At 51.9% G+C, this 70,310-nt stretch overlaps 2 protein-coding genes across 2 annotated transcripts; both read right to left on the reverse strand.

Moving 5' to 3' along the window:
• Positions 1-4,892: 4,892 nt before the first annotated feature.
• On the reverse strand, positions 4,893-23,460 carry LEMD2 (LEM domain nuclear envelope protein 2). Its single transcript, XM_037519536.2, is given in 10 exon segments — positions 4,893-7,032; positions 10,023-10,125; positions 10,202-10,303; positions 11,342-11,487; positions 13,100-13,176; positions 14,057-14,133; positions 17,145-17,220; positions 21,004-21,044; positions 22,729-23,139; positions 23,142-23,460. Coding segments are annotated over 10 exon segments (1,500 nt in total). The 5' UTR covers positions 23,458-23,460; the 3' UTR covers positions 4,893-6,881.
• Positions 23,461-30,102: 6,642 nt separating this feature from the next.
• Positions 30,103-35,792, reverse strand: MLN (motilin). Its single transcript, XM_037518701.1, has 4 exons — positions 35,676-35,792; positions 33,692-33,808; positions 30,890-30,998; positions 30,103-30,110 (listed from the first exon to the last, which is right to left on the reverse strand). Exons 1-4 carry the CDS (start codon positions 35,790-35,792, stop codon positions 30,103-30,105), a joined length of 351 nt encoding a protein of 116 aa, XP_037374598.1.
• Positions 35,793-70,310: the final 34,518 nt, after the last annotated feature.

Below are 70,310 nucleotides of genomic sequence, written 5' to 3' on the forward strand. Positions count from 1 at the left end.
CAGAGGCCTGAGGCATGTTCCCCCTCACCTCCCCTACTACAGTGCAAGCAGTTACTTCTTCACTAAGGGGAGGAAGCAAAAGCTAGCTACCTGTATCAGTCAGCTGAGGCTAGTAACCTACAACCCCAGATTCTTGGTGGTTCATTTCAACCTACCTTGATTTTCTGCTCACGCAGTTGCATTGTGGGTCCACTGGGAATTCTGGTCCAAGACACAGTTGCTCTCGGAGCTAGGCTATTGCCTAGTAGCACTTAACATATCTGCCCCAGTGCTGTTTGTCACTTCCGTTTACGTTGGCTAAGGCAAGTCACCTGGCTGTGCCTATCCCCAGAGGGAGTGGGGGAGCCTACGAATTTTGGCAGATGGCCTCGGTGCCTACTCTGCACACTAGCCTTCCCTGTCCCTCAGAGTCAGTTGGTGTCCCCATCATAACACTTGGATATTCCATCTCGTTGAGTCCATAGATGGAATGTTCTTCCTTTTCTCACCCTAGGGGCCGCATGCCCAGGGTTTTGCCCTGGGCTGTCACTGGATTTTGCTCAACAATGTATGTCTTTCCTTTCTTCTTCCTGTCCTAGTGCTCCAGCTCTATCTTTGAAGGGTGCTCCTGCCACCCCCACCTTGCGCATTGCCCCAGTGTCAACACAGTACAGTTTGAGAGGTGCCTGGAGCCAGGGAGGCCGGGGCTCCCTCTGACCAGACGTAGTGCTCCCTGATCCTCAGTGAGCAGCCTGCAGGTGGTCGACTCAGGAGGGCCAGCTGAGGGCTCCCCTTCTTCCTTCCACATCCTCAGAATGGTGGAGGAGCCCTCTGGGAACAGGTGGCCCTGCACAGGCCCTGGTTCCATCCCCTGGCCTAGATGGAGCTGCCTGGGCCGTCCCTCCCCGCCGTGGCTTAGATTATGGGAGCCCATGCATTCACCTTGTGCTGGTTTGTCTGAACCGTGTTTCTAACACTTCTGACTGAAGAATGCTGAGTAAGACACATCCTTACCAATAGCACCCCCAAACACAGTGCTTTATGTGATACAATTTCGTGGAACTACACACATGTGCATGTGCACACACAGAGTATATGTAAAACTGGAAAAGCCTAAATAAGGTCTGTGCCTGAGTTAACAATATTATATCAAATATTGTATCAATAGTATTAATTTCCTGGCTTTAACAAAACACCACAGCCATGGAAGACACGGTCACTGAGGGGAGCTAGGTGAAGGGTACATGGAAAATCTCTATACTATTTTGCATCTTCTTGTGAGTTTTTAACTATTTCAAATTTAAAGTTTGTAGTAATAATGCAGACCTAGGGCGTTAAGACAAAAGTCATGTATTGACTCATGACTGCCATTTGGGCAGGGCTGGGTGGGGACAGCCTAAATCTGTCTACAAGTGGCCTCTGTCACATCTGATGTGCCAGCTGGGATGCTGAACAGCTGGGGGCTGGTGACAGCTGTTTCCACACAAGGTCTCTGCAGCAGGGCAGCTGGGCCTCTTTATTAGGTGGCTCCGACCCAAGAGGGAGAAAGCAGAAGTGACAAGGCCTCCGAGACCTAGAGGTGGCACTGGCCATTGTCGCTCATCGGTCAGAGCAGTCATGGGGCCAGTCCACATTCAAGGGAGAGAGAGGAGTGGCAGAGAATGTGTGGCATCTGAAGCTCACCACCATCACCACATACGTCCCAGGCTTCCCAGGGGTCTAGTCTGACCTGCTCATGTGGGCTGAGGGGATGGAGGCTGGACAGGGGCAGCGGGTCCGCCACCTGAGAGGCCCATGGAACTCAGGGGCAGAGCTGGCCTCTGCCCAGCGCTCAGCCACCTCACCCCGTGGCAGTCCTGCGCCATGGAAGGGCCTGCCTCAGCAGCCTGGCGCCACCGCTCGGGATTCTGTTTTGCACATGCTGGTGTTTGCAATCAAAAAGTTCAGCGGCCCTTCCAGCGTGCTTAAATTAGTCCCCATGAAAACCAAATCATTTCATTTGCAGAGAAGGACTTAATTGCAAGGGGAACGAGGCAAAGGGAACTCTGTCGCCTGTTTTCATTGAAGAAAATTACTGTACTTTCTGCTGTCTCCTCACTAAACAGAAGCAGCTTAGAAATTGGGCTGTAATCCCCAGTAATACCTCAGCTACCTTCTCTTCTCAGAGCTTGTTCAGCAACAACCTGTCCCGAGACTCTACTCTGGACTTGACTGGTTCCTCTGCCAGACCGGGGGAGCCCTGCCTGTCCTGGCCCTCAGGTGGGCAGCGCTTCTGTGAATTGCCCTGAATCTCCCCATGGCCCTGTGAGAAAGGATCGCCCTCGACTTTGTGGGTCTCGGGCATGAACTGGCCCACCCTCTTGGCAGGAGGGAATCTCCTGTCACTGCTTTTGACGTCTGCGCCAAACCCCCTCTCACCAGGAGGACAGAAAAGCCCCATTTCAGAGGCTTCCTGTCTCTTATGTCTCCCGGCAGCTCACGCAAACCCTGGGCTGTGTGCCTGGCGGGGGCAGGGTCGGGGACTGGCCCGAGGCTGCTTCACCTCGGCTCCTTCTGTATGAGCTCGCTGGGAGCGGGGCAGGCCCTGTGGGAGCTGTTGTGCCCTGGGCTGGTGGGGAAACTGGCTTTCTCTCTGCTTCTCTGCCCAGCCTGAGAGCTGCAGTCCTTCAGTCCAGCTTGATTTCTTCTGTGACCGCTGTTCCCCTGGGGAGTCTCCTCCAGGGAGACAGGTCACAGCTGGAAACCTGAGGTGCACACAGCAGGGCAGGAGTAGGTGCTGCGGCCCATGTTGCCCAGAGAGGGCTGCTTTAATCAAAGCACCCAGGTTAAAAGACAAATGAAGTCAGTCAACAAAAGCTGGAGGAAATCAGACCTTAGAAACCCAAATGCTGAGCTTTCCTCTTTCTGTGACAGAGGTTTCCATTCAACTGTTTATCACACATTTATTGAGTACCTGGCAGCTCCAGGATAAGTTGAGATTGCCTGAGTGCTGGGGACACAGCGGTGAACGAGACCGACAGAGATGTGTGCCCTCAAGGGGCTGAGGCTTGAGCGGTGGCGGTGAGACAAGCTAAGTAAAATCTATAGCCCATCTGGTGTTAGGAGAGAAATAAAGGAGGGCTGGGTCCCGGAGTGGGGCTGCATGGTGGGTGGGTGCAGCTATACAGCCAAACGGACAGTGGCCTGAAGGAGAGGAGGGGTGGGCTATGTGGAGGTCTGGGGGGCAGCAGAGTTGGGGAAAGAGCAAGTGTAGAGGCTCAGAGGCAGGAGCGGCCTGGTGAGGGCCAGGGCACAAGGCTTGAGGCCCAACAGAGTGGGGACAGAGCAGGAGGCCAGGGCAGAGGTGCCTCCCAGGGCCTCTGGCTCTTCCCCTGGGTGAAGTGGTTTTATTCTGTCCTGTCAAGTCCACAGCAGCACAACAAATCTGTGTGGCTCCTCCTTCATTGAAGGGAAGAGAGCTAGCCTGGGAACACACTCCAGAGCTAGCTTTCTGGGTTCAGACCCTGGCTCTACTACTTACCAGACCGCCCTGTGCCTCAGTTTCCCCTCTATTTAAAGGCATGACAACAACCTAGCTACAGCTCACCTTGAGCACGTGCTGGCTCATGTCATCAGTTCTTTCTTAATAAGCCCCCCTTCCACAGGGAGAAATCTGCTAGCCCAGGGTTCCAGCCAGTAAAGGGCAGAGCCAGTCCTGGGATGCTGGACCCCACTGGTCCCCATGTCCACTCCACAGCCTCAGGCAGCCTGGCAGCACCAGGGGGCATGTTGCCTCCACTGTTCCCTCACCTCTCACCTCTCTTTACCTCTGGCATATCAGGGGGCCTCCTGTCTCGATCCCCTCCTTGTCTCTAGCGCTTTCCCTGGCGCAGGGGTGGAGAGGCTGGCCTGGTCACCCAGGGAGGGCAGACTTACTGTGTAACCGCCACCCTGCCCCTTCTCTTTGGGGGGGGGGCGCGGGTCAGACAGGATAATGGAGTTGAGTCCACACACCTGCATCTCTGATGGGATTTTTTTTTTTTGAGACTCAAAGTCAATGGTGTATTAATTAAGGGGGAACAGCTGCTACCACAGCGCGTATGATAAGTCAGTGACAAATGGCCGTGTTTACCTTTTTCCTGAGCAGAGACTCTGGAAGGTGGCTAGAGCTCCTGGGTGGACGTCTACGGCTGAGATTTGTGGGGTACAGCCTCTCCCTCCTGTTCCCCCCAAGCTACTTTATTGGTGGCTACTGAGCCCAAGAGAGCTGTTTGTCACTGAGGTAACTCAAGTCTGTGGCCAGGGAACACTTGGAAGGGATTAGGTGGAGCAATGGAAACTTCTCAACGATGGCTCCCACCCAGGGACACCCTCAGACCTGCCTCCAGCAAATCCCCCACCTGTGCTGTCCCTGTTCCTCCTGAAATAAGAGCTGCTTGAAAGTGAGCTGTGGCCCTTCAAAGCCGGGAGAGGCTGCAGAGCCCACGAGCTGTCTGCTGTGCTGAGGACGCACCTCGAGCCTTTGTGTCCAGCGCTCTGTGTACCACAAAGGAAGGGGCCGGCCGGCAGGGGCCTTTCGTTATTTCATTTATTTTGATCTTGCTCCTGCTCTCCAAACAGCTTCACAGAAATAGAGCCCCACATTAGCTCTCTTCTCAACTTAAGACAAAACACCGAAGAAAAGAGGGAAAAAAGGGCTTATTTTTTTTTTCTGGGTCCTTTGTATCAATTTGTCCACAAAGTTTCCAGCTGGGGGAGGATAGCGGGATGGTGCTCATGTAGCAGTCAGCACCAGCCATGTGGATGGAGACAGCAGGGCTGTGTCCTTCCTGGGTGACTGAGACCCCGGGGCCCCTGCAAAAGGAAGACCTGACTGAATCTTGGTACTAGCCCCAAATGCCTGCAACTTTCCCCATGCCCCTCACCCTCACAATCTTCTGCTCTACAAAGACTACCTGCCCCCGGCTTGTGGGTCCCCCAGTTACTCCCTGGGCTGCACTGTTGCTCTCCCCAGCGGTGGGGGCTCAGAAGGGACGTCTGCCACCAGTATCTACCTTCTCCCTCATCAGCTGCTGAGGAGTCCCCCACTATCCACCCTCACTCTGCTCTTCCAACCTCCCAGGGGCTTACTGAGCACTGGGGAGCCTTGGGCTTTGATGGGAGACAGAAATGGGGCCAAAGCGGTCCTGTCAGCTCACACTCCTTGCCACCCAAAGGGACCAGGTGGCCGTCTTACAAGTCATGGTGTTACATGTGTCAACCAAGACTCTGCAGGTCATGTAGCTTGCTGGAGGGCTCCATAGGTAAGAGGGTGAGGCTGAGAAGCAGAAAGGCCAGACCCAGTTCAGCCTGCTCTGCTGCTCTTCAGCTGGCCTTTCCTGTAGCCAGACTCCACACAATGCCATTTCATCTGCATTGCTTTGGGGGGAAGTGGGAAAGAAACACAGACAAGAAACATCCATTTTTAATAAATAATTTATTCAAGCTTCAGCCCTGATACTGAAGCCTGTTGCGGTATTTCTTCTTCTGGCCGGAGCCTGATTATGAGAGTTTCTTTGCCACAGGGCCAGTGCTCGGATTCCAGCCTCGCCGATTATCCAGACATCAGAGGAAATGAGAGTATTGCTCAAATGAGGGAGACTGGAGCTTTATTAAGGAAACAAAAAATACCAATAGACCAGAAAGGGATGCTTAATGCCTTTTGGAGGCAGCTGTTTTGTCTCCCCTGGCCCTCTCCTGCCTGCCACAGATGAGAACATATGGGATGAGACTCTGTTGGAGAGGCTCCTCACACTTAATAAGGCTCCCTGCCAGGCTGTTTCTGGACTCGCCACCCGCCCAGCGGGCAGAGTAGCCGGCGCATTGGTCTGGGGTAGCAGCGCTGGCATGCGCTGGGTGACCAGCAGGGGGCGGTGGTGTGGCCACCTTGCCTCACCCACACACAGAAACAAAGGCTGTGCTGGAAGTTCTGGTTCATCAGCCCCATCAGGGAGGCTGTGGTCGCTGTAAACAAAGTGAAATTCATGGAAAACAAGGTTATCTTCGCACACAAGAGCAAGATACCCAAGGTCCTGGAATCGGCATTCTCGGCCTGTTGTGATGCCACGGCTGCAGGTCTGGTCTGAGACTGTGACTTCTGAGAGAAGTGCCACTCGAGGCCCAACCCCTGGAGGTCACCTCAGAGGGGCCGTGGTGATGGTGATTGATGAAGGCCTTAATTCTCCTCCCTGCTCTCAGGCCTGTGCCCTGCCCTGGGTTCTTCCCGGAGGCCACACCAGCAGCTCATTCCTCCTGACCTGAAGGCCCCTCATGCCAAGGTTTGGCATTTCTAGACAATTCTAAAGTACTTTTTTTCTAATTTCTAGCATCTTCTCCCTTCAGGATAAAAGCAGCCCAATCCAGCCAGAGGATAGGCTTTCTCCTCTTACCCTTGAGCTCCCAGGTAATACCCTCTGAAGGCACATGGACAAGCTGCTCCCCTACCCCTCCGCCCCACCCACCATCCCCAGACTTGCCTCCCACAGGCGCTTCACCACCTCACTGCCTGGCACTCACTGCGGGGGACTAGCTCCAGCCCACCCAACCTCACACTTCTCTGCGGGGTCTCAAAGCCACTGCTCTTTTACCTTTTTTATTCATGAAAACCAACCCTTTTTTTTTTTTTTTTTGCCAGCAAAATGGGGCAAAGAGAATGAGACCAATGCAGAGGACAAGTTACCCACCTGACCTCTGGTTTCTCCCCTTCCCCCTTCAGGAAAGCCTGCATTTCCCTACTGAGCTAACTCTGAAGGGTCTTTTAGTGAGACTTTGGAGCCAGGGTTGGAAGGAGGGTAAAAGTCAAGGCAAGTGTGAATTCAGCACCAGTATGTTTGGTGGCCGTCGTGTCTTGGGGCAGACTGATGGTAACTGGCCCCCACCCGGGTTTATCGCTCTGAGTCGGAGAAGGAAGAGGGCTTAGTCCATCTCCACACCAGCATGTCTTCACCAGCCACGCGGTGCGACTCTGTCTGGATCCGGGATTCATTGGAGGCCAGGAACTCCACAGCCCGGTCCCAGACCCGCTTCATGCGCCTCCTGTAACAAGAGGGGCCAGGTTCAGTGGAGCAGCTGCTGTGGAGAGAGGAGAGCTGGTGTGTGGACACCCTCTGTACAAGTAGGCATGGGGGTGGGAGATCCAGCACAGAATTTGTCTGCAGGAGGAAAAGCCATCATATACTAACAGGAATCCTGCAGAGGAGAGAAACTTTAGGCCAGGAAGAAAGGATTTCTCAACCTTCCTTGCATCAAAAGCTTTCAACTACGGACTGAACCTGGCTGGAGGTGTCCGGAGCAGTCCAGGTGACAGGACTAGGCCGTGCTTGGCCAGCTCTTGCAGGGGCCAGGCTGGTCCCACCACCAGTGCTAGCTGCATTTGAATGCTCTGTGTGGGCTAATGAAAGAGTGGCCACTCAACAGTGGCCGTTGAGTCCACACTCCACGGCATGTCAGGGATGGGGAGGAGTTAAGCACCCAACCAGGGCTGTCAAGGGACTAGAGCTGTTTTCTGAATGACAGCCATGCTAGGTGAGGCCCCTTCCTGGCTGACTGGTCTTGGGTCTCAGGCCAGGGGCCAGAGTCCCTGCTTGCTGGGTCCCTAGACAGCTTCCTTTCCACTCCCCTTCCAGACTTGACAGGAAGATGCCAAGGTCATCAGGAAGGGCTGCATTGACGTCTGCCCTTTGATGAGCCCCTGCCTCTTGTTAGCACTGCAGATCACCTCCCTGTGACAGGACAAAGAAAGGAAGTTCTTGAGGTGGTCTGTAAGCAAGACACAGAGTGGGGTGTTTCTTCTGGAGGGCAGAGTGGGAGTCAGGACCTGTTACCCACCTACAGCTGTTTAGCAACCCCATTTGGCTGGTTGGGCCAAGGCCACATACACTGTGGAGAGAGTCCCTTATGCTAGGTTCCAGAAGGGGCACAGCCAGGGATGTGTGGGGACCGGTGCCTCAGCCCAGCCCCTCCTTCCCAGTTGCCGATTAACAAGCAAAAGAAGAAGCTGTTCTCATCAACTCCCCTGCTTTCCTCAATAACCACCTCTTCAGCTCTCCCTCACTCTCACAAGCAGGCCCTCAAACACAGGGCAGAACCGAGCGTGCCCACGCAGGGTTAATAAGAGCTAATGCATCCTATGACTTGAGAGCTCGGCGGGCCCCACCACATCACTTGGGAGATGAGTCCAGCTCAGAGCCAACAGGACACTGACCCCCCAGGGTTCACTGACAGGGGCTCAGGCCCCTGTTGTTTCTACTGATGCACAAGAGTTGAGGTGTGGTGGCTACAGTGCAACTTCCTACTCTTAAAGGAGTTTGCGTGCTGTATATAATTTAGGCACAAGCAGTAATGCTGCCGCTTGATGATGCTCAAGTGCTAGGCGCCGACTCAGTGAGCTGTGAGGTCACCTCCCCAACTCCCCTTCCCCAACCGTTGGGCCTTGTCACATTTTCCTTATGCATCTTGCCATCTGTCTTCCTCCCTAGAATCAGGGCTCCAGCAAGTAGTTTTGCTTCTTGCTCGCCCCACGACCCGTACTGTGTGGCACGCGGTAGGTGTTCATAAACATTTGTTGACTTATTGAACAATGGCCTCTTCACTGCGCCCACGGAGGGCAGTGGTCGTATCTCTGTCTCCGGGATAAGGACACTGACTCAGGAGGCTGAGTTACCCATGGTCACACGACAACTCTGAGCAGGCCAGGAATTAGGTGGGAGTTTACATTCAAGTGGCTGCCCCCATGTTCTGGGGACCAAGGACAACCCCACCTGCGGTCAGTCTGCTCTAAGCTTCCTGCCCACCACCTTCCCAGGGGTGGGATGGGGGAGGGCATCATAGTTATGAAGTATCTTCACATTTAAATGTCCTCCTTAAACATTCTGCTCTTCACGTTCCTCTTAGGTTGCATGTAAAGGAGTGACCCCACTGGAGAGCCTGGCAGTGGCAGCACAGAAATGCCACCAGCCGTGGGGCTGAGCACGTCCCCCTGTGCTGCACTTTCCTTATCTGTAAAATCAGTGCCACTGTTCTCACACCAGGGCCATGGTGAGGATCACATTGCTTTGTACCTGTGGAGAGCTGACTGGAGTGCAGGCTCACTCAGCAAGGTGAGCACTGGGTGTCATCCAGCGGGTAACAGCATCTGGCCCAAGACTGCAGTGGGGCTCACAACCTGAGCCAACACCCGGTGGGCCTGGCTGGCGGCCTCCAGGGACTCTGTCCCCCAACTCCACCTTACCCCTAGTTAGGTCATGGGTCCATTCAGCATCCCCAGGCCATGTGGAAGCTGTGGCCTGCCACTCCTCCCCACCAGCCCTGTGCCCTGGAAGCGGCAAAGCTTTGCTTTCAACTACACGTATTGCATGGGTGCATATGTGCACGAACTGGGCCTCATTTTAGGTAATGTGTGTTTTGATGCTGGGTCAATGGTTAAAATCCTCCTCCTGGCTAGCGACTGATTCGAGAATAGACAAGTAACCAATTCTGGCCAGTGGAGTCTTAAGTTGTACATCACTGGTGGCTTCTGGGAATTGTTTCCCCTTGCTCATGACAGCAACAGGAAGCCCACCTCTTTCTTGCTGGTGTGACCAGGCAGACGCTGCTCCAGCTGCCACTAGCCCCATCTTGTAATCACAAGGAACTCCACCTCCAACAACACCCGCAAAGGGCAGGACCATGAGAATCAAAGCAAGAGAACGAAAGTCGTGGCTGTCCCGTGCCGGAGCTCACCTCTCTCTGAGCTTCCACTCATGGACACCCATCAGGTCGTTCCCTGCTTGAGCCATGGGGCAAAGGAGAGGGGTTCTAGGACTTGCTGGCCAGGGCACCCCAATCAGAATCAACACTGAGGGTGCCGCCACCTCTGTGTAGGAGTGGGCTACCCTTCTACACCTCTTGCCTGCCTGTTCTGCCGTAAAGATTCGAGCTAGAGGAGTAGCAGGTGTGGCCAGTATCCACAGTTGTGGCCCTGGGGCTGAACTGCCCCCAAGATGAGTGATGTGAGGTCTCCTTCCCAGGATCCGACCAGGACTCACCGACTCTGTGGGGGGATCAGGGTGTCACGCACGTGCAGGATGCCCACGTAGGGGTAGCGCTCCATGTCCTGCTCCCAGTCTACGTAATGGTCCTGCACCACGTCTGCAGGACAGAGGGCACCGTTAGGGCGAGGGCCTTCGGGTGGGCGACAGCAGCCCTTTCACCAGGGACCACGCACCTATAATCTTTTTCACCATCTCATACATGGCCTGTTCCTCTTCTTCCAACTTCCGCCACCGATATTTCAGGAGGATCAGTAACCCCCATAAGAAAGCCAAGCCTGTGAGGGAACAAAGCGCTGTTAATCCCTCCATCGCCTTCATCTATGCAGCTGCTCAGTGGGACTCACTAGTGGCAAGTCACTGTGCTGGAGCCATGGGTGAGCTGCTCAGTGTGTTCTGGGAACCAGGGCGCCAGGCCCAAGGCCAGCCGGCAGGGAAACAAAGGACTCAAAAATGCAAAAGGAGGACCTGCTATTAAGCGATCCTCTCTCCCAGCCGGCTGTCACCACAGAGGTGCCCCAGCTGTCCAGATCTCAGCTCCTCCCCACCTCATTCCAGGGCTTTCATCTCCTCCCTCGTGAACCAGAACACCGCGTTTCATACATATATACATGCTGGGGCCTTTGTGTTCGAGATGCTGCTGCCGATAATGATGACTGTGCCTGATGGTGTGGGTGAGAGAGCCGCGGGCACGCCCAGGCGGCCTATGATTTGAGACTCCGCTATCTCTGCAGAACCAACCACGATTTCTGTGACTGGCCTTTTCACCTTCAGAGACACCCCTGGTCACTGCTCAAAGGCAGCTCCTGATGCTGGGAGACAAGGGCCGCGGTCTCCTTTTCAGCTCAGCACCCAGTTTTTTTCCTGCTTTTATCAGGTATCTGTAGCTCCGCAGGAGATGTTTACATTGTTCAGGGAACAAAATTAGGTTGAGTTCCTGCTGCTGCTGCTCGTCCTCAGTGTAGCCTGCTCTCTGGGGTCCAGGGAGGGAAGAAGTCAGCCTCTGGCCCACCCAGCCTCCCAGGCTCCCCTTCAGAGACAGTGAGTCCCCTGCCCTCAGTAGAGGACATTTCTAGTGATCCTCATGCTCCTACTGCCAATCTCCAAAAGGATGGCGGCCCCAGCAGAAGCCGGCCTGTCATCACCCTGGCTTTAGCAGACAGGCTTCAGGCTCAATGGACAAAAATGAACCCTCTGGGCCTGGATTCTAGAACTCATCATTCATGCCTAAGAGTTTCCCTGGGCTGGGCTCTAGGAGGCACTGAGACTGAGTAGTCTCAAGGCAGGGAAAGGGCTGAGGGGAGGAAAAGACTTACACCAGAAGAAGATAAGCAAGTGGGTGACAGCAGTGAGCAGGGCGCGGCTCAGGCGGCAGCCAACGCCCATGCGAGGGCGGGCAGATTCCAGGCACACCACCTTGTCCACGGTTGTCACCAATTCCGAAGGGTCTTCCCCTTTCAACCTGAAACAGGACACAGGCTGTAAACGTGTTCAAAAGTTCTGGTGTGGCATAAGCCCCATGTTCAGCAAGAGGAAGAGAAGCAAGGAGGGGCCTTGAGGCTTCTCCTTGCTTATAACAGACTTGGTATTATGGTTGCACTCTTTCCAGAAATTTCCCATGTTGGCTACTTAGAAAGACTGAAGTCTTAAAGATGGCAGCAGGCTTGAACCCCTACTGCTAAAGTGACGTCCTCTTCTGTCGGGTCTTCTGCCAGCCCCTCTCAGTGTGTAGAAGATTAAACTGTAGATTGGATTCCCACCTCTCAGCATAGAGAAATGGAAATGTTTATCGAGTTGCTGGCTTTGCACTGCATGGCAAGAACTGAAGACAGAGCTGGAGAGGGTATGCTTTCCCTCCGTGGCAAGGAGCTGTGTAAGTGCAAAGATCAGGGGCCCTTTGAGGTGCAGGGAATAAGAACCACCAGGCCCCCCATGGCCAGACCCCAGCCATACTGCCTCCGCCCCAGTGAGGAGGTGCCAGGACACGCGGGGACGCTGATAGCACCCTGTCGTCCAGCTAGGTGACAAGCTCATGTTTTGGACTGCACACTGAAAGGCTGGTACCCGAAGTGTCCTGATTTCTACAACCCACTTTGGACACTGCTCATCTGAGCTGGGCTAAGTCCCCCTCCAGGCTGCCTTCCCCGATAGACTCCACCGTGTTAGCAGCTTCAGTGAGGCGGCTGAGGATAAAATCCACATTCTCCTCCGCCTTTTCTAACACAGGAAAATCAGTCAGCCACTCAGGGAAGCTTTACTTTTTTTTTTTTAAGCCAGCGAATTTTAATCATGCCATGCATCCGGTTATCAAGCTTTAGGATGCGCTGCCCAAGGGGCTCCTGTTGGATGCACTACTGATGGAATTAGTAATTTGGGTGGATTAGAGAGCAGGAGAACAAAAGCCCAGAGCGTGTTTTAATACCAGGAGCTGTAACCTGAACAGAGACCCTGACAAGCCCTAAGAAGTGGGAGGGGTGACGACGTAGTACTTTTCCAGCAGGGGGACCCCCCGCCACCCAGCAGTGGTGTGTCCCTCCCCCAGCTGAGCAGCCAGATGGGGCCTTTCAGGAGGGTGAAAGGGCCGCTATCTCTGCTAACAGTGCTCACCAGAGATAGAAATGAGGCGGAACTGCACGGTCAGAATAAAATCCGGTATTTCCTTTTGCAATTTCCATACTGAGCGAAACCAACATACAGAATCATTTCATCTACAAATGAAAACTAGCACCCAAGGAAAGGAAGTAAGAAAAGTGCCTTCTCCAGCAAACCATGCAGGGCCAGCAAATTACAAAGGCGCAGACTGAGTGACTTGAAACAGGTTTAGCTGAAACATCAGGCTAATATCCTGACACCTGGATTTTGTGTCTCATTTTGACAGCAGTCCTTATGTAGCATTCCTGATACTTTTTCCTTCCTTTGCCTGGGCTTGATGTCTAGGCCAGAACAACTCAGCCGGGAGGCCGGCCCTCTAACTTCAGACCTGAAACTCCCCTGTTGAGCACAGGAGTCAGCTGATAGATGAGGACAGGGGTGCAGGTGCCCTCCCCACTGTGTGCTGCCCCGCCCACACTCACCAGATGCCCACGTCCTTGTTACTGCTCAGTATCCAGGTCAGTGCAGATTCAAACTTGGCAGAGCTGCCAGTCACATTCTGTGGGAGGGGACAGAGAAGATTAGTTCTGGGTATGGGCGGAGCAGCTGGAACATTATTTTGTTCCTGGATTAAGAAAGCCCTTTCTGGAGCCCTCTGCATGCCCCAAAGCCCTGTTCCGCTAAAATGCACAGCAAACTGGCAGGCAGGAAATGTGGGGCTGATGAGAGGCAAAGAAGAGGCCATAACCAGAGGAGGTGATGCGGAAGCAAACACAGGAAGACAATGCAGGCCTGAGGCAGCCAAAGAATATGATTTTTTCAAGGAATGAAGCATTAGGCCAGAGAGCTAGCAGCTCATGTTGGGTAAAATGTTTATCCAATTGTGTGTAGGTGTGGAACTCAGGGGCCAGTCCAGGTTAAGCAGCCTTGGCAAAGTCCCTGCCCCTCTCAAGGACTCAGTCTCTTCATCTGTGAAATGAAAACTGAAGGCAGTGACCTCTACCGTTTCTGCCAGTTATAAAGTTCCATACATCTGAAACCATGAGGAAAATCAAATGGATCCTGAGCAACCCACAAGGTAATCCTAAGGGGAGAGAATGGACCTGTTACAGGTGTATTCTTAAAGCTGCTGAGAAGGGGAGAAAATTGAGCCAAAGGAGGACCAAGTTACACTTAGAGAAAGGGTGGTGACAGCGGCTGTGCCGGCTGGTCAGTAGACCTGGCCTGGTGCAAAGCTCATCTTGGCCCCATAACCTTCACAGTTGCCTTAACTTAAGGTGGCCTCACAATCAACTGAGGAAAAAAAAAAAAAAAAAAGGAAAGCAAAAAAGCCAAAAAGCAAACACAAAACGAAAAGGAAAAAAAAACGCAGGGCTTGAAAGATCAATAGAAAAGCACCAGGACCTCTGGGGAATGGCTAAGCACTGCAGCCTACTTACTGCTATATATTCCTGGGCTTCCATTACAGGAATGCATTTGCTTTTTAGCTTCTCTGGATTTCCACACTCAAAATTACCTAGGAGAAAAAAACACACATTCAAACACAAAGAAGAGGTGAAAAAAAATTTTACTCTGAAATGAACTAAAAAATGCAGCAAGAATCATGCCATCAGCTCTGATAGGGAGCATGTGGCCCGCCGGCTCTGGCTTCTGTGGGCATCTTCACTCTGCAGCAAGATCAAAAGCCACTTAGCTTGGATCGATTCCAGATCATTAAAACCTGACCTGCAAAGCAGTGCGGCGATTTGCATTAAATGACTAAAAAGCTGCCCAATACCAAGGTCTGTTTGCAATTGATCCCTAAAAGGATCAGACAGATAGCTTTAGAAGGTACCGGAATGGCACTATAAATAAGCACAGCCTGGGAAAAAAGGAAAGGTAAGAGGCCGCAGGCAACAGAGGGATTTGGACTCATGACACAGGCAGGTGATCCAGAATGCCATGCCCACTGTTTTGAGGGGTTCTGGGAAGGGATGTCCAAAATGCCCCACAGGGGAAGAGGTGTTAGACAGCAAGGCCTATGTAGTGTTTCAGGCCACAGCTCCCTTTTGAGCACCCTGGGTAGCCTTCTGTCACCCAAAATGGAGCTGGCAGCCTCTCCCTTTAGTCTTCCCAGGCTTCCAGGTCTAGCCCAAGGATCACCACCTCTAAAAAGCCCCCAGCACATAGGGACCTCCAGACTTGGGGGCCTACCACAGCCCTCGGCTCTCCATCACACCTTCCCATCAAGTGCTGTTTCCCATGGATCCCTAGGCTCCCTGAGAACAGGACTGCAGAGGGCTGGGCACACACAAGAGCCGAAACCCTTACGCATGCTGACTGCTCTTAACTGGGCATAGCCTCAGATGCAGGCTCTGTGTGTATGCTGGGGAGCCAGTGGCTGAAGGTGACATTAAAAATCTTGAGAATGAACTGAAACCCATCCCTTGACACCCAACACAGCCAAATTCTCCAACTTCAAAGTTATCTTTGGTTCCTGAGACCAAATCGGCTTCTCTTCTTCCCACCCCTACCCAGACCACTCTGGCCCAAGGCCTCCTGGCGGGTCTCCTCTATCTTCTTCTACATGCTTCATTGTCAAAGCTTTAAAATCAATCTGCTTAAGTGACATGACTCTACCACATTTGCCTTCCTGGCACCAGTCCATCGCATCCCTACTCAACAGCCTCCCTGCAAGCAGATCAAGTGCCAGGGGCCTGGCATCCATGCTGTCCAGAGTGGGCATCAACTGATCTTTCCAAATATCATTCCCTTTTTCTCCATCCCCGCTAAAGCCAACTGCCACTATCCCTGACACTGTGATTTCCTGCCTCCTTGGTCTGTCCATCTTCCCATATATACATAATTACTGGGCTTCAGGGCCTGGCATGGATGCCACCTGCTCTGTGATACTCTTCCATATTTCTGGAAGTTCTGGCCGCTCAGTTCTCATCCAAGTGAATCTTTAATCCGCAAGTGGTCAGCATGGAGGCGGCCTATCTCTCTTATGGAGACCACAAGCAGCCTGCAGGCAGGACCCTGGGCTGTAGGCTCATAGCCTGCGAAGTCCAGCACAGTGCCCTCCCTGCCCACCACTGATCTCCTATAGAAGAGAAGGGGACAGGAGACCCCACACTCCCTGGAGCCTGTCTCAGTGTCTGTCTTCCCAGGACTGCCCCTCCCAGACTTGTCAGAGGATAGCAGGTACCAGCCCCCTTGATGGCATAGGCAGGACTACACGTGGAGGGTAGAATGAGGGGGAGGAGAAATGTCCACTAGGATGCACAGTTCAAGAGCAGAGTTTCTCAACTTTGTTGATTCTGAGTCAATAGGTTTGGGATGGGTCCTGAGGTGCTGTAGTTCCCATAAACGCCCAGGTGATATTGATACTGCTGGGTCTTGATCACAATAGAGCCACAGAAGTTTGGCATACCTTTTTAGGCTATGATTTCTATTCTGGGCACCTGGGCAACAGAGGAATGCCCATGACTATGATGCTGTGCGCCCTGGCTCTGACCAAGGAGCTCACACTGTCTCCTTGACCATCTGCAGTTTCACACTGTCTCCTTGACCATCTACAGAGGAGGGAAGAAGTGGCAGAGCCGAAGCCCACAAGACTGGCCCTGAGGACTGAGGTCCCAGTACAAGCTCACCCAGCCTTGACTTCCCAGAGACAACCTTCGAAAAGGGTTGGCGCCACAGGTAAGAGGCACCTTTTGAATATCTAGTAAGACTCCATCTGGTTCTTTTGCCAAGTATATTTAATACTGGCACAGCCTATGTCATCAGTAAGCAATTTTGAGAGTCTGCTAGACCCCAGGTATGTGGAAGGAACAATGTGGGTGACATCTCTGGCCTCAAGGAAGGCTTTACCAGTAAAGTGGTAGGAGAGTCCTGGGTGGTTGAGTTTCAAGGGGTATTCATGGAATTGCTAAGAATGCCCACCTCTAGAGCACAGCACTTGACTGTCACTTTGTAAAGCAAGACAGACCAAGATTAGTCATATGGGAGACCGAGGCCCTGAGATGATCAGGGATTTGTCTGAAGACCCACACCAGTTCGGCAATCAGAACCAGGGCCTGGGAGGCTAGGCAGGCCTGAGTCTGATCAGCCCACGACACAGACTGCCTACCATCTGCACAGATCTCTCTACCTGGCCTGGCCAACCTCAGGTGCAAGGGAGCCTATGTGGGAATATTGGCAATGTGGGTGTGGGAGAAAAACCAAAGGTCTGGCCCCTTTCAGTGCAACATGGGCCCACAAAGCATTAGGTGGTGGGCATCCCAGAGGAGACAGACAATCAGCTAAAAGGCCTGTGTACATGTCAGGACCTCTGGGACCCTTAAAGGGGCTCAGGGAACCAAATATGTTTCCATCAAACACAAGGTTTGAGGGGGAGGAGAGAGTGCAGACTCGGCTTCTGAGTGTATTTCTGGGAGACAACACAGAGTATCTCAGCTATCTGCCCGTCAGTCTCGACCTGGCTGACGCAGGCAATGGCCCACAACCTACTCATGAGCAACCTTGGACCTCATGAGACCTACTCACCTGCTTGAATGGCCAGGAAGTTGTACAGTTCATGCAGTAGCTCCAGCAAGGCCGCCTTCTGCTTGGCCTGACAGAACTGAAAGGGCACAGGACAAGCAGTCAACATGGAGGGGTAGTTAAGAGGGGGTCTCTCTGTCTAGCTTTATCTCCTCAGCCAGGCTGTCAAGTACTAGGCAGCAAGGTATACTTAATACTTACAAAAAATACATTCTGCAAAGTGGTAGGCTTGGGGACAGGGTCAATAAACATCAGGTTAACAGACTGGAAAGGAACATTGTAAAAGCAGAGGCAGACTGGAAGCAGACACAATCCTAAGGGTCTGCCATCCTGGAGGTTCCCCAGCCTCTGCTCCACAGTTCCCACTGGAATAAGTGGGGCTGTGGAGCAGTGGCCATGTGGGGTGGGGGAAATGCTTGGCTAGGTTTCCTGGGAGAGAAAATTAAATACTGACTAGTTTTCCCCTCACACCATTCTCATCCATTTCTTCAGAGAGTCAGGTGTTTGCAATTCACCTGTGTGTGTGGCTTTGTGGATGATCTGCTACAAATGGTTGCTTAGTTTTATTGGATTCCCATAAAAAGGGAACATTTCTAGAAATCTTGAAATTGCCGTAGAGAAAAAAAGTCATGTCTGAGAAAGAAGGAATATATGCACATGTCATCCTCCAGCACGTGTAATGGAGCTCACAGCATTTTACTGGACTTAGTGGATTTAGAACATTTAAGAAAAAAAAAGTCACTCTTCCGTGAGAGTGGATGACAGCCCAGCTGAGCGGTGTGGACCCAACCTTGTGCTGGGTTCTCACTGTACCTCAATTCCTCAGATGAGGAGCCTGACGTTTGTAGGAACTTGTATTATTACGGGCCTCAACTATTCTGTGTCTTTGCCTTAACTATTCTTTGCTTTGACTATTCTGGGCCTCTCAGTGTGCAGAAACAAGGAAAGTTAATAAGGAAACTTCCAGGGCAAAAGTCCTGGTATGAGGATCCACACATGCTGAAAACAGCATGTGCAGAAACAGCAATAGGTGTTATGGCTAGAGCAGCATAAACACTGAGACTTTTCTTGGCTTTCTCCTTATTTCTCAACCTTGGCTGGTGCAGCTGGTTACACAACCCCCTCACACTTGTGCATTCCCCGTTTGCCTGCTTGCTTCTTTGATCTCTTTACTTTCTGTCTGATTCTAAATAAAAACGAGACTGCCTTTGGCGCTGGGCTGTACTTTCTTGGTGTGGTCCCTCGAGGCTTCTCCTTGTTCTGGACATGGACTCTGAGTAATCCATTTTCATCCCGCCGCCACATGTTGTAATGAGACAGAGGTTTAGAAAACTGAGTAGGGTCACTGAAATCCCATCATGGCAGAGCCTGACCATTCGACTCCAAGTCTACCTCCACATTTTGGGCCTCTTCTGGGGAGTCACTGGGCAGAGCCTTGGACGGGAAGCCAAAGGCCTGGGTTCTGCGCCTGATTCTGCAACTACAGAAGGAAGCAAAGTCGCTTTCCTCCCCAGGGCTCATTTGTTGCCCTCATCTGTATGGTGAGAGACTTGGTTTCAAACAGTCTCAGAGGCCAAGGTGTGTCCCTTCATGTTGCTTAGACACCAAAAGCGTTTACAAGGCATGAGATATTATAACCACAATTTACATACATAGCTATAGATGTCCATGAACAGTTGTGGACTCACTTATCTCCTAGCAGAGTTAGGTCTCCAAACTTCTTTTTAAGGAATATCTAGTGATATGGGAAATACTGATAAGGAGACTGTGTATTCTATAAACACATACACACGGAGAGATAAAATGGGAAGGAAATGCCCCAAAACATTGATGGTGATTATCTCTAAAGTAGCAGAATCATGGGTGATTCTGTCACATTTTTCAAATTTTCTACATTAAACATCAACTGTCACAACCAGAAAAAAAGCAGTAACAACTAACACAGTTCCAAACTTACTGGTATTTTGGCAGAGCAGGGACCAGACAATGAGCCGGTCTAAGACATTATACCCACTTGAAGCCAGTCCCATATTTTCAGCCACACAAAGGCAGAAAGAACAGGGGCCTCCCCAGTGGCACAGCGAGTTGAGTGCCGTGCTGTGAAGCTGTCCGCAGCCTCTGCAGCATGGGTTTGATTCCCGGCAGGCCAGGGAGAAACCCACATGGCACGGCAGGCCTCTCCTGTCTCACCCGCTGCTCCCCTCAGCAGTGTCTTTGGTCCGTCTGCCTGTTCTATTCCCCACTCTGACTCTGTTGAATTCTCTCACCCTCCCGCACCTCTGACTGTACCCCAGTTCTTGTATAAATAAATAAATCTTTACCAAAAAAAAAAAAAAAGGCAGAAAGAACAACGAAAAGTGTCACAGTCTACTAAGAGCGAAAGGACATATACCTGAAATGCAAATACCTGTCTGGGCTCTGAGTGAGCCTGGACCCACGCAAAAAAAATGAGACCTTTCAGCAAGAACCTCATCAAAGCCACTAAGTATCTCCCAGCCTGACGATTCCTGCATCTGCCCTCCACGAAGGCCAATGGAGCCCCATGAAATCTCAAGAGAGCATGGCCTGGAGCCTGCCTTCTGATGGTTTGCTCACTGCCATCTTGAGCAGGAACCTGGACTGTGCTGTCCAACTCACTTCGCAGGGCACCAGCCGGTCCAGCTAAGAGGAGGGCCAGGGAGCAAACCTGTCATTCAGTCATGGGTCTGCTACATCTAGAGATATAATGGGCCAAGAAATGGAAACCAAGGAGCCCTTTTCTAATTTAAAAACAAAACTAACATCACCAGCAAAGTCGTACAGAAAAGCGGTATTTTTTTCTTGTTTTCGTTCTCAGTCTGAAATTCTAGTCTCCCTTCCACCCGTTGCCTATGCTCCTGGGCCACTTCCTCCAATCATCAACTGTGGTTTTTATGATGGAAGGCAGATTCAACTTATTATGACTGTTTTTATAAAACAATTGGGAAGCAAAGATATCTGGGAGATGAATGCAATAAATGAATGCAATAAAACACCCCAAATATGACACAGCACAAGCCAAAGAGATAAAACCAGTCATCTGCACCAGATGTCCCTTCATCAATGTGAGGCGCTGAGATGACCACGAGTCGTTGCCTTCCCAGTCCTCAGGCTGCCAGAGCCGTTAACTGAGGACTCGGGGAGGCCCCACATCTGCCCACTTAATAATTAGACTACTAAGTCATGCCCTCTGGCAGCCTAAGACTCCTGGTAGAATTTATGACCTGAAAATTTACTGCCTTGTATCCTCCCGACTACCACCAGCACCGGCATCCCAGTTCCGTGCTAATGTCTCTTTCATGACTCATAAAAGGAAGGGGCTGCTCACCTTCCCCAAATATTATTTGTAGGAAACAGGAAAGCTTCATCAAATCTAGAGAGTAAGAGGAATAACTCTGCTTTAGATGTGTTTAAAACAAACCCCTACGAGGTTTCAAACCAGAAGGGTATTTTCAGAGTCACTGCCATATACCTGGAGAATGTGGACTCAAGAGCCTGGCCTCCTGCTGCTGAGCCTAAGAGGCCCTCCAACCACAGCCTGCTGCATCTCCCCAGATGGACTTAGGCACAAGAGCAAAGTCCCCAACGCTGCGATTGAAGGGCGAGCTTGCGCAACAAGCCCTGGGTTGGATCTTGGGAGCTTAATTCTCAGTTTCAAGTACTTCTTCACTGCCACAATTGAGTCTGACACAAACATCACAGAACACGATGTGATTCTGGTACATTACAGGAAGCACTCACTGAAAATGATCCTATTATGATTTTTTTTCCTGGGGAAGTTTCCCTCCTGATGGAGGCTAACATCTCGGGAGAAATAATAAAAGCTGGAGAAACTCAGACTCACCTCGTCTGTTTTCCTCTCACAGTCCACTGGCAATAATTTCACTGAGACCAAGAAAAGAAACACAGAGGATATTAAAAAGGGTAGGCTGAGGAGCAGAGGACAAAAAAAAGGTGCACTCTCAAAAAATCAGGGAAAGTAAAACATTACCAATCTAAGTGTGAGAATTAGAAAGATGTTATCTAAATGAGGTTCTTTTAAAATGTGGAGCATAAAATGTAAGGGTTTCCCAGTGCTGGGTTAGGAACTAGGTCCTAATCCCTACTGAGAAGGATCAGCTCTGGGCTTTTGGGTAACTCCTTTAATTTCTTTGAATCTCTGCTTCCTCGTCTGCAAAATGGGACCACTAAGGCCTTCCCTGCTTAACTCAGGGAGTTAGGCTTAAACGAGACGACATATATGGTTTTGTAAATCGTAAACAACATGTTAAACAGGGATAATCCATGGTGGAGGGGAAGGTCAGGTGAATCCTGTTGTCTTAAAGCATCTCAGCAGTGAGTATGACGGTGACACTGCTCTCATCGCTGGTGTAGTTAGTGCCATGCAGTAAGTACCATGGTTCCCGGATCGGCTGACCTTCTCCAGCAGGTGGATAAGCTGCTCTCACAGTCAAGAAATTATTTGGGTGTGTGCATAAGTCTGGAATCCCCATGCCCACAGACTTTCCATACACCCAAACATCCATCTGCTGCAATAGCTAAGACAAGTTAGCTTTTCCCTGCATTTCAGCTGTTCTGTTAGGAGTGGAAAGATGTGGCCTTGGCTTGAGGCTGGGGACAGTATCAATCATTCATGCTTTGCAAAGAATACTAAATATGGGTGTACTCCCATGTCGCTTTATACTTAAATGTATAAAGAAATGCTCTCTACTTTGTTTCCTGTTAGACTATAGCCCAGAATTACCTGAAAGGCAAATTTTCCTTTCAGAACACACATAAATTCTCAATTATTCAGGAAATATACTGTAGCCCACACACCTCTTGTTGGTATATGTAATTACATAGCTGAGGACAGAAGCATGGCTGGGAACGTCCTGTAATCACAGGGCCCCCCGCCCCCACCTCAACATACTCTACAAGGGTGCTGCAAGCAATGACAAACGCCTCTGCTTATGAGTTTGAACTCTTTAAAAGGCCCGTCCATACCTGTCTCTTAGGCAAGACTACTATAAACTCTGACAAATGAGGACCCTGTAGTGTAAAGAAGTGGAGCATGTGGCCTTTCTGGTACTGCAAAGTGGGACCCCAATCAGTTCCCATCTGGGGGCAGTGAAACCAGGGTGCCTTCAAACGGGCACTAAACATGTGAAATGAACAAGAGATCGTAAGTGGGGAAAGCACTGAAAAGGAAGTGGGGGGGGGGAGAAGAGGGTGAAACTGTCAGAGGGAGGTGTGGCTTTCTCTCCAGAGGGACAGCCAGGAGTTGGGGTGAAAGGGACTACAAATAAAGATTGCTTCCAGCATGTGGCTGAAAGGGAGAGTAGAGAGGAGGGGCTAAGGCAGAAAACGAGAACAGAATAAAGTTAAGAGAGAAATTATTACAGATGCAGGGAATCCCGGCCCTCTCCTCCCACAGCTGGAGGAAGGAAAGCCAAGGTCTGGAGGTAAGAAGACGGCCAGAGGCGGCTGACAAGGCCCGGAGCGAGCAGCCTGGCGCTGAGAGGAACGGGTGGTCGTCCAGGTGGACACGCGCGCCCAGGGCCCTCCCCAGCGCCGGCCCGGGACGTACTGTTGTCCTCCGCCTCCTGCGGCGCCGAGGGCTTGCCCATCTTCACCCAGAGGATGCCCAGGAAGACGAGCAGCAGCCCCAGGCTGGCCCAGAGCAGGAGCCGGGACAGGCAGCGCTCCAGCCGCCGTCCCACTTCGGGCCGGGCCCTCGCCGCGCCCGCTGAGCCCGTTCGCGTGGCCCGCAGGCCCGGACGCGGGTCCGGGCCGAGGAGGGCGGAGGGCGGCCGCGGCGGGGCCGAGGTCGGGGCCCACCAGCGACGGGCCGCAGGGCCCGGCGGGGCCCTGTCGAGTGGCCGGACGTCCTCGTCCTCCTCGGAGCTGCCCCGGACCGAGGCGCGACGCCTGAGGAGCGCAGGGCGGGCGGGATAGGCGAGGCCGCGGCTCCCGGGCCAGGAAGCCGGGGGCCCCCGAGGTCGCCATAGGCCCCAGAGGTCGCGTGGGTCGAGCCTGAGGCCGGCGGGGAGAACCAGGGCTCCGCCCGATGAGAGGTCGCGGCGGGCCGGACGCGCAGCGGCGCCTCCTCGCGCAGCCGGGCCTCCTCCCGCAGCCGTTCCTGGCCCCGCGGCCGGGCCTCCTCCCGCAGCCGCTCCTCGCCGCGCAGCCGGGCCTCGCCCCGCAGGCTGCGCAGCTTGTTGCGGTACAAGTCCCGGGTGGTGTCGGTGATCGGTCCCGGCTGGAAGCCCAGGGCCTGCAGCTCCCGCCGCAGCTCCAAGTCCGACAGGCCGGCCATGGCCAGGACGCCGCCCCCCGCCCGCCCCCGGCGCGCACCGCACCCGGAACTGCTCTCGCCGGCGGCCGCAGCGGAGCGGGCGGGGCCCCGCGCCATGATGGGAAGGTCGCCGTGGCCGCCATGTTTAGGAGGTCGGGACCTGCCGGATGAGCCGGCCATGATGAGGAGGTCAGACTCGGCCTCTAGGGCCGCCATATTGGGAAGGTCCGCTGTGGCGTTGTCGCCCCTCTTCCACCCTCTAGGTCGGCGGTGTTCACCTTAAGGCCAATCTTACACCCCCGCCCGCTGCGCCGTGCCCCGCACGGGTAGGCACTCAGTGATGATGTCGTGGCGATTTAATGGATGGATTGCTTAATGGTGAAAGCAAGACACTGTGGAGCGAGGGGACCCTTTGCCCCTCGCTGTTTGGCCTTTGTTGATCGCTTCGCGCTCAGGGAAGGAGGCTTCTTGGGCGAGGACTGGACCCCAGGCACGCCCTGAGGCCTGGTTCCACTCCAGGTCGTGGCCAGCCCCCCCTGTATATTTTCTTGGCAATTAAGTCACTGACCAAGTGCTTGAGGGCCCTGCCTGTGAGGCAGAAAAGTCAAATGCCCTTGGGCTCTAGTGGGCGGCTCAGGCTTCTGGGGGAGGCCATATGGCCGCGTGGTGGGCTTTTCATAAGGAGAATGGGTGGGGGAAGGCCCTAGAGACAGTCTTGTGTCGCTTGTAGTTTAATTTGTGAAAATCCCAACTCCGCCACTCTTAGCTGTGTGATCATATCCAATTAACATTTCCAGCCTGTTGGCCAGGGTTGCTGTGAGGATTAGAAGAAGTAATTTGTATAAGGTGCTTAGGACAGTGCCTGGCACAGGCTCTGCGTGTTTATGCTTAACCCCTATCTCTGCAGCATCAGTGCTGCGGAGAACCTCCCACAGGGCCTGCTGCTTGATTATAAGAAGACTCTTAGCAGGGAAACCCCTAAGGGAAGCTTGGGGATAGTGGCAAACACAGAGCTATGGTTCATAGTCTTCCTTCTGCTTCTCTCTCCCTCTTTGTATTCTTTCCACATCCTTCATCAGCTGACTTTCCCAAACATTTATTGCCAGCACGGTAGGTTCCATTCCATTTCTACCCTCCAATTTGGTCTCTTCTACTCCCCTCCTCCTCTGCATTCCCATAGCCCACCCCCACCTGTCTCTCCCCCCACCCCACCCTCCGTGGATTCCTGCTAAGACCCTTGTGCCAGTGGTTTGCATTCCTGCCACTTGCTCTCACAGGGACCTTCAACACTGGCCACAATTGCTGGGAAAATTACAGCCTCGGCTTGGTCAGGCTTCTGCTGTTAGCCTCCCCATCTCCCCTGACTTAGCTGCTCCCATGTGGTGCGATTTCTCTCACCAAGTGTTGTTTTCCTTTTCTCTGCCTGTGTTTGCACGGAATGCCATGAATTTGATGTAGTGATTGCCTAACACATATACCACATAATAGTATTTTATTTCTTTCTGAAGCACTGTTTGCATGACAAATGAGTTGGTAACATTTGTGCAACTCCTTGCAGCTGTGCAGTTCAATATATAAAGAACAAGCCTTTCGGCATCAATACTGGCCCTGTGTATTGTAAGAGGGCTTGAAACTGATGCTTAAACAAAGTTAACGTTACAGCATTTCACAGAGTTACAGTCTACTTCATCACAATGGATCTCAGGGTGATTTAAAAATATGTACTGAACTGGAGCCACCCCAGGTGGTCCCAGTGTGGGCTACTCAGCCGTCCTTGTGTCTGGAGATGCTGCTGCTGCTGCTGCTACATACACCTAGGACCAGATGAGCCTTAGCCCTCCCACCCCATCCCAATCCTTGTCTCCCCACTAATTTAGAACCGACTTCCATGACCTTTTGTTCCTGTGGCCCAGCCTTCTGCCTCCATGTGGCTTCTGATAGTCCCGGCCTTGTCTCAGCAGGTCTGGCAGGCCTCTGGTGTAGTTTGCTGCAGCGGCAGGAAGGCCACAGAGCAGGATCTCTATGATGCCATGCAGATGGGGCAAAGGAGAGTCCTGGAGCCCTTGGTGGCTTTTTCAGGGTTTTATTGAGTTTACTAGGTACACGGCAGGCAGGGGTGCTGGGGAGGCAGAGGTGCTAGAGGGCCAGGAGGCTGGCAGGCCTCCCAACCTCTGGCCAGTCTTTACTATTTCTGGGCTCTCTAGTGTTCTCTCGTGGTGTCCCTGCTTCTCTGCTGGTGCTATTCTCTCGCTTGATCTCCTTCTGGTGGTTCTGCTGTTCTGCTGGCGTCCCCGTGACACCGCCCTTATAAGCCCCAGACTTAGCCCAGGTGTATCCCACCTATGCATGCCCACACCCCACTCCAGGTGCCCGCCATCAGGCATGCATTCAGGATGGCAGGGATCCATCATCAGTACTAATGGCGGGAGGGCAGAAAAGCCTGACACTTTACTTACCCTACACTTGCCATCACTTACACCTCTTTGCCATCAGTGCTTCCCTTCCCACCCCTCGGAGAAGAAATCTCACAATCTGATTGAGAAAATCAATCATTCCTCTCTGCTCTGGGGCCTTTCCTCTTGAGCTCCCTGCTCCCTTCTGTGCTTTCCCTGGAGAGATAACACCTCTGTAGTCCTCTGCCAATATTTTTTGCCCTGAGCCCTGGTACCTGGTGCCGCTTTGGTGAAGTCAGCCCGTTTCGCTCTTCACTTTCCACCATAGGATGCTTCCTTCACTGACTACTGTGTAGACCCCGGAGGGCTCAGCCTCAGTGCTGCTTTGTCTCCCTCTCCTGAATCTGGAGCTGCCCCTGAGGTCCTTTGAGGTCTTCTAGAATCTCCTTTTCTATGTCTTCAATGCGCTGCTTTGGCTGGCCCTGTAGAGTATTAAGGGCAATATTGCAAAGTCAACGGCTGCCCTGTGTGCCCTCCTTTCTCTATCACTTTCTTGTGGGTTCCTTTTTAAGGTGAGTCGCTCAGGCTGCGGTCGGTCTTCTGATTTATTAAAGGCAAAAGAAGAAAAACAAGCTGTAATGTCTAAATCTACTTAGAAACCACATGTTTAGGGAGACAAGGGGGCTGCTATGGGGACGCTTCGGATTCCCGGAGGGCTGCCACGCTGCCTGCGGGTCCTGCTGACCTCTCTCTGTCTCAGCAGAGCCTTACAATAATAACAGCCATAAATCTTTTAGTGGGTTCCATTCTCTTTCTCTTCCTGCAAAAAGCCCTGCACACATTAATCAGGTTCTTAAAGATGCTCAGGGACCATGGACTTGTCCTTGAGCCACCTCATGGTCTCCGTGGCTCTCTCTCTGCTATTCTGGGCTGTCTTTGAAGCATGTCATGGGTGCTGTCACACTGGGGCCCGGGGGCGCTGAGAATGTGGCTGAAAACATGGCATGATGTTTATTGTGTCACAATTTACAATAGCCAAGATATGGAAACAACCCAAATGCCCCAAAGCAGAGGGCTGGATCAAGAAGATGTGGTGTATCTACACAATGGAATACTACTCAGCCATCAAAAGAGACAGACTCATGCCATTTGTGGCAACATGGATGGAGCTGGAAGGGATTACGCTAAGTAAAATAAGTCAGGAGAAAAAAGATAAATCCTGGATGGTTGCACTTATATGTGGAATATAGAGAACCAAATAAAGAGGGGGGAAAAAAGGACAAAACTTGCAAGCTGACCATACGTCTGAGGCATACAGTGGGGGTGGGGGAAGGGTCACAACGGGGGAAGGAGGAGCACAAGGGCCTGTAGTGATGGATCACAGGTGCTGTGGTGGTGGGAAGCTATGGGGATTACACTGGTGGGGAGAAATCCAACATGATCCAAAAATTAAAGATGTAAGAAACAAATGGCAATGAAAAATTAAATATATAAATAAAAATTTGAGGTACCAAAAAAAAAAAAAGAAAAGAAAAGGTGCACCAAAGTGGGTGCAATCTTCGGCTCAGATTTTGAAATGGAGCCAGCACTACCCAACTTTTTATCCCATCCTGGTGCCTCATCTCAGTGCCCCCACGTAAAGGAGGGTTGCTGTTTTCATCTCTGTAGGTCCAAGAAAGGGACAAACAGGGGCACAGAGCCAAGTCAGGATGGGTTTCTTGGGCCAGTGATGTCACCTGCTTTTCATAATCTGTTGATAATGGAACAATGCTTACACTCGTTTGACCACTCTCACACTTTGATATCTGTGGGTAAATGTTCCTTTAGAGCACAGACTACATTCCCCAATGTCAATAACAAATTGTGTATGAAGAAAAATGTAATGCTTTCAGAACATTTTCTTTTGGGCTTTGTCCATGATTAGATTATACTAAATTACAGAGTACAGATATCAGGCAATTACTCTTTGCTTTTAACTATTCAATTTCATGGCAAATCCATGTAGCTCAGTAATTATAAAATCACACCGATGTGGTTACCAAGAAAATACCTCATCATCTCCATCTTGTGGAGCTCAGCGCAGGTCACCCCATAATTACCCATGGTCCTGTTAAGTGTAAAGTACATTCCAGATGAAGACTGGCAATCTGCAACTCTGTAATTGTCAGGTATCTGGAAAGATTCTTGCAGATTTTGCTGGGTAACCCTCCTTGGGATATGAGGAGGCCTGGCATCCTTGAGGACACATTTCTTCTGGGCTTTCTCCCCACCTCTGATCCCAGCGGCGTCCTGGTCCAGGCGTTCTATGGCTTTAACCAACAATGTGTCTTTACCCATTTTGTGCAAACACGGTCATTTTCTCTTGGCTCAGCTCACAGAATCCTGCCCAACCTCCCCCAATTTTAATTTCTTCCAGGGCTGTGCATGTCCTGTAAGCAATCGAGTTCGCTGTCCTGGAAACTGGAGGAGCTCATTGGAGAAAAAGAATTATTTGAGCCGATTGTGTGAGAAATCGAATAGTGGCAGGAGGAGGAAAAACGAGAAGAAAGGAGCCGACACATCTAAACAGGCAGTGGGGGCACTGTGCATACAGATGCAAGTGGAGGCTGGGTCCTTGTTGCGGCTCATTACTGAGAGCACATCACAGGCCACCGTGAGGGTCGTGGACAGTCCTGGCAGCAGTGAGTGTGGCCCGGGGCTCTTCTGCAGGACACAGCACCCTCGCGCTTCCCAGGTGCTGTGCTTGCTGAACCAATTCCCTTTAAAAAAAAAATGCAGACCACCTGGGATGAAATCTTCCAAGGGTCTCTTTTCTCACCTGCCTGTTTCTACTCTGCTATTCAACCCCTTGGGATCATAAGGAAAATTCCTAAGAGGATGCTAGGGAGCTCCTGCCTCAGAAATGCCTGTGTGTGGGGAACGTGGTCTTAGAGAGGGACAGCTCAGAGCAGAGGGTGAGGAAAAGACAAAATCTGTTTTCCACTTGGAAAGAAACTGTGAGCATTTTGTTTTTCTGCTTCTTGGAGTGTGTTACAGATAATGGAGTGAACTGGCATGGTGGAACTCCGAAGGGCCCGGAGAAGTCTTGGATCCTGTTCCTCCCAATCTCATGCTTTATAGATTCCTGTGTCTTTCTTCTTTCTCTCCCCCTGTGCCCTGCTGCAGCCCTTTCTCTCCATTTATTATCTGGTGTCTTGGCCAAATGTCCCCAAACCTCCAGGTGCAATTGGGTTGATCAGCACGCATTGGAAATTGTGTGAAGGTGCTGTGTGCAGGGTGCCATGGAAGCTTTGCATCTTCAGAGCCCCCAGTCAAGGGTCTTTTTTAAGGGCTGGAGTCTTCTTGTTCCAGTAATTACTATCTGTGGCTAAGCCCACACAGTGGTTGGGGCACTGTGTCTAATTGCTGGTAACCTATGGATGGAGGGAGCTGCGGCTCCTCTGTGGCCCCAGTTTATAAATAAATGAACATTCATTAATATAAAATTAAATTAGAATGAAATTTCCCACGTAGTTTTGTTGAGAAGGCAGAAATAAGCGGGTTGGCTGTGTAATTTCACTGCAGATGCTGGAGCATCTCGTCACAAGGTGGTAATAATAATAGTAATTTACTCTTTGCTTGGTGCCCGGGTCCCCAGATCTCAAGGCAGATATCACCTCTTTGCTTTTGCAAAGGCTCATTGAGGTTAAAGGGCTAGCTGGAAGTTAACTCAGCAAGGGGTTGAGAGCAGAGGCCTTAAAACTCTCTGGCCCATTAGACCTTGAGTTCATCAGTAAACAGAAAGTGGACCAGGATTCAGAGACCCGAATTCCAGTCTGCCCTGCCACTGACTCAGTTGTGGGCGAGAAAAGCAGCCAGCTCTCCGGGCCTCAGTTTCCTCACCTGTAACTGAAGAACTGAAGCACATCTTCCAACTCCATGGCTCTAAGTTAGTATTTGAGTTCTAGTCGAAAGTTCTATAAGTTCTATTTGAAAATAGAGCTTTAAAAAGGCACACATTTGGTTAATGTATGCACCATTTATAGCCAACTCCCTCTGAGTTTAGATTTCCCCCCCTTTATGGCATGACCTGAATGTGACATTTGGAAATTAAAATATTAAATAAAAGAGTCATTTCTGCATGTCTCACGCTTTATTTGCTGGAAGGGGATTTCCTTGGGAGAGGGTGTTTTCCTTCTGGATCCAATTGGTAGGCTGTGCAGGTTTCTAGGACCTCCCTCGGATGAGAGAGGGCCCCCAGATCTGTCCACCTTCTCCCTGAAGTGGGTAGGTATCACTTGGCTGTTGCGGGAAAGCAAAAGAAGTTTGCAGTTCAGTGGTGTCAGCTGGTCGGCTTTAGAAAGCATCTTCTAAACCCACTTGCAGTAGGGAGGGAAGAGGGAGGTCCCCAGCAGGGGCGGGTTTTGTGGCCTTTCACTGAACCTCTAGCTTTTTCTATAGCCTGGGGCAAGTTCCTTAACCTCTACTTCCTATGACACTTCCTCTCTACTTCTCTGCTCTCCTCCTGGGGACTGTGAGAAGTAATTGGTGGCTGTTTGTCAGATGAGACCTAGCTTTGCACGGGTAACCTTGAACTAGGCAAGGCCAAAAAGGGCTCAGGACTTCCATCTGCAGAACAGATGAATAAGTGCAGGCTTTTGTGGCCATGCTGCACCGAGGCGTGCTTCAGAGTGCCCACCCAGCGGCAGTGCTGTTGGGGGAGGCAGTGAACTTCTCTGGAGCCCTGGGAGCGTGGGGGTGGGTTGTTTGTTGTCCCTCTGCACAAAGGTATTTGAGAAATGGACCAGAGCCATCAAGGCAGGGCCTTCAGATGCCCCTGACGAGAATTGGCCTCGCTGGCCACCAGCAGCTGTCAGAACCCCCCTACTCTGCAATTAGGCCCCCACCTTGGAGACAGCTGCACTTGCCTGAGAAGACGGTTTCATGGTTTCAAGTGCAAAGCAGAAAAACAAAGCGCAGTCACCAAACCTGGCTCAGACATGCTTCTGGAATATTTACATCAGAGGGGGCGGAGGCCAGATCCCAGCTGTGGCTGCTGAGGCGCCCCACCCTCCCCATACCGTTCTGGGTGGACAGCAGCGCCTCGCTCAGCAGCCCTTCCAAGGCGGCCCGGTACTTTTCCAGCTGCCTGGAGTTCATCCTTATTCCAATTTCCACAGGAGCAGTCAGCTGTGAAATAAGGCAGAGTTAACTAGAAGAGAGAGGCACAGAGAGGGTCCTTAACCCCAGAGCCCCACAGGTGGTAGGAGGGACCACTCGCAGCCCCACTATCCTGCTGATGCCTCCCACCTCCATCCTCTGGGATCCTCTGGGGTTTCAAGGGCCCACAGAGAATTCTGGCACCCTCCCCCCAGGCCTAAGCAGGGGGGTTGGATCCTGGAAGTCACTGAGATCTGCTGGGAGGGGGATCAACAAACAGGGTGGGCTTGGCAAGAAGCCCTTGGCTTTCATATGGGGAGGGAACTCCCCACCCGCTTCTGAATAAGAGTAGCTGACAATATAGAGCTTTCTGATGCCAGGCATCCTTCTGAAGTGTAGTTTAAGTCTTGCAATAACCCTACGTACAATGTAGATGTTATTAGTGTCCCCATTTTGCAGGTGAGGACAAAGAGGTTGAGTAATTTGCTCAAGGCTACACAGGTAAGTAGCAGAGGGAGAAGACATTCCATCTAGGGGACCTGGCTCGAGCTGCGCTTTCTCTAGCACTGTGGGGACACGAGTGACACCCTGGAGCAGCGCTCTAGAGACTCTCCACCAATAAAGTTTGCGCAGGTGAGCCAGCGGCGCTGGATGGTCTTGCCATCATCCCTCACAGCTTTCCCTACTCAGGGTTTTGCTGGACAATCCAACAGGCATATTTGGAGATTCCCTGTCTCTCTGGGGAGGTGTCTCAAGGAGCCTGGGTTCCAGCCCTGCAACGCCGGTCTCTTGCAGTGGTTCTGCCTGTCCACTTTCAAGTGAGGAGTCTGGACTAATGATCCAGAAAGGCCTGTACATCATGGGAGGACCCAGAGGTATTTCACTCCAAGCCTCCTGGGATATGACATGAATATAACATGAAAACTGGAGTGAGTGTCTTCAGCTCGGCCTCAGATGCATTTAGAGGGCAGTTCTGAACAAACACTGCCTTTGCCAACTGTAGGGCTTGAAAGCCAAAAGAGTGTGTGGGAAGGACAGGACACCTCTCCCCCCAGCCCCAGCACAGTATTGCAATAGCTTCAAGGTCACTCTCTGGGCCACAAAATTTTTGACCCTCCAAGTTGTGTCAACCCAATGGGGTTGAAAGAACACTGGCCAGTGGGAGCTCTGCCCTGACTGTGTGACCTTGGCAAGGCCCTCACTCTCTCTAGATGTCTGGCTCCTCTCATCCCAAGCCCCTTTGCAGGGAAGTTCCCCACACTCAGTTCTGGGGTCTCTTCCTCCGTCCACCCCATCCCCTCAGAGATCTTACCTCATCCTGGCTCAAAAGTTCATCTCACTGATAACTCCTACTTTCTCCAGCCCTAACCTCTCTTGAAATCCAGACTCATACTGACCTGCCTGCGCCACATGGTCTGGCCTCACCTCCAGCTTCTCCCTCAGCCCTCTCTGCTCTAGTCACTCTGGTCTTGCAGTCCTTTAGTGCACCAGGCTGACTCCTGCCTCAGGGCCTTTGCACAGGCTATTTTATCTTTCTAGAATGCTTTCCCTCCAGACATCTTCTGGTCACTCCATCCTTCTCTTCAGGTCTTGGCATTAATACCATCTAGTAATGATCCACTCTGATCACCCTATTTAAAATGTAAACAATCCCATGTCCTTTCCCTGCCTTATCTCCCTCATAACACCTGTCACACTATAAAGTTTGCTTATTTATCCTGTTTGTGGGCTATTTCTGGCCCGCCATTGGAGGGTGAGTTCTGTGAGGGCGGAGGATATGTCCCTTTCATTTACCACTCTGTCCCCGGGGCCTGGAAAGCACCTTGCACAGAGCAGGGACCCAGTGAGTTCCCATCAACTGAATAAATCAGTCTGTGAAAGTAAAGAGCCCTACTGGACAGACTCAAGGCTCCTTCTAACCCCCTCACTGTACATCCAACATTGGTGCTGAAGGTCAAGTGCCCTGTGTCTAGATGCTGTAGCTGTCTCCTGGGTTCTTGTCTAAGGGAGGACCTGGCACCTTGTCATCTCTCTCCTGAGGACTGTCGCCGCTTGCTGACTGGTCTCCTGCCTCTGTGCCTGCTGCTCCAGGTCTCGCTAGGTTGGATCAGGTGACTTTGAGCCTCCCTGACATCTTGCCTGGCCCACCAGCCCCTGCCAACCTCTTGCCTCCTTCCCGTACGTCTTGCTTTGAGGCCCACAAACCCACTGGGTACCCGAGGTACAGCCTTTACACTCCATGTTTGTTCTGGCATGTCACATTCAGAATGTCAGGTGACATTCAATCAAATGTCACTTCCCCCAAGAGACCTTCCCTGGCCCTTCCCCCAGCCAAAGTGCCCCCAAACCCACCCTATCATCCTCTATTGTACTCCTTATCTGGCGCCAAAGATGGTTTATTGTCTCATTGCTGGTGTCTGTCTCTCCTGACTAGGAGGGAGCTTGCTGAATGAGGCACCTCAGAAACCCAATAGCTTAAGACCAGCCCTTGGAGCTGCCCCCCAACAGATGAACTTGGCCAGGAATCCCGCCCCTTGTAGTTCAAACATCACACCCAAATTGTTACTGTTAATTAAGTTAAAATGCTGAGAAGAATGGCTGCCCTTCATACATATTAAGTGTGACCTAGATGCTGGGTTCACTATTGTATCCTAGAACATTCCATTCTGGCTAGGGGAACCATCTCCCTGCTCGACTTCTCTGTAGTGTCCCCATCTGCTCACCTTGATAAGTTGGTTTTCTTCTTCCTCTGTGTGCTCCACGGGGACCAGGGGGCCCACCTCCTCGGACCTCTGCTGTACACTCAGGGATTTCTTTCGCCCTCTGTTCTGCTCCCTTTCCTGGGGCAGAGCAGGAAATTGGAATCCACCCTCCCTCAACAACCTCCAGGCCCCTTGTCCCTGTCCATGGTGCTAACTGGCCTGAGCTGCTCACAGGCCCCAAGCACCCCTTCTCCCCAGGTGCTTGCTGCATGAGGCACCTCAGAAACCAACAGCTTAAGACCAGCCCTTGGAGCTGCCCCCCAGCAGATGATCTTGGCTAGGAATCCTTCCCCTCGTAGTTCAAACAGCACACCCAAATTGTTACTGTTAATTAAGTTAAAATGCTGAGAAGAATGGCTGCCCTTCATACATATTAAGTGTGAAAATGCGTCTTTCTTAGCAAACAGCCTATAAAAAAAGTGGCAAGACAGCCTAGCCTGAGAGGGCGCCATGGGGTGGCCCAGAAACTCGGAGTCCCTGGGAGGTGATTTATAAGAGCAAGACAGGGAGATGAATTATGGAAGAACGAGTTTGCAGCTTCTTCATAAAAATCCCGGTGCCTGGCAATTATGAGGAGAAAAACCACAGAGCATATTAATTTAAAGTGTCCTCTCATTGCCATTTTACTAGTTTATAAGTGCTACCAAGTCAGACTGTTCCTGTCCAGCCCCACATCCCGCCTGGCATCCTGCTTGCCAGCTGTCCAAGGGCTGAGGCCAGACGTGCCCCGTGCCCTCGGTCCTTGTGTGACACTCTTGGGATTCGGCTCTGGACCTGCCGTGACACATGGCTGTTCTAGAACAATGGGCAGCCTTTTTGAGGGGGAGCTGGAAGGTGTATTTAGGGGGCCCTCTGCACCTTTTCCCTGCTTCCATGTCTCTCCCTGAAGAAGGGGTGCTTGGTCCAGCTTTGCCCCTGCAAGGACACTGTTTCCTGGGGGAGCGGGTGAGACTCAGGGTAGAAGCGTGCCCTGGACAGTGTATAAACACAGCAGTGGCCAAACCACAGCTCACGCCCTCCCAGACCCCCAACTCAGGTATTTGTCCCTACTGGAGCTCAGTCTCAGAGAGTGGGACATCACAGTCCTGTTGCTTCATCTCCTCAGGTCAAAGAGAAACAAATATTGGCCAGACACTCAGAACCCCTTGGCATCTAAAGCGAGAGGCACAGGAGGCAGGCCCAGCAGCCCAGTTTCCTTAGGCCCTGATGCCCGCGTTCATAAACCTGCCTGGTTTTCTTCTCGAATGAGAAGGAAGTGTTGGGCCACCGCATGGGAAGCCCCTTCTTTGTCATCCTGGATGTTTGCTCTCGCTCTGGTTCCTCCTTCCTTCTCCCTCAAGACCCAAACTCAGGTTTTACTTTCCCCTACAGGCTTCCGAACACGCTCCAGCCCACAGTGATTTCTCCCTCCCCTGAACTTGAGTACTTACCATCAACATCACTTATTGGGCGATTAATCATGTCCTGCCTTGTGACATCTCCCTTTTGTCTTCTATTGTTAGTTAATTTTTCATGTGTTTGTGTCTTGGCTCCCAGGCGCCTTGAAGATGGGCAGATCTGAGATTTCCTTGCGTGTCTGGCCTTTCACCCAAGGCGGCCCTTTGTACACAGGGATGCTCAGCAAATATTTATTGGCTTGTTAATTGAAAATTTCCTCTCAAGTATGGGCAGGGATGAGAATTGCTGTTGCTTGTGGGAGCCACAGACACCTTTGAGTGACACTGGTGGAGTAAAGGTGGCCAGGGAGATGGCTGGAGCTTGGGGTGTGGGTATCTTGTGTCCAGGGTCTTTGTGCTCTCCCTGGTGTCATTAGCATCGAGGATTAAATGTAGGTTTACTGAAAGGGCCCTTGTGACTTTGAGGGAGCGATGCCATATGGTGCTGAGCAGGGCTATGGGTTACTGTGGTGGTGTTGGGGGGTGGGCAGCCAGGGGGGGTCTCTTACCTGCATCTTCTGCATTTCGCTGTAGGTGAAGAGGGGAACAAAGGCTTCTGTCTGTGAGGCCAGCATGGCGACCACATGCACCACCAGCAGGGTTGCCACAGCCTTGCGGGACACCATCTTGGAACTGGACAACAATAAGGAGCTCCTGTCACCAAGTACAATGGTGGACTGTTGTCCTGTCAGAGGCAGGATCGCTCAGCTCTGGCCTGTGCCCACCTGTTGCTGTGTGATCTTAAGCAAGCTGCTTAGCCTCTCTGGACTTGGGCCTGGGGTGGGGCTTCACCAGATGAGCTCAGAGGCTCTCTGCTCCAGACTGTGGAAGCTGACCTAGTGTTATGCAGAGGCCCCCAATCCCCTGCTGTACATTTGGGAAGAAACATTCTACTTGTCAGCCCTTTGCTTTATTTTAGGCGCTGTCTTTTGGGGTCAGCTGGACTCATGTGGAGACCTCGTGTCTCAGAGAAATATATCTCCTATATTATCAATAGCTACACACCGAGATCCAGGAAGTCTTCTCTGCTTCCTGAGCTAATTAGGGTGATGAAGGGATGGGCCCAGGGCCAGATGCTGTTGACTCGACTTCAGAGTACCAGGTCAAGACCCTGGGTGTAGAGCAGAAAGGGCTGCTTTCCCTGCTCTTGTGGAGCCAGAACCAGATGGAAAACTTCAGTGTGGAGCAGTATCTAAGAACTGAGAGTGGGGTTCCCCTCTCTGGGGTCTAGCACTAGCTCTGGACACAAACCTACCACATCTTATGCCCTCCTGGGAGCAGGTGCCCTCTGGGGTGTGTAGACTCATTCACAGGCACTGGGAGCGGGAAGCCTGGCCTTCTGAGGCTGGGGCACTTTGCCCCAGTTCATGAACTGGGGCATGTTGCTCCACAGAAGGCGGAGAAGGGTATCGCAGGGGGCAGGCTTGCTGCGTGTATGCTGGCCGTCAGCATTCCTGTGCTGGGTGAGCTATTGAGCACAGTAGCCAGGTCCCCAGAGCAGGGAGAGCCTCCATGATGGTAGGGCGGGGCTGATTAAGGGGTTTCAGGTGAAGAGCTAGGAGTCAACTCAGGGCTTCCACAAACCTCAGGCTGTGGATTCCATTGGCAGGAGAGGGTCCTGCCCTGGGTTGACCTCCAGACTCCTCTGCAGGTCTAACCTTGATTCCTTCTGGAGAGAATCTTCCAAGACTGCAGGCTTGCATTCTGTCTTTCTTCCAGGACCTGTCTCCACAGCCATCTGAAGCCCCCACAGCTAAGCAGGACACTCCCTGTGCCTTCCTGCTCTCCCGCTGCCCACACTTCTGATTTCCCAATCTGGCTCAAACTCCTTGAGCAAGAACACAAGGGCTCAGACTTCCCAAGCCTTCCTTGCCAACTGTGTACAGATTCCCCTGAAGGTGGGAAGGGTCCATCCTTCAGTGGGTCCATCTTAACCCACCGAAGACCCCTTCTTGGAAGGTGAGGTCCTGTGCAGAGGTCTGGGGTGAGGTGAGAGCTGGGGTGGGGAGGTCTGAATCGCGATTGCTCCCTTCTGTTCGCCTCCTTTCCCCAGAGCCTCTGGGTCCTGGCTCTCCTTCCCAGGGCAGATGGATGTGTCACATTTCCAGTGTCCCATTTCCTTCACAGAGATGCTATAGATCCCTTTTCATTCTGGTGTTCACATTTAATTCACTCCGTAAGAATCAATAAAAACTTTAAATAAAAAAAGGCAAAATCCAATTGCTGCTCATTTTCTTGATCCAACTGGCAGTTGGCATGTCACCTACATTCATTTGTGTTCGGGGAGCTCGGAGTGGGAGAGAGAGCTTTTCATTTACCATGAGGCACTGACTTCCCTGTTCCATCATCAGGGATGGGGTTCCAGCCTTCAAGTGCTCAGCTCTGGATGAGGGACACCTGTCTCCTCCTCCCCCTCCCTAGCAGCCCAGCTAGTCTTGCCTAACTGTGCAGTCTCCTGAGAGACCAGCTTTTTCAAGCAAAGCCTCCAGGCCAGGTGGTGTCCTGTGTCCTCGCTGAGCTCTGGCTTGGGCTCCTGGCCGGCAGTGGGTGGCACCACCCACTCCAAACAACCTCTTTCTTTCCAGGAGTTGCACCCACCCCCACTTCTTTCCAGCTTCCATACCTCAGGGTGGCCCTGCTTTTGCTCACTGCATGTGACTTTAACCTGGAAAATCTGCTCAGGGCTCTGGGTCAGAGCCCACCTAGGTATTCTAAGGCTCAGAGGGACACAGGAGCGTCAGCTCACCCCACAGAGCTCTGGACCAGCGCTCAGGCTGACAACCCTCCCTGCCTTTCTAATAAGGCTACTCACCGATCAGTGACTGAATGGCCTGGTGGAGTCTCTGCTTGTCCTTTGGTGTCAGCTGGTCTGATGGGCCCTTATATACCTCTCCTCCTTCCTAGGAGCGCATTAATCTTTGGCCCCACCTCTGGGGGGCTCTGGGTGGAGACCTGGGATTCTTGGGGCTCGTGGAAACCATGGGCAGAAACTGCCACGCTGTGGACTTCTGGGCTTTTCTGGAACGCCTCTTTCTTCAGTGACAGGGCTTCAGGGAAGCCAGGCCCCACCCAGATGGCACACTCCTGCCCACTCAGAACTCTGTTGCTGCTCAGAGGGGCCTTTGGATGAAAAGCTTTTCTTTCTTGTTACTTAAATATATGATGTTGTTGAGCTTCTCCAGGCCAACTCTTTAGTGATCTGATTCTCTGTCGGCCTGTCAGAGTGCTGTATTAGAAAGATCACTTGTCTTCAGTCTTCCCCCTGAAGCCCCTCACAAAAAGAAAGCACTCAGGAGTGTGTGACAGTCCTTCAGTCAATTAATGAAAAGGAAATGACAGCCTAGACTCATGACCATGGAGCCTTAGAGGCTCTGTGAAGCCAAGGAGATGGGTAAGGTGTATTCTGCTAGCAGTCTTATGGGTTTGTTGCCTGAATGGGGACACATATCCAGGAAATCTTTCCTGGAATTGTGTGAGTCAAATGGTAAATTTAAGATTTATTATTTATTTGTTTATACAAGCACTGGGTACAGTCAGAAGCGTGGGATGGTGAGAGAATTCACCAGAGCCAGAGCGGGGAGCAGAGCAGGCAGAAGGGTTGAAGTACACTGCTGAGGGGAGCAGCGGGCGGCAGGAGAGGTCTGCGCGCCCTGTGGGACCCTCGCCGGCAGCCGGGGATTGAACCAACGCTGCAGAGGCTGCAGGCAGCTTCACAGCCCAGCGCTCAACTGCTGGGCCACCAGGGAGGCCCCTAAATGGTAAATTTAAAGGTTCAAAGGGGAAAGAGTGGGATGTAATCTGGAGTCAGGGCTTGTTGGCAGGTGCAGTTTCTGGAACACAGAGCCCGCTGGGCTCACTCCAGGAATGCTTGACACACATGTTCTCATTAAACCTCAGTGGCCCCACCAGGATGTTGTTCTTGTTTCCCCCATTTTACAGGTAAGGAAATGGAGGTGCAATTCAATAGTTCCTCGGTGACACCACTGTGAGGACTCTTCCTGCTAGGCTCTGATGGGTGGTGGAAGTGGGCAGGAGCGGGGGCTTCTGGCATGAGGGCACACAAGTGCAGAGGATGGCACAGGTTGGGGCCCCCCCAGGAAGGCCTGTGTGGGTCAGGAGAGGATGGGTCTGGGACCCAAATGTGGGGTCCCTTAGAAAGTACTTCAATTTGATGGGGGAGCAAATTGGGGGCCCTTGTGGTAATTAGACAGGCAAAATGTGATGACAGCATCAGCCTGGAAGATCACTAAGAGGTAGTGTACAGGCATCGGAGCAGGGAGAGGTGAGGCTCAGAGTCCCATGAGGAGAAAGTTGGGGCAGGCAGGGTGTGAGGTCTTGAGATCAGGTTGGGCAGAAGCCATTTCCCTCCCTGGCCACTAGCTCCTTCCAGAGAGGTTGCCCCAAACATCCAGATGCAAGCTGCTTCTTGTCCGGGAACCCCTGCTGTGTCAGTCTGTTGGTCTGCTCTGGCTCTGTGCCTTTAAAAAAACAAATGTTTGCCATGTCTTAACCTTGGACTGATTGGAGTCCTGTCCCTATTTCAAAAGGGTCTTTTAAGACGAGATACAGATGTTGGTGGAGGAAAAGTAGCATGAGGGCCAGTAGCATTTGATGAGTCTCCCCTGCTCTGGGAGGCTCAGGGAAACCCCAAGAAGGCTCTTCCTGTACCCAGGTCTCCGGCGGCAGGATGTACTAGCATCTTCACCTCCTGAAGTCTTACCTAGGCCAGGAGTGGGCCAGGGATGGACCAAATCTAGCTTGCCACTTACTTTTACATAGCCCATGAGCTAAGAGTAGATTTACATTTTTAATCATTATAATAATTCAATAATTATTTTAATAATTAAAAAATCAGAATAAAACTAGTACTTAATGACATAGAATTCAGATTCTCATGTCTATAAATAAAATTTTTATAGAAACATGGCCGTCTCTTCCTCTATGTATTGTCACGGATGCCTTGGGACCATGACAGCAGAGCTGACATATTTGTAGACACTGTGGCCCACAAAGATTATTTATTATCTGGCCCTCATAGACAACGTTATTGACCCCTGACCACAACAGAGTCTGGAGAGTGGAAGGTGTGACAAAGAACAGCCAGACTTCACACATGTGTTAGCTTTTAATTGATTTTTTTTAAAGATTTATTTTTATTTATACAAGAACGGGGTACAGGCCATATGCGCGGGAGGGTTAGAGGACTCACCAGAGACAGAGTGGGGAACAGAACAGGCAGACAGAAATACACTGCTGAGGGGAGCAGCGGGAGAGACAGGAGAGGTCTGCTCGCCATGGGGTTGCTCCAAGGCCCACGGGGATAGAACCAGAACTGCAGAGGCTGCGGACAGCTTCACAGCACTGCTCTCAACTTCTGGCGCCACCAGAGAGGCCCCTGTATTCGCTTTTAAAAATCTCTCATGATCCCACGTACCAGGTGGAAAAACCGAGGTAAGACAACTGGCCCAAGATCACATGGCTAGTAAAACAGCAGGGCTCAGGAGTCTGGCTTCAGAGTCCACTGTGCTTTGCTGCCTCCTGACATTGGATGAATGAGCATGCGCATGTCTCCCGCTGGGGGAATTCTACCCAGCTGCCCTCTCTCCCTAAGTCATGGCCCGGCGAGGTGTCTGGGGCTTGACGCAGTCTGAACTGACCCACTGGGACAAGCACAGGATGTTTGTGTGTGTTCTTAGGTTTGGATAGGCCGCCTTGAACCCAGGGAGGGCGGCAGATGCTGAGCCAGGCCAGCCACCGAGCACAAGGAGAAATTTGAAGGTGCTCCCTGCCACCCTTCCCCAACAGAGCTCTGAGGTCAGCACCCTGCCTCTGCTGGGCCAATCTGGGCTGTGGTTCAGAGAAACCTTCAGGACACTCTGCCTGAGAAATGATCAGGAGCCTCTGGGCTGAGACAGGGCTGCAGTGCGAGAGGGGGAGAAGGGCATCGCCGGAAACAGTAAATAACCCTGGATCAATTTTCTGGGCATGAATAGCATTATCCCGATCTCTCCTGTGGCTCAGCACTTCTGATCCAAGCAATTTTCAATATTACAGTATGATATTCTGCAGTTTGGTGTGGAAGGCAGGCAAATCAGGGTTCTCAATGGGCTACTCCTTCTAGTGCAGGGGGGAATGCAGACAAATGCGGGGCACAGGCCCGCTCTGGGGTCACGGACAGTGTTGGCAGCACAAGCTGAAGGACAGAGGGGCATCTCCTTCGTGGTCCCCCTGACTGACGAGCTTGTTCCCATGCTCACCAGGAGCGCACCCTCTCTCCCCGTTCTGTCCGGTGCTGGGCGCTGGGTGTGTGTTCTCCACGGTCACGCTTCGTGCTTCAGAAATGGAGAGATGGGCGGATAACAAGCCTAATAATGACCACTTTGTCTTTTCTATGTACACCATCTCCCCCTGTAAATGCTCAATTAATGGCTATTTCTCCTGCTAGAAACTGGACAAAAATAAAAAGGCACCATCTGATCTTCATTCTCCAGATGGGAATTGCCATGGATGTGCAGTGACTGAGGCCGGGGGAAGGCATAAAGCCTAACCCACGCCTGCAAAAGGAAGCTCACAAAGCTCAGAGGAAATGATTCAAACCACATGTGGGCCCTTGATTGCCTCTTCCTCCCCATCTTGGGCAGAGGCATTAACAGTTTTGCGCTCCTCTCCTCATGACCTTGAAAATATTGTTTGCGGGGTACTGCCATCACATCTTCATTAATGGGCTGGAACAGGGAGGCGAAAGCATGTTAATTAAATTTGCAGATGATACTAAATTGGGAGATGTAGCAAACGTCAGGGAGGACAGAGGCCTAATACAAGAAGACATCAGGAGGTGAGACCCATGGGCGGGAAACGGCCAGGTGGGCTGGGGACATATGTCACCGAGACGTGGAGGACATAGGCTAGGGTGTGGATGGCAGGGAGGGGGCAGCAGGGAAGAAAAGCTGCACCTGGGGCTGGGGGGGGTGTGGAGCATGGCAGCTCAGGCAAGCCCTGTTTCTAGAAGGCTGACTCAAAGAGGCAGAGAATGCTGGCAAGAGGAAGACAGAGCTCAGATGAGCTGATCCAGCCCAAAGATTGCTGGGAGTGCCAAAGCTTAGGCCATAAAGATGACACATGAAAGGTGTCGAAAGGTCAACTTGCCCAGAACACTGGGAGGAATTAAGTGGGCACTGCTCATGTTCAGCAAAGGCCAGGAGAGGCAAGGACCCAGCTTCTTAAGCGCAGGGACAGGGAAGGGGTAGCTGTCGCTCTGCCTTCAAAGTCCTTGATGTCTCTCACAGGTAGAAGTGTACAACTGGGCTCAGGAGCAAAAATACTAGTTGCTGGTGATGGCATTTAAAACTAGGGCAAGCAAAGCATGGAGAGATGTATTTTAGGCAGCGACTGTGCCCTGGCCCAGGGTACACAGGTTTGGGCGACCCTGTGGGGTATTTTTATTCTTTTCCTTCTATGGCTCAGGGTCTTTTTTCGGAACTCATAAATGATTTGTTGAAAAATGATACACGCGGCCACTGTGCACCAGGAACCCCGCGGTAGAGAAATGGTGCCAGTGGAGAGGAAAAGATGCAGACATGGAGAGGGTCCATCCAGGATGGATTCTCAATTTGTCGAGCTTCTTGTTTGTATGTTACATCTGCTACTCAAATTAACATTCCTGCATCTCCAATTTCCTGTTGAGCCCACTCAATGCACACCGACAACCCGGTCCCGAAACAATCCGATAAAACACTTTGCTTTTTGGTTCAGTCTCATGGACTATTGACAGTGTGCACAGAACTTGGGGACTAGGCTGAGTTTACAATAGCATTCCTGCCGACTTCCTGGTCAATACTTCCCCGGGTGGCTAATACACTCCTAGAAATGTCCCGGTCATTGCCTTGCTTCTGGGTTCCCTTTCTATTTATGGGGGTTTATCACAAGAGCTGCTGCTATAAAACTTTGAGAGGAGGTCACATAACTTTTCTCCCAGGGACAGGATGTGGTGCTAAGAGCTGGGTCTCTGGACTGGACTGCACTCAGAATTGTTTTTCTTCTCTTTCTTCTGTGAACTGAGCTGGTGATACCAGGTCTCCTCTGAATTGAATTTTAAGCATATGTATTTATATTTTTCATGGTGATGATGGATGCGTGTGAGGAAGAAGCAGATGGCTTTGGAAGTGACAAATTAATTATAAAGAAAGTTGGTCCTCTCCAAGCCAAGTCCTCTCCTTTCTTTTCAGCTCCTTCAGGGAAGGCAGCTCTTGGCTCCCTGATCCGAGGGCAAGAATCACTAGAACAAAGAGGCCCCGGGACAGCTGACACATTTTCATAAATGATTAAGGAAGTCTGTGGTAGAGAAAAGTTTGTGCTTTCATGTTTAAGAAGGAGAAAAGTCTTGGTAGATGTTTTACGTGGTGTGGATGGAAGCCAAAATCATTTCAAATGTCAGCCTAGTCCAGGGTAGATTCGGGAAAAGGAGCTAGCTGTCCAAACTTTTTCTCTTCCATTGCATCAGCGAACCTCAGTTGTTGACTTCCCAACATCTGCTGGGCTGACGGTTTCTGGATTTGGGGGGCTGCCAGCAGCTGCTAATGGGAGCAGTGGGCCGAACACAACCTTTCCCGTTGACAGCTGTGGCAGTCACAAGAGCCTCCCTCCCACCTGCCTGAGGGTGGGGGAGGGGGAGGATTGTGCTTTCTCTGTGGTTCGGGCCTGAGGCTGGGTGACCGGATGGACAAGTAGGAGGTCTGGGCAATTATGGGGGTAGTGGAGGAGAATGGGTTTACCCCTGAACCGAGTGGGGATTGTTTGCTGTGCAGGGCTGGTGCTCGGAGCTCCAGCCCCTTCGCTGGGGTGTCTGTCTGAGCAGAAACCTGGTCATGCCACCCATGATCATGTGCCCCAGCTCCCTGTGGTCTCACACACCAAATCGGCAGTTCTTCAAATTCAAGCTAGGAAAGCAGGGTTAAGCCAGGGGCACTGTCTTCTGTTTACACTGCAGGATCAGGACACGGGCGGAAGGAATTTGGAGAGAATGGTTTAGATAGTGGCTACTCTTCCCTATGTCTAAATAGGAGAGTTTCCCAGAACAGCTCTGAATATCAGGCCTCGCCCTCCCCTCCCCTGGCAGCGGCCCTCTGTTTTTTTCTTTTGCCACCTCTTAGAATAATATTTTTTCTTGAAAGTGCAACCAAATTATTGGGAAACTGCAGCCAACAATGCTGCAGGACTCCGATAACATCCCCAGGTCTTAGGCAAGACCCCGTCACAGAGCTAATTCATTTAATCATTATTCACTCAGAGCCCGTCTCTGCAATGTTTGACTGTCAGAACTGAATTCTACCCCAAAGAAAAGCTATCCTCAGAGAAGATTTGCAGTTGTTCTTTGTAAGAAGGAGAGAAGAAGGGGGAAATTATTTAAAATAGACACGTGTAAGCTCCCAAGGGATAGGAGGCATAAATTGCAAGAACAGCTCCAATCAAACTTGAATCCTCCCGGTTTAGGATTTTACTGAGGAGGATGGAAAATAAAAGGGAACTGAGTATCCCCACTCACTTCCAAGTCACATCAAGGCAGTCATCTTGTGACAGGAAGATTACCTGCAGGAGGGCTGTATTTGATGTGAAAAGGGTTAACGTCATCTCAGTAGATTAGAAATTCTCTGCGTTTCTGAGGAGTGAAAGCAAATTCAGAGCTTTTACATGAAAGGAAGTGCGTGAGCAGTTTTGACACTGGAAACGAAGGGGGGAAGTGGCCAGATTGGCTTTGTGTTTAAGACACAGGTTCATGGGGTCGGGAGTTTTATTGTTCTCATTTAGGGATGGCCTGTGGGGAGGCAGTGGAGGCAAAGGTAGGACTATGTTAAAAGATTCATGCGAGGAAATCAATGAGAAGTTCACGGTCATCCAGCCAGTGCTGTGCTGTGCTGGGCCCTGGACTGGGGGGTGGGTACTGATGACATAAGCACAAGCCGTCCCTGCAGAACACACACTGTAGTTGAGAAGGAAACACCAGCAGCCAGTAACCAACGCAGATTCCATGAGATGGCAGTAAGCTCTTGAGGACTCCAGAGGAGAGAACTTCCTTCAGGTCAGTCACCAGGGAGGGCTTCCAAGGGGTGCCTGGGTGTGCAGGCATTGGCTATGTGGTGGGGCGCATACAGGCCCCAGAAACCTCCTCCATTCCCATGCCACCATTTTCCCATTCTGCCTTGTTCTCTTCCCTCGTTGCCTCATCCCTCTGTCCTCAGTCCTCAGCAGCTCTCCACACCCCACCTCCATCCTCCCCAGAGACAGAGGACACATTTCAGGCCAGCCGTGTTATTGGATTTTAAATGATGCTATGGCTTTTTAATTCTTGCTTTAATTGCCTTTCCATGCAGGGCACTGAGAATGGTTGATTACCAGGCAACTGGGCCCGGAGGTGACATTCCTTATCCGATGTCCCTTCAAGTGGAGTGAAAGGGACGTGCTCTCAGGGCTTCAAGAGTGGGCTTTTCTTGGGCCTACTTCCACCTCTCCCTCCTCATTTCCAGCCTGTAGGCCGCGGCGCCTGGGGGTGCTGTCCGTGGTGCTGACGTCCAGGCTGCTCCAGTTAACCCAGCCTACCCCAGGGCTCGCCTGCATGCAGCCTTGGGACTGGAGGGCTGGTAGTTTAAACAAATGGACTTGGACATGTTTCCCCTTTTCCTGAGGGCAACAAAACATCCCCTGCTGCTTCTTTGGAATGATCACCCATCTTTCCAGGGTACTCAGGGAAGAGTGGTGGGTGGGGGGGCGCCCTGCTGGAGCTGAGGGAAATTCAGGAGAATGCAGAGGAGAGTGTGAGCAGACTCTGCTGAGACTTCCTGCTGTGGAAGGGAAAGGAGCAGACGAATCCTGAGCAGCCATGCTCAGCCTCGGCCCTTCTTGGGCCCATATGGGATGCCCGGTTTGTCCCCTCAAAACTTTTCCTCAAAGGTTCGAATGACAGATCCAGTACTGTGCCAAGGAGAGAACCCCACTTTGACCTAAAAGACTCACAGAGGCTTAGTGGGACCAGCTCCACACAGACCCACACAAGTAGGTGCTGTGCAGTGAGAAGACTCACCAGGAGGCAAGTGAGCTGGGTGTGGTGGTAACTGCACAGGCCTCCCTTTTGCCCTCTACTCACACGCTGCCACCCCCACAGCCCTGCCTGACTCCTTCTGACTTGTGTCCAGCTCAAATTCCAGGGACAGTTACCCACATCCCCCTTTATCCCCACTTGGTGTCTGCTCCATCTCGCCGGCTGCTCCTTCCCAAATATTCTTGGTTCCCCCCTTCACACCATATCACAAAGCCTGGCACCCCACAGCATAGCACTGAGTAGCTATATCTGCTGGGAGCCTTCCATGGAAGTCAGTTTCCTCTTTCCCTCCTTTCTATTTCCCTAAGAACTTCCACTTAGAACCCTCTGAGCAGGAGCCTCCCTGGTGGCGCAAGGGGTTAAGAGGCAACTTAGGAATCTATCCACAGCCACTGCAGCACAAGTTTGATCCCCAGCCAGGGAGCTACCCACATGGCTCAGCAGACCTCTCCTGACTCACCTCCTGCTCCCCTCAGCAGTTTATTCCTGTCATTCCGCCTGTTCTGCTCCCTACTCCGTCTCTGGTGAATCCTCTCACTCCCCCCACACCTCTGGCCTCTACCCCAGTTCTTGTATGCATAAATAAATAAATCCTTAAAAAAAAATAAAACCCTCTGAACAGCAGATCGAAGGTCATAGTCAATGACTAGGGGATGGCATGTTGGTGCCCTGAATACAGGAATATAGCCCACCTCTTTGAGGGCTAAGCTTGCTCTGGGGGAGAGGAGGGCTGGCGGGCCCTTCCCCTCTAGGAGTTCCAGACCTTGAGACCCTGCAGACAAGGAAGCCATTATCTCTTGCTGAGACCAACTCCAATGTATTTTTTTTTCAACACCATCAAGCAATTTTGTGACACCAGCTGGGTATCCTACAGTTCAACTCCATTCTGAGAGTATCTACCTGGAGTCAGCATTAAATCCCATAGGTTAGGGGCCCTATCCCCATAGACTTCGCCACCAATTGCAAGTGCAGGTTGCCGCCTACACTTCTGACCAACAGACTATAAATTGGAGGTTCCCATGATGCCTTCTTCTGGCTCAATTAATTTTCTAGGGCAGTTTCTGGAATGCAGAGAAACATTTACTTGTATTTATCCATTTATTATAAGAGGTATTCTAAAAGATGTAGATGGCAGCCTGATAAAGAGGTACACAGGGTAGACAAGGTCCAGAAGGTCCTGAGTGTACCACACTCCCAGGTTAGCCCACCAACCTGGCAGGGCCCCAAACACCATCCTTTTGGTTTTTATATGAAGGCTTCATTACATGGGCATGATTGATTAAATCATTGACCATTGGCAATTGCTCACAATCTCCAGTCCCTCTCCCCTCTCTGGGAGAGGGAGGAGGAGGGTGAAAGTTCCCACCTTCTGATCACACCATTGGTTCCCCTGGCAACAGCCCCCTCCTTCAGTGCTTTCCAAAAGGCACCTCATTAACATAAACTCAGGTGTGTTGAAAAGGCTGGTTATGAACAAGACACTCATCTTTATGCCTGGGGGCTATTTCAGGAACCGAGGACTAAAGACCAAATATTTTAACAAAAGATATTGTACTTCGTCTCTCTTATCACTTAGGAAATTCCAAGGGTTTTAAGAGCTCTGTGCCAGGAGGGAGAAAGACCAATATATGTTTTTTTTATCATAAATCACATTATGGCACTGCGAGCATGGGGGCGGGGAGGGACTTAAGTCCCATTTGGTGGTGGAAGGGGCAGAGGCAGGAGAGCTCCCCCAACCCATGCTGTCTAAGTTGGAGGGGGAGAGACAACTAGGGCCCAGGTATCAGCAGGGAGCCCCCGGGGGTGGGTGGGGGGAGGGATATCTGGAGCCAGCAGAATGGGGGCGCTGATGCCAAGCCTCACAGCCAGGCACTGCCCGTGTCCCCCACCATGACTACTGGCATCGTCAGGCGCGGGTGTGACAGGCTCCACCCGCCCATCCCACTTTCATCTCCGGCTTTTCAATTCGCTGATTTAACATTTCCCTGCAATGCAGGGCTGGGTACCCCCCCACCCCATTTGATTTCCTAGGGTTTGTCTCTCCATTGTTTTTCTTCTTAAGAGAATAAAGCCAAAGACAAGCACCTGTCTTTTATGCTCTCAGCTGAAATTTTGCAGCTGCTAGTGGTGAAGGAGCCTGGTTGGCGGAGGGTGGGGGCCGCGGTGAGGGGAGGGAGGGAAGCGAGTTTGGAAGAAGGGACACAGAGGGACCTGGTTCCTGTGCCTGCTGTGGATGATTCCTGCCGCTGGGAGAAGCACCCCCTTGAAGATGGGGGAGGGTGTGGCTAGCACCCCAGGGCATGGCCCTGGGTCCTAAGTCACCCTGACAACACCCCAGCTCTGAGAATATGCTGACACTGAAGGTTGGACTAGGGTCACCAACCCTCTGCCTGGAGCATGGTCTGGGCACCTACCCGACACAGGATGTGCCCTTGGTGCTCCCAGCCCTCTGTCAGGGAGAGTGGAAGGAGTTAGAGGACTGTGAGTAGTTGGGGTCAAGAGACATGGTTCCTTTGTGTGGGGCAGCCCTGATGGAGTGTGTAGGCAGCAAAGAGTTTATCTGTGTTCTAGAAACTGATAGATCAGCATGATGTGAAATGAACCCCAAAGCTTTGGAGTATATCAGTGAGCTGGGAACAAGGAGGAGGCAACTGGATCAGGCCACACCTGAAGGTCGCTTTTGCACACAGGTGCTTTGGCCTTTCCTCTCTTTGGGGTCAAATATAGGGAAGCCAAATTCTCTCGACTGAGCTATGGACTTGACCTGGCTTGGCTGCTTTTACCTTCCTGCCCTGGATGTTGGGTTTCAAGTAGTCAAAGATGGAAGAAAAAGTCAGGCTTCCTCTGTGCTGTGACATGGGACCCAGCAGCCTTGCGGGGGCACATCCATCCAGGCTGTTCCTGCCAAAAGATGCTTCTGCTGATTTTCCAAACCCAGAGTCTCCTGCCATTAATTCTGAGGGCCCCACCAGCTTCCAATAGAGCCTTTTCTTCATAAGTTAGCTGGAAATGGGTGACGCTACCCATAAACACGTGGACCCTGATGGACCCTGGGCAGTAGTCTGCTTCTGGGTGCATGCTACTGAGAAGAAGCATGGAAGCAGGGAAGGGCACAATCCAAGACTTGTTTTTAAAAGTTTCTGGTGCTATGAGGAGAATGGGTTGTGGGGAGGCTAGAAAAAATGTAGAATCAGCTGGGAGGTGATAGGTCAGGGGAGAGATGACAGTGGCAGTGGAAGCCAAGGCTTGAAGATATACAGGTGGAAATGGATTTGGTGATAAGATTGACTGTGTGGAAACAAGAATCAAGGGTAATGTTTAGACTTCTGATGAGTACTGTGTGGGGAGGAGTGGTATTTAATGAGCTGAGAGGACCGAGGAAGGAGGAGATACGTGTTTGGTGAGGTGAGATTGATTGTTCTATGCTAAACATTTTAAGTGTGAGCTCTATGTCAGTAGGGGTCCAAGCAGGGAAAACAGAACTTTTGCTCAGTCATTCAGCAGAGGGCATGCATTTTGCAGAACAGTTACAGAGGTGCTGGGAGAGCTAAAACAGGACATGGAGATTGCCTAGAGATGGCCGGTGTCAGGAGTCTGCCCTACCCTAGGATGGAGCATTAAGGGTAAGAGGTGATGCCACCAGGAGGTTGGCTACTTTTTGGGAGCTGGCATGTGGAAAAGGGGCTGCCTCTCAGGCTGGAACTGGAGCTGTGAAGGGGTCACTGGGGAAGTTGAGGCCCCAAGAGAGCTGTGGCCTCGGCCACAGAGCACCCATAAGCAGAAACAATGAGAAAGAAGGAAGAGAGTCTTCTCTTTTCCTGGCCACCAGTCTCTTGACAGTGGCTTCTACTGGCTGAAGCTGAGAGGGGCCAGCAGGCGAGGAGCCTGGGAAATGTAGTTTTGGGGGGCAGCCATTGTGATACAGAGCATGGAAGTGCGAGTAGGGGGGAGAGGAAAAGAGACAGGAATCAGCATAGACATCCAGCGATATCACAGGACAGTTTAACCAGTCTCCCACTAGGAATATTTGTATTTTAAACATGGCCTTTTCCAAGGGATAAATCTCTAATGAGGGGATTCAGACATCAAGGAAAGGTGAATGGGGGGGATGTAGGGGGGTGTGAGGGTCTCTCTTAGTTTCCCTGCAGAGAGACATGATGTAACTTTCTATTTCGTCTACGACTGGTCCACCTTTTAAAGTCAAAACCAGCCTGTTCATACTGTAGGAAAGCTACCCCACCCCTCTGCCACCCCAGCCTTGTCTCCAGCAGCTTTCTGCCTTTTCCACAGAGAAATGGAAACGCAGACTTGTTAGAAACCTGCCTCCAGGATAGAGAGAAGGAGAAATGTGATTAGGAGAGCCGTGAAGTGGTGATGACAGCTGATGTGTAATATGGAAAATGGGATCCTAATTATTGCTTGGACAAGCAGAGAAGTTAAAAGTCAATCAGGGCTGAGGTAGAGGGCAGACACATGCCAGGGCACCTCTCCCTGCCTCCCTCCCTCTGCTCCACCCAAGAGCCCAGATATCTTGCAAGGCAGAGGAATCCCTGAGAAGCGAGGAGATGGCCAGTGACTAGAAGGACCTCAGTCACTTCCTTCCTCAGCCCAGAGGGGGGTGCAATGAGGAGCAGGGAGGGCTGTGGCAGGAGAGCTATGTTCTTGTTCTAGCCAGGTGAGCAGGGGCTTTGGGGGAGCCTGTCAACGCCCCTGTCTCTCAGGCTCTTAGCTTTCTCTCTGCAACCAGATATCCCTGAGTCACCGGAATGTGGGGAATGGGCTTCCTTCAACACCCACAGAATACTCTGAGCCTCCTCACCCCCACGATGTATAGGAAACCCAGTCATCCTCAGGTTCCCCTCTAAAGTAGTTCTGAGGATCCCCAAGGAATTCTCTCACATCCGCCAAATCCGTGGTAGCAGCTCTGCAGATCTCTCTCAGGTGACAGCTGTTTCTGGGCTCTGCTTCTTCACTGGGGGAATTTTGGTGCCAATTTCTTCCTCCTCAAAGCCCTTTTCTCCAAGACAGGAGACAGACTTAATTCCCACAATTCAGAGCTTGGCTAAGATAAGGATCTGGAGTTTAAGCAAGTTTGACGTGGGCTTAGCCAAGAACAAAGTAACATGGGCTAACAGGTGCCCTGATCTGAGGTCTGGGGGTGCAACCATGGCACCTCCCCAATACTTCCCACCAGGGTGCTCTCATCTGAGCTTGGACCTGACACCACTCAGCCCACACATATTATTAAGGAGAGCGCCTTTGGCCACCAACCACCCTGTTCCCCAGAGTTCAGACCCAACCCCTGCTGCGCTGAGAGAGAGAGAGAGAGAGAGAGAGAGAGAGAGAGAGGCGGAGAGGCCACACTGCCTCCCAAATCATGTGCTTCTCATGAGATCATCCTCTCTAGTCAAGGAGAGGAGAGTTTGGCTGCACTTTTACACAAAAAAAACCTGCTAAATTATTTTTCCCAGAACAAAAGAACTCTCTCCACAAAGTTGATCAGAGAATTGCTGCTGACAGCTTTGATGTGGGAGTTTATTCCTACTTCTGGCCATTGAGGTTGCAGAATTATTGGGGCTTAGCTTGGTTTGAACCCCACTTCATGTGAATAATGGGGTCAGGAGGTCTGTCGCACTGGGGTGTCGTGAGTGTTAAATGGATACTGGTGTGAAGAGTCTGGTGTGGAGGGGAGGAGCTCTTCCACACTGAGCCATCCCCCATCTTGGCTTAGCTACTTCCACCAAGATAGAAGAAGCCCAAATTAGAGGGGTCTGGACACTACTTCTAATCTGAGATACCCCAGATTAGCGGGGTCTGGACACTACATCCCCCTCAATACCAGAGACAGGGAAGAGGGATGCTTTTCTGGGTCACCGCATGGGAGTTCCAGAGGGGCAAGTCTCTGCTCAGATGACCCCTGTAGGTCTGCTGTGTAGACCACTGGAAGGCTCAGTGGGCTGGGCTCATCCAGGCCCTCTCTCTCCCTGCCTCGCTGTGTGGCCCTTTAGCAAGACACAACCTCTCTGTGTCTTACAACTAAGTGTGTTAATTCTACTTCATGGCACCCCACTCCTGACATGAAGCTAAATAAGATGTGACATCAAACTATTTTTCCAACTTGTGTCATCTCTGCTGATTATCTGATCTGGGTTTGAGTTGTAGACCCTGGATGAGGGGCAGAGTCAGGTCTCAGGGGGCCCAGCCTGTGTGTAGAGAATCTGCCTGCAGTCTCATCTACAGATGCTTGACATTGTCCTTGTCACTGACTCTGCTGACCACCCCCCTTCTCCCCTCCTCTCCAGAGGGCTTAGGCCCTCACTGGCTCACAGAGCTGCTTAACTAGCTGCTTGAGAAGTGGATGTGGCTGGGGTGTGCCATTGGGATGAGAAGTCTTGGCTTTAGAAAGCAAGATAATGGCCAAAGGGGTGGAGAGAATTAGTAAGGTGGGAGGGAGAAGGACTATCCTAGGGGAGAAAGATGGTCCTCTGCAAGCGGTTACCTAGAGCTTACCATGGGGAAACAGAGATGGATAGTCACAGCCTGGCCCTTCTGGAGCCATAGTAAAGGATGGGCCAGGAAAAGCCCAGAGCACAGAGAACAAAGGCCTTCAGCCCTCAGTGTTAGGTGGGCCCCAAGAAGCCTCCCAGGAGGAGGAGCACTGAGATGCAAAGGGACATCTTCTGGCAGGGCCTGGTGGGGTTGGGCAGGGATTAGGTGGCCAAGGCCCTTCAGGACAGTGACTGGGAATGGGGACCCTGTTCTGAATAACGAGAGGGGGAAGCAGACTGTTGGGGTTTGTCGTTGGAGTTCTTGGGTCCCTTTGAGAATTCGGCAGTCTCCATTCAGCATCACAGGGGAAGTTTATTAAGAGGAAAAGACTTGCATTGACACAAGCTGGCAGTCTTAAAGGGAGGGAGCTGCATTTTGCTTGAGCAGGGGTGCTTTTAGGTATTGTTCTATGGTGGAATTGATCACGTTGGGGTCACGTGGGGTTCGTTTTCTATGACTGATAATCCTCTCTGCCCCCACCTGATTTCTGGCCCTGCCTTGTGAAACTTCCATAGCTGGTTTAATGACCTGTTAATCCTCTGTGCCCCCATCCCTGGTTAACTGTACCTGGATCCTCTCCTGGGAGTCTGCTCCTGGGCAGGGGTGGAGGGGGGGGCGCAGCGAGGGGGCTGTGTTTTGCCCACGGCTATTCCCGCCTCTGAGCTATGTGGCCTTAGATCCACAGCTGTGTTCCAGCAGAAAAGGGCAGCTCAGTGCAACCCAGCAAATGTTTCTGCATCACCCACCGAGGAGTCTATGGTGGCAGTCCTCACTTAGTTTTCTCTGGGGGTTTAGGGAGAAAAGAGGATCTTGACCTAGTTTCTGGCCTGAGATTTCTCCCATTGGCAGTGGTGGAGGGGGAGAAGGGGTGGAGACTATGATGAGACTCATCCTGTTACAAACAAATGAGGGGAAAACAGGAAGGCCCATGGTTTCCTGCCTTTTCAAGCCTGGCAAGTCCTCACCTCATGTTGGGGACAGGTTCTTGGAAATTATGACTTTCAGGGAAACAACGTGTAATGAAAGCAAGTCCCTGAATAATGCTGTTTTTGGTCACCGTGGGATGGGATTTGTGTTTTTGCTCGTTGCTGTTACAATGAAATGACGTTGAACAAAGTGATGTTATTCCAGGACCTGTTATGTAATCTATGTTTGACTTAAAAAACTTTAACAGTTTGAACACTGACTGGCTATGAAAGAAGTACCAGTAAGTGTGATAATGGTATTTTGACTTGGCTTAAAAATGAAGAGACCTGGGCCTCCCCTGGTGGCGCAGGCGGTTGAGCACTGCGCTGTGAAGCTGTTCGATCCTGGACAGCCGGTGAGGGTCCCACATGGCGTGGCAGACCTCTCCTCTCATGCCCGCTGCTCCCCTCAGCAGTGTATTTCTTCAGTCTGCCTGTTCTGCTCCCTGCTCTGTCTCTGGTGAATCCTCTCACCCTTCTGCAATCTGGCCTGTACCCCAGCTCTTATATAAACAAACAAACAAACAAACAAACAAACAAATAAACAAACAAACAAACAAATAAATAAATAAATAAATAAATAAAAATCAGTGCAACTATCCAGCCTTCCTGGTGGCACTACGGGTTAAAACGCAACGTATGAAGCTATCTGCAGCCGCTGCAGCAGAAGTTTGATCCCTGGCCAGGGAGCAACCCATATGGCGCAGCAGACCTCAACTGTCTCGCCTGCTGCTCCCCTCAGCAGTGTATTTCGTCAGTCTGTCTGTTCTGCTCCCCACTCTGTCTCTGGTGAATCCTCTCACCCTCCCATGCCTCTGGCCTGTACCCTGGTTCTTGTATAAATAAATAAATAAATCTTTAAAAAAATGAAGAGACCTCATCATTTAGAGATTTAGGGGGAGATACTGACTGGTGAAATGATATGCTGGCTGGGATTTGCATCAAAGCACCAGGGTGAGGGTGTAAGTTGGGGGTGTAGACTGGCCCTGGCCTGATGACTGGGTGCTGGGTGATGAGGCTTCATTAGGCTGTTTCTGTACTATCTTGTGTATTTTCAATTCTCCATGACAAAAAAAGTTAAACAAAAAAGGAGTAAAACCCAGAACAACTTTCTTTGAAAACAAACATTTTCAACTGCACTTTCAGTTACCTGTCACCGTGAAGGAAATTCACAATGACAAAAATCCACTGTGGCTTCAGGGAAGCTTGGGATGAATTTGAAGTTTATTAATCAGAGTAGCATCTCAGACATGTGGAAATGGCTGTGCAAGTGTGTGGGGCCATACCTTCACTCTGCAGCCTGCGTTTGGCTGGTGTGTGATGTATGAAATCTCTGACATGATTTGCAAGCTGCCTGGAGCGGTGTGTAGGTTGAGGGTAACCCTTGGGGAATGGGCAGCGGTGGTGTGACCTGAGGTTCCCCAGAAGAGGGGCAGAACCCAGGGGACTCGGAAGCCTCCTGGAGATCTGGCAAGAAGGGTGTGAGGTCAGTCCTGCTGAGGGCTGCCTCGTCTGCTCACCGTGTGTGGTGCCATGGGGAATGGCCTCATTCACACCTTGTGACCTGATTCTACCTGCTGTGTCACAGGCAGGTGACAAAGTTTTTCCAGGCCTGGGGATGGGGAGGATGATGTCTTTGTCTCTGCCGGGGCAGAGCTCCGCATTTGTGGGGTTGAAGTTTGGGGTCAGCCTGGTTAACCTGCTTGCCCCAATCCCTCCCTGCGGGTAGGCATCAAGCTTCCTCAGCTTCCCCAGCCTCTGTTTTCTTTGCCCGACATCTCCCGTGGCTGTAATTCACAAAGCCACAATCAAGGAGGTTCAGGGGGTGGGGCCCTGCTGGACCTCTTTTTTTTTCTTCCTCGCAGTTGAATTGCTCTCTGCATTTATTAGCTAACATTATGCAACAAGGAGGGGACAAAAGCTCACACCATACACAAGACGCATTGCAGGAAAAAGGTGACTAAAGATTGATAGAATCCTAGGGTCTTGGGCCCGCATTTCTGGGGGAAATGAACCTCTAATTCCTGGTGGATGGAGTCTTATTCCTGGAAGAAGCAAGCCTATTGGCACCCCTCCAGTAGGGGGAAGCCCCATTGAAGGGCCCATTAGTGGGGTCAGACCAGGTGGAGAAGCCATAATGTCTGGAGGTGGAGTTGCCTGGCCACAGGTGTGGGTGGAGCCCTGGCCTGGTGGGTACTGCACAGGGGCCCCAGCAATGCCGCAGTAGCACGACTATAGCACCTCCTCCCTACCAAGTCATTACCTGGTGGGACGGCCCTCCAACCCCCTGGACAGGGCCTGCTAATCTGAGGAACTTGGGGAACTGGGACTCCAGCTGGTGCTCCTCTGCCAGCTGCCTAGCCAACCCCGTGGCCTCCTGCAGTGCCCTGCTGCATAGGGGGAGAGGCTCTTCACCCACTCACCCCCTTGTGTTCTCATTTTTCTCCTTTCACGAGCTCTTTCTGTCATCAAGGGAAGTCACTGATATTCCCTGAGAACAGCCCCAGGGGTATTTAAAAAGAGATCAAAAGAGGAGGGCAACGCTTAACCCACAGGAACAGCATCCATGAGAGAAGCAAGGGAGAGACAGGAGAGGGAGGCAAAGATGGTGGGGGTGGGGTGGGGGTGGGGTGGGGGAGGGTGTGTGAGAAGGAGAAGGGTGGCCAGTGGGGTTCTGGCTCTAGGGGAGAATAGGGCCTGGCTCAGAGGAAGGCAGAAAGCAGAGGAGCCGAGCGTTTAATGCTGCCTCCCAGGCCCAGAACATCCCAGAGCAGGGCTCCCCCAGACTCCAGTTGCAGATCCCCACATCCCACCTCTGCTGTGGCTGGCCCAGTCCACCTCATGACCTGAGGATGGGTCTGCAGGTCAGGCACCAGGTGCCTGCATCACGGCCATCATGTCCCTGAGGTCCCCGTTCCCCTAGAGAGGACTGCAGGCACTTGGCCTGGCATAGCAAAGCCTCTTTTCACAATCCTCCCTTCCACCCTCCCAATGCAGCCCAGGCTCCTAAAGGAGCATCCCAGAGCCTGTGTGTGGCTGGAGCCCAAGGCAGTTCTGGGCGGGCTGGCACTAGATCTGCAGAGCTCGAGGCTCTGAGTCAGCGCTTCTGGGCAAGTCCTCTGTGTCCCATATAGGCTGGGAGATGGCACCAATTGGCAGTCTGGCCAGCCCTGACCACCTCTCCAGAGAACGGAGGTCTGGATTTGGAGTCCTGCAGGCCCCCTAACTGAGGCTAGTCACTGCTCTCCCTGGGCTCATTTCCTCAGCTACTGAGAGGCTACCTCCCTTGTTAAGGGCTGCTCTCCACATCAGGGGATGAAGGGAGTAAGGGAGTCAGAGCTCCTGAGGCTCAGGGCTGTACTAGGAGTGCCCTTAAGGAGCTGCCTGGTCCTGTCCCCCTACCAGTGAAACAATGCTGAAGCACAGAGCAAGACGGCCAAGGTGGGGGACAGGTCACTCTTTACGGGTTCTCACCCATGCACTCAATGCAAGGTTCAGCTACAACAGAGTTTATTTACAAAGGAGAGAGAAGTTGGGAGAAAGGAAAGAGTTAGACATAAGGCCAGAGGCAGTAGCCAAGGCACAAAGCTCACAAAGCTCTCAGGTCACAAAGGTCTGGAAGGTCTCAGCAGAGGTGGCACCACAGCAGGGCGCAACAGCAATCCCAAGGCTAGGATGGGCAGCACTGGACACTGGACAGGTCAGCACCAAAGGCAACAGCAGCAGTGGGTGGTGCTGGATGTGTCAGAGGCAAGGACCAGTGTTACAGCTCTCAGAGATGCTGGGCATAAAGCCAATAGCAACCAGCTCTTTTGGCCAATGGTGTCATTCAGCAGGCAATGTGTGAGGCAGAGGCAGAGGTCAGGTCTGTGAAGGCATGGTGCTGGAGGACAGGGCTCAGTGTTACAGCCCAATGAAGATTTTCTGGATGAATCTGACTGCTCCTCCAACTGCCTCTCCAAGTCCTCTTCAAGTCTTCTTCCAAGTTCCCTCACCACACACCCCCTTCAGGCTGGTTGGAGCCTGGCTGAAACTCTCCTCAGGGTGCCAAGCTGTTGAAACTGATTGGTCCTTTTAGTTGACTGGCAGCTCCAGTCCACATTGGGAGGTTTTTGATCCTATATTTGCGTAACTGCCAAAAAGGGGGAGAGCACTCTAACCCCAGCTGTTTGATTGGTGCCAGTCAATCTCCGATCAAATTGGTCCATTCGTAAGTATATCCTGGAGCCTGATATAAAAGAGAAAAGCAAGGCCCCTGCCCAATCTGGACCTGCAGTGAGGTCAGGGTAGACTCAGCCTGGAAAGCTCCAAGGAACTCAGTGGGGCTGGCCACAGCAGGACAGGAATAAAACTGCGCTGATGCCCCTCAGTAGGCCTGGGTCTAGTAATTTAGGGGGCCCTACTTCAAGGGCCCTACATTACCATGATTGTATATATCCAAATCCAGCTCTCCTTCAGGAAGCCCTCCTGATTGCCCCAGTCCTTCTGCCCTCTTTTTCAACGACTACCATTATGAGTGCCCAGTCCTGTGGTACTGAGCCCTAATCACACATATTTTGCAAGCAATCCTTGAAAGCAGATAGCATCTTGCCCCCTGGTGCTCCAGCACCCTCACCCGATTGGATCACATGCCTGGGAGTGGTCAATCAGCTGTGACCGGGCACACAGGAAGGGGTCACATGGTAAAGATCATGGTGCCACTTTGGCCCCGTGGCCAAACCTAGAACTTCAGAGCATACAGAGCCTTCCCTCTCGCTCTGCTTTTCTGTGGCCAGGCACCAATCCGGGTCATTCTCTGTGCCCATTCCTCCAGCTCCTCCCTGGGACATCTGCCCCCACCTTCTCTCCGGTCACCAGCCTCTCTGCTTCATCTCTTCCCAGTCAGTCCACCCACATGGCCACTTAGACCCACAATGAATCGCACAGCGGAAGGGCTCATCTTTCTTCTTGGGAACCCAGAGGGCTTTCTGTGAAGTCACAGACACTTGGCTCCATCATCAGGGATCTTCACCACCTGTCCGCCACCTGCTTTTTCTGGACAGCCTCCAGTGCCTCCCGTCCCCCATCCCGGAGGCCTCTGCCACCCCATGTTTTCGGTCCAATCCTTCAAAATGCAGGGCTGCCTTTCTCTAGGCTTTGCTCATGCTGTTCCCCTTGGCTGGGGTCCTTCAAGGCTGAGCGAAAATGCTCCTTCTCTCTGGCAGCTCTCCCCGAAGACTCAGGCGAAATTAATTGCCACCTGTGTTCCCATTATACCTGCAAACACCCCATATGGGGTCCCCCCTTCTTTTAAGTAGCATTTTATCTGCCTCACGCCCCATCATGACTCTTCAGTGTCCACACAGTGGGGACTGTATTTTATTCATTTCCAGGCATGCCCTGCACACAGTAGGCACATAATAAAGGCTTGTTATGTTGAATGGATAATTGCCATTCACACCATGCATGAATTGTTCATTTTCCCTCAAAACTTCAAAAACTATTATAAAAATAGTTCCCAGCGGCTTTTAAACATTCATAGCCATGTCGAAGTGGACAAGTAAAAGCCAGCGTCCCTCACGCTTCTCTCCTCCCCAGCCCGTTCCCCAGCATGAGCTTATGAACAGCCCAGTGTTTCCTCCGGGCCAGTGATTCGCAAAGCCGGCGCGGTGCCCCCCTCAGCAGTGGCATTTGTTAGAGGCGGATTCTGAGCCCCAGGACAGACAGGTTGGAGGTGTACCTGGGGACCACGCTCTGTCTCCCGATGAGAAGCAGGGAGGCCCAGCCAGAGAACTTGCTGGATTCCTGCTGAGTTGCTGAGCTCCTGGGTCCAGACTTCCACCCAAAGACCTTGATCCAGCCTCCATCATAGACCTTTGCATTTTATTTGGGAGCAAAACCCCAAAGTCAGCAATATCCTGGTTTTTTGTTTTCTGCCTCCTTTAACCTCAGTGGGTGGCAGAGGAGAGCCAGTGAGTTGGTGGGCAGTGCCCGTCCCCTGGGGTGGGGTCTGGCGGGGCCACCAACGTGCGGGACGACATTTGACCAGCTGCCATAGTCCTCTCATCTGCAAAATGTGGTTGTCCTCTAGGTGGTCTCTAACTTGTTCAAGCAAAATACATGAACCACGGCAGCGATCTGCGTTTTGAGCTCTCTGAGGACTTGAGGTCCAGATAAAGGGAATTTTATGGGGAAATCTCATTTTCCAGATTTTTCAGGGGAAGGGGCAAGATCCCAAAATGGTGTGAAAGAGTTCGCCTCCCTGTGCCTTCCCAACACGCTCTACCCATCAGACACTGCTGCCCTGTTTGTGGATGAAGGTAAAGAAAAAAAGTCCACGGAATAAATTCGCTCTTTGTAAAGGACAGGATGTGACATTTATTCAGCACTGACTTCGGAACTCGCACTACTCCAGGTGCCAGGGACACAGCAGGGAAGAGGGCAGGCAAGAAGAGCCGCCCTGGTGAAGTTTATGTTCTAGTCAGGAGAAATGGACAGTTAAATAAAGAACTAAGGTATAAAGAGTGTCGGGGGAGAAGGGCTGTGGGGAGGGATAAAGCCGGGCGTGTGGGCCGGATGGGAGCGGTTCTCAGAGCCAGGACGGCACCTCCTGCATGGTGGAGAGAGGAAGTTCCACACCGACTTTCTGGGAGCCAGGGTGAGTGCCAGGGTCTGCCCTTAAGGGGGTCCTGGCACGTGTGGAGAAATAGACAAGACTGGTCACAGGCCTGGTGTGATTCCTCTAAGGACTGCAGTCTATTTATCAGCTGCTTTGGAGGATGGGAAGGTGAGAGTCAGTGGGCTGGAGAGTCCAGGGTGGCTTCCCAGAGGAGGTGGCATCTGGGCTGGGCCTTGAAGGATGCGCAGACCCCAGAGGCACAGGACAGGGAGGCACTCCAGCCCAAGGCACAAGGCTTAGTGGCCTTGTTAGTGGCCCAGCCAGACCCTCACCCCCAGACATGGCAGGGCTGCTCCACCCATCCCAGCTCCCCACTCCCACAGGAGGGAGGGGCTGCCCCTCCAACTCCTGCCACTCAAAGCCCACCCCCAGCTGGCATTTGCCAGATGTTGCCACGAGGTGTCAGAGTCCTTGTCAATTATTCCCTGTACAAACGCAAGCCCTCACTGCCCTGCCCTGCCCTGCCCTGCCGTTTTTAGAGGTCTGTGATACCAACCTCCGCCCTTGTTAGGGCACTGGCCTCCTTTGTTTACTCCAGGTCCTCTTTCTCCCCTTCCCAAGGGACATCCAATAAAGAAGTTTCCAGCAAAAATCCAAAGAGAAGGTTTCCATTTGTAGGGTGGGCTACGGGAAGGCACAGATATTCATTCATGTTCATCAAGTGGGCCCCACACTCATTCCATGAACTCCAGGACAGCTCCAGTCTCCCCAACCTGGTGGAAAAGTCAGCAGAGCGAGTAGGCCTGGTAGTCCAGAAAGGGGAGGGGAAAGAGTCCCACGCCTCGGTTTCCCTGCTTGGAATTGGATAATGGAACTGGGGTGGGATAGTCAAGGCCTGGGGAGCTCTGGATCTTGCCTCCGAAAGGCCTGACTGCCCGGTGAGATGACCAGCACCGACCCCTGGCATCTGTCCTGAGGCTCTTTACAGCAAGTCTGGGCTACAGGGCCCTGGGGTGAAATATGGTCTCTAGAAGGGGAGGCTCGTGGGTGGCCAAGCCTGATGAAGGCGGCCAGGCCATTCCTTAAGCGTCCTGATGGGCTTTACACTCCCAGTGGTGACATTTTTTGCTGCGGTTGCTTATAAAAAACAATAGTGGCACCTCCCCAGGTCATTTTTCGACTTTTTCCTCCTAAATGAAAAGGCAAATGTTTCCCAGAACGGTTGCAGCTAGAATCTCATTTGTCCCCAGTGCCCTGGAGCCTGGGATGAGGTGAGAGATATGCTACCCCTGGGCCCACGCTCCCAGCTCCCCCCAGTGCCCCCGCTGACAGCCTCATCTCCCATCTCACACAGGCTCTCTCTGCGGCCTCCCAGCTGGACCCCTGGGACACCCCTTTGTCTACAGAGTTTCTTAGCCTTGGAACTCTGTCCCTCTCCTCCCCTCCCCTCTCCTTTCCAACTTTCTCTCCTGTGTCATGTTCCTCCCCATCCTGCCTCTCCCCTCCTCCCTCACCTCTTCCTTCTCTCTCTACCCCTTTGCAGACCTCTCCCCTTTTTCAGATGAGCAAATAGAGACAGAGAAATGGAACCTGCCCCGGTCATTTCGCTCATCCCCTGGGGTGGTGGGTGACGTAGTAGGTGCTCAGTGCGCTCTGGTTTCTGTCCATGTCGCCTGCAGCAGAGTGGGCTGGGTGGAGGCGCCTGCCACTGGGACGTCTGGGTTGCAGTGCCCGCCTGGAAGCCCCGGTCTGACTTGACCACACTGTTGCTCTGTGGGCCTTCAGCAGTGGGGTCACCTGGGAGCTGGTGACAGGACTTTTGAATCAGATTCAGCATTTTGACAGTACCCCCAGGAGCACATGCACATGTGAGGGTTTGTGTGGGAGTATTTTCAGGGGAAGTCTTGCCTCCAGGAGGGCACCCTAGAGCCCTCTGCTGTCCCAGGTGCACACTCACCTACCACATGCTTCTCTTCTGCATCAAATAAAGCAGGTCAGAGTCCTCACCCCACCCTGCGTGGCCCAGAGCAGGGGCAGCCGCGGGCAGGGGCTTGACAGATTGTCCCGGGTGTTCTGGTGCTTGATTATGCCCTGATTAGTAAGGGCTTGGAGACATCTGGAAACCACAAGCTGGCACGAGCAGGCTCAGTCCTTCCACCTCTGTCCTGTCCACCCTGGGTGCTGCCACCTGGGCCAGGGCCTCCGCAGCAAGGAGGGGAAGCAGAGGCAGATTCCAGGGCACAGCTGAGAGCCGGGATCCTACTCCACGGTGCCTTCCAAGTCCAGCAGCCCCCACCCTAGTCTCCGGCCTCCTGAGAACACCCCCCCCGAAGAGAGGGACTTTGTCTTCTGAGAACCCCGCAGAGATGGCTGCTCCCAGTCCTGTGGCTAGTGTACCAGACCTAGGGGGGACAGCTGTCTTCTTAGCCAAACCTCTCATTTAACAAGAAGAAATAGGTTCAGCGAGGGAGAGGGACTTGGTTAAGGTCATGCTGCTTGGTGTCCAGTGGGTAAGATCGTTGGGATGTAAATGGAATCCTCATGATGTAGGTAGCCCAGCCACCAAGCCCTCTACTCCTTTCTCTCACATCTGTAGTTGATTAATGATGGCCGAAAACTCTTCTCTCCTCTTCCCCCTGAAACATGATGTCTAATCTCCCTCCCCTGAGTCACGTGACCAATAGAAGGAGGTGGGAATGAGGTTCTGGGACTTGAGGCTTAATCAAAAGGAGCCTTAGAACTTGTACCTTGGCTTTCTGGAATACTTGCTTTTTCATCCAGCTGCCCAAGGAGAAGGGCAGAGAACACCCCCCCACCCTCCAGATAGGCCCCTGTGAAGAGGAATGGAGATGCCAGAGCAGCAGCCCAGGCAAGGCTCCCAGCCACGTGGGCACACACTTGCTGTGACTCAGCCATCTTGGAAGTGGCCCCAGCAGCAGCCGTCAAGTCGCCCCAGTGATGTCTCCTGGAGCAGACAAGCAGTCCCTGTTGAGCCTGGTCAAATTGCAGACTCATGAGCAAAATAAATGGTTGTGGTTGTTTTAAATCACCAAGTATTGGGGGTGGTTTGTTATATAGCAAGAGATAACTAGAACACATTCTGAATCCAATCTGTCAGCAAATCTTGTCAGTTCTGCCTTCTAAATATATCCAAAATTCAACTTCCATCATCTCTTGCTTGGAAGATTACAATAGCCTCCTAATGGGTCTCCCTATCACCAGTCCCTTTCCCGCTCCAGACTGTTCTCTGCCTTAACACCTAAGTTAGAATACAGTCTTCTGCTCAAACCCTCTACAGTCTCCCCAGTTCACTCAGATGAAAGCCCTTTCCAGGGCCCATAAAATGCTGCAGGATCTTCCCCTGCCTCAGCTCCTCACTGCAGCCACTGGTCTTCTTGTTAGTTCTTTACCACCCCAATTCCACTCCTACCCCAGGTCCTTTGCACAGAATATTGCTGAGCCGAAAGCACACTGCTGGCTGATGCCCTCCCAGCTGCACTCACTGGTTTCATTTAGGTCTCTGATGGAAGCTTTCCAGAGGGACTTCCCCTGATCACTGCCAAGCAGCATCCTTAGCCCTCGCAGCCCCTTTATCCTGCTGTATCTTTCTCCCGGGCACTTGGCACTGACATTCTATATGTAGATTTTATTGTGTCCCTCTCCCAACCAGAACATAGACTCCTTGAGAGCAGGGATTTTTGCTTGTTTGCTTCGCTGCTGACTCCCCAGGGCCAGCTCAGTGTTTGGCCCGCAGTGGGTGCTCAGGGCAGACGTGGAGTGGAGGAGTGAGCGAGCTGGGCTGGGCTGGTGGGCAGCCTGTATGCTCTGGGCTCTGCCAGTGCTCCTTCAGAGGCTTCTTGCCTTTCTCCTGTAAGTTACCTTCCCAAGGCCCCTTGAGGTGGGTTTTTGGCCCACTGAGGGCGTGGAGTGAACACAGTGGGGCTCCAGGGCCACCCTGCCCAGTGGGTCCTCCAGATGAGGTTGAGAAGGCAGAGGCCCTGGTGTGTCCCTTTGGGCCTCACTCACATCTGCCTGTGCATTGCCCCTGGAGTGGCCTGCTCTGGTCCCTGCTGTTTGCTGAGCTCTCACCTGGCTGTGGAGGCTTGGATCTCAATGTTCTCCTCCTGCCACCTCCTCTTCCAGGGGTCTGCACAGATGGCCCTTGGGGAGTCTTCCAAGGGCTCTGGGGAGCAGCAACAGTGAGTGCCTGGGTACAGAGTGTGACCGAGTCAGGGACACGGTCCCTGGGGTGTGGGGTACCGGTTGACTCGGGGGTTCTCCACTACGTGCTTCTCCTCCACTCTGAGCTCAGCATCCTGGCTCCCCAGCTTTGTCTCTCCTCCAGTGTGGCCTTGTCTTTCTTAATTCCCAGTTTTGTTTTTTTTTACATCTGGCCTTTGCAGAGCTGATCCACTCACTGGAGACAGTGACAGACCCTTCAACACTTTGAAAGCATCCTTGACATTTCAGCCCCACGTCCCCCCACCCAGAACATCTGCACCCACATATCCACCCCTGACATGCTCCTAGCCCTGGACCTGCTTCTAACCACTTTTCTTTAGGTAGCTGGACAGAGGCTGAGGATGCCAGCACATGAGGTCTGCAGCGTTCTGGAAGCAAAACTTGGTCCTGAGTCTTTAAAAATAATTTTCTGTTTGGTTCCAGAGCCTGGTTCTGCTCTTCATTTGCCTGCAGGAGGCCTTGGGAGGACCTGGTCCTGAAGTGGTGGGGTGAAAACCTGCCCAGGAGAGGCCCTTGGGCGTCACCTTCCAGGTGAATACACAGGTGGGTCACATCGAAGCTGAGATATCATTCATTTAAATAGCACCATCCTCTCAGGTACCAAGAGGGGAAAACGCTGCTGATTAAAGCAGGATGAGCCCTGGGTTGTCAGACATCTCCCAATTTCTGGATGTTAAAATATGAAAGCAAATGTGCATCTTAGATGAAATAGGGTCTTAGTGTAGGTGGAGCAACCCCTTCCTCTGCAAGTTAGTCTCTCCCTGGCTCACAACTTCCCTGGCAAGGAAGGAATGAAAGGTTTGCCTCCAGCTAAAGGCTTTCAGCTCCCACTCTTGCCAGGGCTGTCTGTGTGAGAGGAAATGGAGATGGAGGTGATATCAACAGAGGACTGGGTGGGGGAGCGGAGAAGGGGATTCTGTCACCAGAAAGTGGAAAGCAATCTGCCACCCACAGAGCCTGCTGAATAATAGTCACAAGCCCACGAACTGTCTTGTCAGCTGGAGCCAAGCGATGACCTCAGCCCATCGGGCTGATCTGAGTCAGAGGCCTGGTGAGAGCGGGAGGGGACAGTCCCAACCCCTCCTCTGATTACTCAGCGTTGTGTTCAACACAACGCTCCCAGGGATGGAGGGAGAGAGGAGGCTGGAGGAAGCCTCGTCCTCTGCTTTCTGAGTGGGAAACCAGCCTGCAGCTGCGTGCTGCCGACACCACTCCAGGGAGCTGGATGATGTGGGAGGGACAGACAAGGGTGTAGGGTCCAGAAAAACTCATGAAAGAAGCAGCCAACTGCAGCAAGAGGGATTCGGGGAAGACCTGAAGAAAGAGGGGTCCTGTACAGATTAGTGGACACAGCCTTGCTGCCCACTACATTCTCATCAAACTCAAGTGTCCATACACCCAGTGGTGGGGAATGTTGACAGCTCCAAGGGGAGCCCCTCTTCCTTGTGAATGCTCTTGGCTGTAGGAAACCTACTCCCTCAACATTACCCCATTTTCTGGAGACAGCCCACATCCAGTGGCTGGTAAATGCACAGTGTAAAACACAGCCCCCCTCACCCCATGTGGGGCCCTGGGGTGGCTGAGGCCTTTACTGAGACTGCACCATGGCCCAGTTTCCTGCTCTGCTCAGTACTGCCTCTTTCACACCCCATGGGTGTTATTCCCAGGAGCTCATCCAAAAACCTGCACACAAACGTCCCTCTCAGTATCTGATTCACAGGAACCTGACCTGTTGAGGAGGCCGTGGGTGAACAAGAGGCAGCAGTGAGTGGCTACCACAGGAACCAGAGTCCTATTCTGAGGCTGCTGGGTGGCCCAGATGATGCCTGCAGATTCCTCCCTAACCTGGGGCCCTCCAAGCAGAAGGGAGCGCTAGGACTCCAACCCCCACATGTCCTCCATGTCAGTCCCCACTCCCTGCCCACCTACAGAGCTGGAGAAGACACACAAACATGGGCCATGCATCTGGATCATGGTGGGGCCCGGGGTGGATGGATCCCCGGCAGGGTAGCTCAGGGGCATCTGACAGGTGATACATTTGGTGGGAGACCCCAAGTATGATGGGGGCAGTGCAGGTCCCCCAGACCTATGTGCAGAGCAGAGCCTATTCAAGCTACATATAAAACCAGAGTGGCACGTATGGTGTATGTGTGCAAACGTGTGTGCCTCTGTGTGTGTATGCCTGGAGGTATGAGAAAGTTTGCGTGTGCTGCCACGTAAGCATGTGGTAATGAGTGTGCATGGATAAGTGTGTGCATGTAGGTGTGTGTGTGTGCAAACAGCCTGCATCTGTGCCTGCGTGTGGGTACAGACAACCCACCCTGTGTGTCATCTCCCTCACTAGCACGAGCTCCTCCCTCGTTCTCACTTCTGCTCATGTCTCAGATATTCTGCCTAAGCTAAGCTAACCTTCTCCTTATGTCTCAGCCTCCTCCAGGAAGCCTTTCTTGATGAGGTCAACATAAATTCCAAGCCATCCTTTCTCGTCATGGTGTATTCTCACTTGCAATTTTACTTGTAGCTTGGCCATCTGTATTTGTCTGTGTCCCCATCAGAGTGGGAGCTTCCTGAGAGCAGAGCTGTGTCTCCATCATCAGACTGGGCGGTTCCCAAGCATGAAACTGGCTCTCAAATCAGGCCACGACCTCCCCAGATGGGCACTAACTCTACATCCCAGACGGAGCCCCACTGATATCCCTCCTTCTGGATGACCTGCATGGGTGGTTCAACAGAGTGAGATGTGGGCTGGGCGTTGGGACTCTAGGCTCCAATTTTGGCTCTGTATGTGACTTGGAGAGACTTTCACTTTCTGGGGTCCAGGTGCCTCATCTACAATGCTAGGGATCAGGTAGCCCCCAGGTACCTCACAGCCCTGCCCCTGGTCTACATAGCTCTAGGATGTTCAGGCTTCAGTGGCCCCTTCCTGTGTGGGCCTTTCCTGTGTGGACCCTTCTAATTCCCCCCTGACTCTGGCCCGCCAGTTGATCCCTGATTTAAACTCATCAGTTGACCTGGCTGCCTGCTGCACCCTCCCCCTTAGCCCTGTGGAGGGAATGAGGAGGGTCAGTGGGCCCCGTGTCCTAGGTTATTACACTGAGTAAGTCGACAAAAGCCATCAGAAGATATATCGTTTAACAGGAGATTAAAAACCAACAAGAGCGGCTGGGGTGCTGACCCTGAGTCTTGGCGTTTTTAATTTAATTTCTTTTGCCACTCAAATCGCAACATTCTAAAATGATAAAAGAAGCTATGTTTGCTCAAGGGTTTTATCATTAATTGATTTGGCTGAAGTTTTCCCACAAGCCACATCTTCTGGAACACACTTCTCATGTTAAGCCTCTAGACTCAGTGAGGAGGGGATGTGGGAGCAAGAGTGGGCACTGGGGGCCACCTCGGCCAGCAGCTTCTCAGAGGTCAGGACGTCAGGGACTCTGCAGCTTGTCTGTGTTGCTGCTCCAGCTTCAGGAGCAGGTTCTTTGCAGCTCGTGGTCTAAAGGGCCAGAGCCTATAAGATCTCCCCTGACCCTGGGCAGGCCAGAGCCTGGTGGGGGCCCTGCAGAAGGCTGACCACCCTTGGCTGTAGGGAGTAGGTTTCTGGCCAAGCCTCATTCCCCAAGTCCATGCAATTCAGTGGAGGCCAGAGCTCCATCAGGCCCCCCTCACTTCCCTAATAGATGCTGGCTTCCTCTGTCCCTCCCACTCCCCATCTCCATCAGGTCTCTCCTAGGGAAGAGCTGGCTACTGACATTTCCCACAGTGCTCCAGGCCAGGCCTCAGCTCTGCCAGCTGCTGGTCAGAGCCTTTGGCTAGGTGATTAGAAAAACCTTCACAGGATGGACAGAGGTGGGTCTTATATCAGGTTGTCCTTTGTGGTGATTAGATGTCTCTTAGAATACAAAAGGATGGGAGGATTTAGTAACCATAAGCGTTTTCAGAGAGCACAAAGTTCAGATAAAGCTCAACATTGTCAAAAACCATATTTCCTTTGACCTTTAAGAGCCTAAATCAAGGGGGCCTCCTAAATCAAGGGGGCCTGGTGTCACAGGGGTTGTTTCAGCACTATGAAGCTATCACCAGCCACTGCAGCACAAGTTCGATCCCCTGCCAGGGAGCTACCCACATGGCACAGCAGACCTCTTCTGTCACCTGATGCTCCCCTCAGCAGTGTATTTCAGTAGACCTGCCTTTTCTGCTCCGCACTCTGTCTCTGTGAATCCTCTCACCTCCTGCACCTCTGGCCTACACCCCTTCTTGTATGCATAAATAAACAAAATTAATCTTAAAAAATAATAAAAATAAAAACCTTCATGGAAGAGAAGCCTTTGTATCTAACACTAAAAGATGAGTAAGATTGAAAATATTTAATTTCTGATTATCATTGGTAACACGGGTGCCTATTGTAGAAAATGTGGAAAATGCAGTCAAGTGTTATGTCCCCTGAGTGGTTGTACATAGGGGACACCAACCAGAGCCTACCTAGGCGAGAGGATCACTGCTGAGTGACCAGGGGAGTGGGAGTGGATTGGACAGGTCTGGAAGGCCCGGCGGCCCAATGGCCCCTCTTCACTCTCCTTTCCTCAGCGAGTTTGTTTTTAATCTCAGGCTGCTTGTCTTTGGGAGGCTGGATTGGGGCCCGCGATCCTCACAACTTCAGGAGCCGGGAGGAAAGAAGTGTTGCCCCCCACTCCCGCCCCCAGTTCTAGAAAGCCCAGGGAAACGCTCTGATTGGCCTGACTTGGGTCACGTGTCTAATCTGGACCAATCACTCCGGCCATGGGTGGGATCAGGCATGAGGCCGATAGCTCTCATTGGCCACATGAACCCGGGTGGGTGGGAACTGAGTACAGGCCCCTGGGTTGTGTAGTGTTTCCCAAGTTAGGGAAGCCTAATAGGGCCACCCCCCCCCACCCCAATTCAATGTCCTGTTACTGTGAAAAAGAAAATATAAATGACTTGTTCTACTCGTTAACATTTGGGTATAATTCACTTTCTATTCACTTTCTTTGACTAGGCAAAGTCACTTAACAGCGAGGAACTGATGGACACGCCGCACACAGGTCCGCGCACCTGAAACCACAGGAGCGGCTTTCCCACCTCTGCGCTGGCGGAGCTGAAGACGTCTCTCCCGCACGGGCGTGGGAATGGGGCTCTCCTCTCACGCCTGGCACCGCGGCCCAGCCGCACCCCGCAGCAGCTTCTTGGCAAGATGAGCACAGCACGGCCTGCGACCCAGCTACTGCGGAGGCGCCAGTCCCCAGAGACCATCTCAGTGTGTACACGGGGAAGCTCAAGAGCTGCTCCATTTTATGGGGAAAAATACTGTCAATAATCGCAGCATTTGCTAACTGGAGAAAGAATAAATAAAGTGTAGGATACTCAGAAATGGAAATCTTGACAGCAGTTAAAATGAATGTTACATGTTGTCAAAATGGATTAAGTGCACAACATACTGTTGTTTGGGCAAAAAGCAAGTTGCTGAAATTCCCACAAAATTTATTATAATGTAAAAACATTTACAAATATTTTATATTACAAATGGATACATAGGACGGTGGTAAATGTTTAAAATCATACGGGAATGATACCAACTTAGAGGAGCTAACTTTGGAGATGCAAGGGGTAGTCAGGGGCTGGGAGCTACACAAAGCATTTCAACTGCATGTGGAATGCTTTAGTTCCTTAGAAAGGAACTAAAGCA

The sequence above is a fragment of the Talpa occidentalis genome, unplaced genomic scaffold (assembly GCF_014898055.3).
Source record: "Talpa occidentalis isolate TD23 unplaced genomic scaffold, MPIMG_talOcc4v2.1 talOcc4.2, whole genome shotgun sequence".
NCBI classification, from domain to species: Eukaryota; Metazoa; Chordata; class Mammalia; order Eulipotyphla; family Talpidae; genus Talpa; species Talpa occidentalis.

Excerpts from the sequence above, each read along its gene's own strand:
- MLN (XM_037518701.1), bottom strand. The coding sequence starts at position 35,792 with ATGGTGTCCCGCAAGGCTGTGGCAACCCTGCTGGTGGTGCATGTGGTC. Across the intron at positions 33,809-35,675 it reads GCGAAATGCAGAAGATGCAG|GAAAGGGAGCAGAACAGAGG; the intron begins GTAAGAGACCCC and ends GCTCTGCCCCAG. Across the intron at positions 30,999-33,691 it reads AAGAAAACCAACTTATCAAG|CTGACTGCTCCTGTGGAAAT; the intron begins GTGAGCAGATGG and ends CTTATTTCACAG.